The 65,529-nt window shown below is 51.4% G+C and overlaps 4 protein-coding genes across 4 annotated transcripts; 1 reads left to right on the forward strand and 3 right to left on the reverse strand.

Annotated features, from left to right (window-relative positions):
• The first annotated feature begins 31,572 nt into the window (after positions 1-31,572).
• On the forward strand, positions 31,573-39,774 carry LOC148591725 (ATPase family AAA domain-containing protein 2-like). The gene is made up of 8 exons (XM_088537080.1): positions 31,573-31,749; positions 32,736-32,826; positions 33,272-33,581; positions 34,640-34,823; positions 35,298-35,483; positions 35,945-36,080; positions 36,228-36,424; positions 39,670-39,774. Exons 1-8 carry the CDS (start codon positions 31,618-31,620, stop codon positions 39,772-39,774), a joined length of 1,341 nt encoding a protein of 446 aa, XP_088393206.1. The 5' UTR covers positions 31,573-31,617.
• A 6,154-nt stretch (positions 39,775-45,928) lies between these two features.
• LOC148591726 (protein maestro-like) lies at positions 45,929-47,688 on the reverse strand. The gene is made up of 7 exons (XM_088537081.1): positions 47,641-47,688; positions 47,248-47,430; positions 46,920-47,072; positions 46,605-46,727; positions 46,324-46,426; positions 46,123-46,196; positions 45,929-45,979 (listed from the first exon to the last, which is right to left on the reverse strand). Exons 1-7 carry the CDS (start codon positions 47,686-47,688, stop codon positions 45,929-45,931), a joined length of 735 nt encoding a protein of 244 aa, XP_088393207.1.
• Positions 47,689-48,165: 477 nt separating this feature from the next.
• On the reverse strand, positions 48,166-51,932 carry LOC148591727 (maestro heat-like repeat-containing protein family member 1). Its single transcript, XM_088537079.1, has 10 exons — positions 51,755-51,932; positions 51,447-51,579; positions 51,222-51,308; positions 50,652-50,756; positions 50,346-50,469; positions 49,976-50,088; positions 49,408-49,562; positions 49,009-49,168; positions 48,555-48,721; positions 48,166-48,307 (listed from the first exon to the last, which is right to left on the reverse strand). The coding sequence occupies exons 1-10, from the start codon at positions 51,895-51,897 to the stop codon at positions 48,166-48,168; spliced, it is 1,329 nt and encodes a 442-aa protein (XP_088393205.1). The 5' UTR covers positions 51,898-51,932.
• A 9-nt stretch (positions 51,933-51,941) lies between these two features.
• LOC148591728 (maestro heat-like repeat-containing protein family member 2B) lies at positions 51,942-60,330 on the reverse strand. Its single transcript, XM_088537083.1, is given in 23 exon segments — positions 51,942-52,118; positions 52,493-52,642; positions 52,815-52,910; positions 53,091-53,210; positions 53,531-53,638; positions 54,092-54,144; positions 54,316-54,394; positions 54,750-54,790; positions 54,917-55,101; positions 55,103-55,137; positions 55,543-55,650; positions 55,842-55,961; positions 56,206-56,279; positions 56,456-56,569; positions 56,678-56,747; positions 56,915-57,007; positions 57,513-57,656; positions 58,085-58,236; positions 58,603-58,701; positions 59,071-59,236; positions 59,483-59,605; positions 59,950-60,089; positions 60,306-60,330. Coding segments are annotated over 23 exon segments (2,472 nt in total).
• Between the last annotated feature and the right edge of the window lie 5,199 nt (positions 60,331-65,529).

Raw genomic sequence — 65,529 nt, forward strand, 5'->3', positions numbered from 1 at the left:
TGCAATCACTCGCTTAACTGCATCATCTTTAGGGCATGTAATATTAACACCTAAACAACTTCATGTGAAGCTTGAGTGACTATAGTCACGGGGTGGATAGTGTGGAAGAAGTGTTTGTGGAAGAATTGTTTGAAAGCAGGAACTGAGAAGAAAACTAGCGCCTAACACAGCTCTGGCATTACAGAGGCCTGCTTGGGGTGCTACACAGTTGCCACTTCCAGGATGGTTGGTATACACGGACTCTGCTCCTCCACGGTTCCCTGGGCAACGCAATCTGCCCTCCTCGCAGCTGCAAAGGGGAGTAACGGAGGATGGAGCGGAGTGAAGGCACCGCGGCCAAACTCTGTTGCACTCCCTGTGCTGGGCTGCTGATAAGCCGCACAGTGGCTGTCTAATGACAGATATACGATAACAAGTCCGGTGCTGAGCCAGCAAAGGTGGCAAATGATGAACTTTGCTTGAACTTTACTCATTATAATGTGAAAACCATACCTCCATCCCAAAAGTTACCCGCCTCCGAGGTACGACCACCCCTCACTGAGCATGCGCTCTGGATTTTCGGTTGACTGTACCTTTAAATGAAAGCGAGAAACTTTTTCACCAATCAATAACAATATTAAGTATGACTCTAGTCACTCAAGCTCCACCTGAATGTAAAGAAAAGTATAAAAGGTGAACTAAGGATGAAAAGTCTGGAGGGAAGAAACCATTGTAACTCCTGGGTCAGTCGACACGCTGATCCCCCTTCCCTCCCCTCGCGCTGGGACACTGCCTGAAGAGACTAAGAAGTGAGAGGGAAGAATCCATCATAAATTCTGGATCAGTTGATGCGCTGATCCCCCTTCCCTCCCCTCGCATCAGGATGCCGCCTGAGGAGACTCGAGACTGAGAGCCCTCTCCCATCTTCTGGGGTGAGTGATGATTGCACATTTGTACATCAGAGCTAGCTAAAAACCCCACGCTTTAGTAGAGAATTTCCTGTACTGACACCCGAAACCTGCTTTGTAAATGTTGCATTTGAATAGAATCATAGAATCATAGAATCATAGAATGCTTAGGGTTGGAAGGGACCTCTAGAGATCATCTAGTCCAACCCCCCTGCATACGCAGGGACACCTAAAGCACGTGGCACAGGACTGCATCCAAGCGGGTTTTGAAGATCTCCAGAGAAGGAGACTCCACAACCTCTCTGGGCAGCCTGTTCCAGTGCTCTGTCACCCTCACTGTTAAGAAATTTTTCCTTAAGTTCCTATGGAATTTTTGATGTTTCAGTTTCCGGCCATTTCCTCTAGTCCTATCAGTGGCCACCACTGAAAAGAGACCATCCCCGTCCTCTGCACTCCCTCCCTTGAGGTATTTATATACACTGATTAGATCCCCTCTCAGCCTTCTCTTCTCCAGGCTGAACAGGCCCAGCTCACTCAGCCTCTCCTCATAGGGCAGATGTTCCAGGCCCCTGATCATCCTTGTAGCCCTGCGCTGGACTCTCTCCAGCAGCTCCACATCCCTCTTGTACTGTGGAGCCCAGAACTGGACACAGTACTCCAGATGCGGCCTCACCAGGGCTGAGTAGAGGGGCAGGATCACCTCCCTCGACCTGCTAGAGATGCTCTTCTTAATGCAGCCCAGGATCCCATTGGCCTTCTTGGCCACGAGGGCACACTGCTGCCTCATGGTCAACTTGTCGTCCACCATGACACCCAGGTCTTTCTCCGCAGAGCTGCTCTCCACAAGCTCGGTCCCCAGCCTGTACTGGTGTCTGGGGTTATTCCTCCCCAGGTGCAGGACCTTGCACTTGGCCTTGTTGAATTGCATGAGGTTTTTCACCGCCCAGTTGTCCAGTCTGTCCAGGTCCCTCTGGATGGCAGCGCAGCCCTCTGGGGTATCGGCTACTCCTCCCAGTTTGGTATCATCAGCAAACTTGCTGAGGGAGCACTCTGTGCCTTCATCCAGGTCATTGATGAATAAATTGAACAGGACTGGACCAAGGACTGACCCCTGGGGGACCCCACTAGCCACAGGCCTCCAACTAGACTCTGCACCGCTGATCACCACTCTCTGGGCCCTGCCATCCAGCCAGTTCCTAATCCATCTCACTGTGCACTCATCTATCCCACACTTCCGGAGCTTGCCCAGGAGGATGTTGTGAGGGACAGTGTCAAAAGCCTTGGTGAAGTCGAGATAGACGACATCCACCGCTCTCCCCTCGTCTATCCAGCCGGTCATTTCATCATAGAAGGCTATCAGGTTAGTCAGGCAAGATTTTCCCTTGGTGAATCCATGCTGACTACTCTTGAGCACCTTCTTGTCCTCCATGTGCCTGGAGACAACAGCCAGTATGAGCCGTTCCATCACTTTTCCGGGGACGGAGGTGAGGCTGACTGGCCTGTAGTTGCCTGGGTCCTCCTTCTTGCCTTTTTTGAAGACTGGCGTGACATTGGCCTTCTTCCAGTCTTCCGGCACCTCCCCCGTTCTCCAGGATCTTTCAAAGATGATGGAGAGCGGCTTAGCTATGGCATCTGCCAGCTCCCGCAGCACTCTGGGGTGCATCCCATCAGGGCCCATGGATTTGTGGGTATCGAGGTTCCTTAGGTGCTCTCTGACCCAATCTTCCTCTACCCAGGGCAAGTCTTCCTCTCCACCAGCTTCTTCTCTTGCCTCTAGGGCCTGGGGCTCTAAAGGGCTGCCCTTGGTAAACACCGAAGCAAAGAAGGCATTGAGCAACTCTGCTTTTTCTGTGTTATTTGTAACCAAGGTGCCCATCCCGTCCTCCAGCGGACCCACGTTTTCCCTGATCTTCCTTTTGCTGTTAATGTATTTGAAGAATTTTTTTTTGTTATTTTTAACGTCCCTTGCCAGCTTGCCTTCCAGACGTGCCTTAGCTTTCCTTGTCGCATCTCTGCACTCCCTGACTACGTTCCTGTATTTCTCCCAGGGGGCCTGTCCTTTTTTCCACATTCTGTATACCGCTGCCTTCTGCTTGAGCATTGCCACAAGCTCCCGGCTCATCCACGCAGGTCGCCTGCCCCCTCTGCCTCCCTTCCTACACACAGGGATGCACTGTTGCTGGACGTGGAGAAAGTGCCGCTTGAAAACTAACCAGCTCTCTTGGGCCCCCCTGCCTTCTAGAGCACTAGCCCATGGGATTCTACCGAGGAGGTCTCTGAAGAGGCTAAAGTTGGCCCTCCTGAAGTCCATCGTCGCAAGGCTACTTACAGCCCTGCCTCCTCCTCGTTGAATCCTGAACTCCACCAACTCATGGTCACTGCAGCCGAGGCTACCCCCCACCTTAACATCTCCTACTAGGCCCTCCCTATTTGATAGCACGAGGTCCAGTAGCCCACCTCTCCTCGTCGGCTCCTCCACAACCTGCGTCAAAAAGTTATCGTCGACGCTCTGCAGGAACCTCCAGGACTGCTTATGCCTGGCTGTGTTGTCCTCCCAGTTGATGTCGGGGTAGTTGAAGTCCCCCATGAGAACCAGGGCCTGTGACCGTGAGGCAACATCCAGCTGCCTATAGAAGGCCTCATCAACCTCCTCGTCTTGGTCAGGTGGCCGGTAGCAGACACCCACCACAGTGTCTCCCACATTAGCCTGCCCTCTAATCCTTACCCACAAGCTCTCAACTCGCTCATCCTCGACTCCCAGGTTGAGCTCCATGCATTCCAGTTGCTCTCTCACATAAAGAGCAACTCCACCACCTCGCCTTCCCAGCCTGTCCTTCCTAAAGAGCACATAGCCTTCCATGGCAGCGCTCCAGTCGTGCGAGCTATCCCACCACGTCTCTGTGATTCCGATGAGATCATGACGCTGGGACCGCACACAGATCTCCAGTTCATCCTGCTTATTCCCCATGCTTCGCGCATTGGTATACAGGCATTTCAGGGAAGCAACAGAGGCCACAGGTTTCCCAGGAGGGGTGAAAGAGGACCCTCTGTGATCATTTCCTATCCTCACTTCCCCACTACCATACTCCCGCTGGGCGCCATCTGACCTGGGCTGTGCGGTACTGCTTGCCGCGTCAGTGTGCCACTCCCCTTCCCCCTTCTTGCCTAGTTTAAAGCCCTCCTAACCAGGTTGGCCAGCCTTTTTGCAAAGAGACGTGTGCCCCTCTTGCTAAGATGAGTACCATCGTTCCCCACTAGCTGTTGGTCATCAAACAGAGACCCATGGTCGTAGAAGCCGAAACCCTGTTGCCAGGTCCAGCGGCGCAGCCAGTTGTTAAGCTGCCATATTCGCCTTCTCCTCCTTGAGTCCATTCCCCTCGTTGGCAGAATGGAGGAGAACACCACCTGGGCACCTGTACCTTTGATGGCCATCCCTAGGGCTCTGAAGTCTTGCTTGACGTCCCTCATTTTCCCCATGGCATCATTAGCACCCACATGAATCAATAGTAGAGGATAATAGTCCGACTCCTGAACAATTCTTGGGAGCCTTTCTGTGATATCCTTTATTTTGGCCCCAGGTAAGCAGCAGACCTCTCTGGATGAGGGGTCCGGTCTACATATCGGTGCCTCCGTGCCCTGCAGCGTGGAGTCACCCACGACGATCACCCGCCGCTTCTTCCGGGTGCTCCTTTTCACTTTAGGGGGAGCAGCCTTGCTGCATGGATTAGACTGCCCCTGTGTAGAGATCCCCTTAGACGGGCCTTGGTTCAAGGCCTCCTCTATCTGATTCACATGTTCCAGGGCCTCGTACCTGTTGAACGTGGTCACCGGTGGAGGTGAGGTGGGCTGTGGAGGGGATCTTCTGCCACCTCGAGTGGGGACCCGTTTCCATTGTTGGTCGTCCCTGGAAACTGTTAAGTCCACCCCCTCTACCCTAGGGCAAGAGGGTACTGGACTTTCTGACTGAATTGGGGAGTTCTGAGGGTAGCTTTCCTGGGAAGACTGCAGGATGCAGCTCCACCAGTCGATTTCCCTTTCGCATTCCCTGAATAAATCATACTGTTTGTGAACTCGACTACTTGTTTGGGGGGAGGCGACTGGACCTACAGTTGACAGACTGTTCGTGAATCCGATACTGCCAGGGTCGAGCTTATAGTTGATCACACTATTTGGGAACTCGATTCGCTCTTAGGAAGGCGATCGGACCTACAGTCCACGGACTGTTTGTGAATCCGATACTGCCAGGGTCGAGCTTATAGTGGATCACACTATTTGGGAACTCGATTCGCTCTTAGGAAGGCGATCGGACCTACGGTTCACGGACTGTTTGTGAATCCGATACTGCCAGGGTCGAGCTTATAGTGGATCACACTATTTGGGAACTCGATTCGCTCCTAGGAAGGTGATCGGACCTACGGTCCACAGACTGTTTGTGAATCCGTTACTTTTTTTGATATCTCCTTCCCCCCCCCACCACCACTACCACTACAGCTTTCAAACTGCAACATTTTCAATACATGTGCGCAGCACGAGTCTTGGCACAGCAGAACACTTCCCTTGGCATGCCCTTTGCAGCCTCACTCCAAACGGGGCTCTCCGCTTCATCCATCCCCTGACTCCATACTAGCACCAACGGGCTGCTAAAGCGTTTCGCAGAAAACACCAAGGAACATGTTTCTCACTCCAAGCACAAAGCGTGCGCAGCACGAGTCTTGGCACAGCAAAACACTTCCTTTGGCATGCCCTTTGCAGCCTCACTCCAAACGGGGCTCTCCGCTTCATCCATCCCCTGACTCCATACTAGCACCAACGGCCTGCTAAAGCGTTTCGCAGAAAACACCAAGGAACCTGTTTCTCACTCCAAGCACAAAGCGTGCGCAGCACGAGTCTTGGCACAGCAAAACACTTCCTTTGGCATGCCCTTTGCAGCCTCACTCCAAACGGGGCTCTCCGCTTCATCCATCCCCTAACTCCATACTAGCACCAACGGGCTGCTAAAGCGTTTCGCAGAAAACACCAAGGAACCTGTTTCTCACTCCAAGCACAAAGTGTGCGCAGCACGAGTCTTGGCACAGCAGAACACTTCCCTTGGCATGCCCTTTGCAGCCTCACTCCAAACGGGGCTCTCCGCTTCATCCATCCCCTAACTCCATACTAGCACCAACGGGCTGCTAAAGCGTTTCGCAGAAAACACCAAGGAACCTGCCAAGCACAAAGTGTGCGCAGCACGAGTCTTGGCACAGCAGAACACTTCCCTTGGCATGCCCTTTGCAGCCTCACTCCAAACGGGGCTCTCCGCTTCATCCATCCCCTGACTCCATACTAGCACCAACGGGCTGCTAAAGCGTTTCGCAGAAAACACCAAGGAACCTGTTTCTCACTCCAAGCACAAAGCGTGCGCAGCACGAGTCTTGGCACAGCAAAACACTTCCTTTGGCATGCCCTTTGCAGCCTCACTCCAAACGGGGCTCTCCGCTTCATCCATCCCCTGACTCCATACTAGCACCAACGGCCTGCTAAAGCGTTTCGCAGAAAACACCAAGGAACCTGTTTCTCACTCCAACCACAAAGCGTGCGCAGCACGAGTCTTGGCACAGCAAAACACTTCCTTTGGCATGCCCTTTGCAGCCTCACTCCAAACGGGGCTCTCCGCTTCATCCATCCCCTGACTCCATACTAGCACCAACGGGCTGCTAAAGCGTTTCGCAGAAAACACCAAGGAACCTGTTTCTCACTCCAAGCACAAAGCGTGCGCAGCACGAGTCTTGGCACAGCAGAACACTTCTCTTGGCATGCCGTTTGCAGCCTCACTCCAAACGGGGCTCTCCGCTTCATCCATCCCCTAACTCCATACTAGCACCAACGGGCTGCTAAAGCGTTTCGCAGAAAACACCAAGGAACCTGTTTCTCACTCTAAGCACAAAGTGTGCGCAGCACGAGTCTTGGCACAGCAGAACACTTCCCTTGGCATGCCCTTTGCAGCCTCACTCCAAACGGGGCTCTCCATCCACCCCCTAACGCCATACTAGCACTAATGGGCCACTCCAGCATTTCGGCAGAAAAACACCACCCACCCTGTTTCCTGCTCTGTGCCATCTAGAAACATCAAACGCTCTCTTCCTTTTTGAATAACCATTGCAATCATATCAATAGTGGTGGTGACAGTTTTGCCAAAATTATGAGGCAGAAACACCCACTCTAAGATTATTAATGGACATGTGTCCTGTGGTATCCATTGTGCTAATAGGCCATAAGGTTGGAAGCTAGAATAAAAAAAACAAAAAGACTCACAGGATAATTCCGCTTTTGTCTGTGAACAGTCTGAGTGGTTAATTTGTCCACAACTTTGCCAAGCGCAGCTCGCGTGGGAGGAGTAAGCTTTCTTGAGGACGTCAAGCTCCTGTCTCCTTCTAAAAGCTTAGAGCATGTAATTCTCTTGTGGAAATCCCTAAGGAGGGACGGATCCAATTAATAGTTCCCAAAAGTTTCTGAAGATCATTCCAAGTCCTTATGTCTGTCTTTAGGGTCAATGATTGTGGTCGAACTTGATGATCAGAAATTCTCCATTCTAAATATCGCCAAGGCGGAGTTTCCTGTACTTTATCTTCTGCATTTTTTAATCCTGCAGCTGATGCTGCTCGCATAATCTGATGCAGAGCCTCTTCCGCTGTTTAAATTCCTTGTACATTAAACTTTATCGGTCCTGCTTGTAACGTACAGGATATCTGCGGGTGATTCATAGTTATCTCTTGAGTCCAGAAAATCTCATGCCCTGTGGACCCAAAAGAGCCTGTGCCAGGTTTAGTATTTGCAGTGTCTGGTGTCTGTGGTAAAAAGTATACTAATTGTGCTATTCGGCTTCCCACTGGCACAGTACAGGGTGCCGCAGTCCATACCATTATCTTAATTTCTCCTTTGAAATCTGCATTGACAACTCCAGGTAACACACAAACAGCCCTTGTCTCGTGGTTGAAGATCACCCAATTAACAGTGCTGCCATTCCTCGCCCCAGGGGGCCGTGGACACCAGTTAGCACAACTAGATATATCAGTAATTAGCACTTTTATTGTGGTGGCCAGGTCCACCCCCCCGCTGCCGCTTGTGCTGGCGCACAGGCGGCTGCTGCTTCCCGGTGGGGGCCACTCGAGGGGTGATTTGTTGTCATGGCGCGAACCCTCGCCGCGCTGCGCTTGCAGTTTCCCGAAGGGGCTAGCAGTCGACCTTCCTTATCAAATTTTGATCGACACTGATTAGCATAGTGTTGTCCTTTGTGGCAGCACGGACATATTCCAGGCACTCCTCCTTTGTTTGCTTGCGTTTTTGGACAGTATTTACGAATATGCCCAAATTGGCCACAAGCAAAACACGGCTTTTTCATAGACATTGTTGCAAATGTTTCGGCCATCAGTGAATATTCATACTGTTTGGTACCGACATTAATACATGCTTTTAGCATGTCATCAATAGTAGGATCCTTTAGTGGCCACAAAACTCTCTGGCAATCGGGGTTAGCATTCTCAACTGCTAGTTGCTTAAAAATGCAGCTTCGTGCTTGTTCATTATCAATTTGTTTCGCCTTAACGGTGCGGAGAGCAAGTGCCTTAACCTGTTGCAGGCCCTCAGGGGGGATTTCTGCTTGTGCTGTTGTAGCACTGTGATCGCCCTCCCCCATTAGCACATCCACAGTAACAGCCCGTAAAGGACCTTTTTTCGACAGCCGCTGGTTTTCCTCCCCCTGAGCTCGAGCAAGCTCTCTCATTTTCGATTCCCACATCGTATATTGCATATCAGTCATAATGAGGTGAAACAAAGTTTTAAAATCATGGGGAGTAAAAACCGAAGAATCACAAAGAGATTGTATAAGGTGGGTGGTATATGGTCCGCCAAGGCCATGATCTGTCACCGTGCGTCGCACGTCCTTAATAAGATTATACGACAAACCTTCCCAACGCGGATTCTGGTCTGATGCACAGATAATGGGGAAGGCTTTCAGCATGCCCACATCCCCTGCCTGTTTTGCTCCTCGTTTTACTGAGGCTCATTTATTGTGAGGATCCGGGGGGTATAGGTCTGGCTCCTTTCCAGGGTCAATAGGACCCGGGTCAAAAGGATCATCGTCCTGGTCATCAGGTGGCAGTACTGCAAAGGCTTTTGCAGCACATTTTCTTTTCTGATTCTCATCAGGACACGATTGAGGTAAAGGAGGCGCGGAGGGGATGGCAGGGGCCCCGATCCCGTCATTTATATTCGACTGCAACCCACTATGAGATTTCAATATTTCGAATACAACTCGCCATTGTGGCAACAGGTTAGCAGCAGCCTTATCACCGTGCGTGGCACTATCCCACAGTCGGACCCCAGTTTGGTCCCATCTTTCCAGATTAAAAGCATTCTTACTACTCACCGAAGGATCGTCTTTAGAAGCCCACGCAAGAACCTTTTGCAGCTCTTCTTCACCTAAGTTTTTTCTTTGCGGTTTCAAGTTTTTAGGAGAAGCTTCTAAATCATCCTTCTGTTCCTTCATTATGTAGGAACCCATAGTTTCCAGCCGCTTACCTCTTTCCTTTCAAGAGGCTTTTAGTGTGCACACAAAGTAAGCTTCCTTTCAGCTTGATCCTTATGCTTCCTTTCAGCGTGATTCCCGGGAGTTCAGCTGGGCGGTGCAACCGGAGAGACACCTAGTCTTCGAGCCCCACGTTGGGCGCCATTTGTTGCACCTTGTGAAGAAACGGACTCAGTCTGGAGTGCAGAGTGAGACAACTTTATTTCCAAACCAACTTCTTTCTATACTTTCTTAACACAAGTGTTGCAAAGCTCACAACCAATCAGCATCTGGCCACCTGCGCGATTGTCTGGCTTTGTTTCTTTTCTTCTAACAAGACATGTCTCACATGGGGCAGGGGGAGGTGTTCCTCAGTCCTCCTCTTTCTCGGCTCTGTCCCCCATCTGCTGCAAAGACTGACATTCTTGTGGTTAACTATCTGCTAACAAGGTACTATTGTCTTTGAACAAGCCTCCACATCACTCCAAACGGGGCTCTCCGCTTCATCCATCCCCTAACGCCATACTAGCACTAATGGGCCACTCCAGCATTTCGGCAGGAAAACAACAACCCTGTTTCTCACTCCAACCACAAAGTGTGCGCAGCATGAATCTTGGCTCAGCATAACACTTCCCTTTGCATGTACTTTCCAGCCTGACTGCAAATGGGGCTCTGCGCTTCCTCCAAATCCTAACTCCATACTAGCACTAATGGGCAACGGCAGCATTTCGGCCGAAAAACACCACCGACCCTGTTTCTCACTCCAACCACAAAGCGTGCACAGCTTGAGTCTTGACACAGCATCTCACTTCCCTTGGCATGCCCTTTGCAGCCTCACTCCAAACGGAGCTCTGCGCTTCCTCCATCCCCTAACTCCATACTAGCACTAATGGGCAACTAGAGCATTTTGGAAGAAAAATGACAACAACCCTGTTTCTCACCCGAACCACAAAGAGTGCGCAGCATGAGTCTTGGCACAGCAGAACACTTCCCTTTTTCACTCCAACCACAAAAGTTGCCAGGCATGACTATTGGCGCTGCTTCACTCTTCCCTTAGGCATGCCCTTTGCATGGGGCTCTTGCTTCTGCATGCCAAGGGAAGTTTGAAACTGTGCCAAGACTTATGCCTCGCAAAATTTGTGGTTGGGACGAGAACCAGGTTTGTTGGTGTTTTCCTGCCGAAAGAAATGCTGGAAGTGTGCTTTAGTGATAGCATGGAGTTCGGAGATCTCCGGAAGAAGCTTCGGAAGAAGCGCAGAGCCCCATTTGGAGTGAGGCTGCAAAGAGCATGCCAAGGGAAGTGTGAAGCAGTGCCAAGACTCTTGCTGGGCACAGTTTGTGGTTAGGGTGACCAATAGGGTTTTTCGTGTTTTGCTGAAGGAGATCGACCCGGATTACAAGATACAGACTCAATGTGAGTTTTCCATCTTGCTCTGTTTATTAACCGAGGTATGCAAACATTTATACCCTACAGGTATCCAGAGGCTCTCCCAAGCTCACAGGATTGGACGCCGGCCGTTGCTTAGCAGATTGCTAGACTGCATTTGCATGGCCCAGTCACAAGCTCCCTTCCTCAACTGGTACGGGCAAGTTTCCGTAAGTTGCTTGCTTAGAAACAGCAGCTTCCTTATTCCATCTTGGTCAAGGACAGGTCATTGCCACCTCCCTGTACATTACTTGACAAGCTGCGGGTTGTGCATCCCAAGATGTCCCCGATCAGCCAGCCACTCTTCCACAATTCCCCCTTTTTTTTTCTTTTGCAGCAACCAAGCCTTGTTAGTGAGCGAAAACATCAGGCATTTGATACAAGAAAACGCGCAGCTAAGGATTCATAACACAAGTAGCAATACAAGCAAGAATGTTAAACCCGTCTTTAGTAATGAGCATGGCCAGCCCTCAAGCCCAAGCCAGTCTGATAGCCCATTGAGACCAAAGAGGCCGATGTCCTTTTGGGTCTTCTGGGTGTGCTCCGTCAACTGTTGGATCTGCTGGTGGATTACCTTAGAATGGTCTTGTGGATCCATGCAGCACATCCCGTCGAAGTCTTCACATCCGTGCCCGTGGGCCAGTAGCAGGAAATCTATGGCTGCTCTATTCATCCAGTATCATTTTTGTAACACTGCCTAGCTACATGCGTAGTTACATTGTTATTGGTTACACACAGCTGTCCTCGTGCAATGTGACACACGGGATTGGTTGTTGCTAGCCGATCATGCATTTATTTGATTGGCCCGTACATAAGCCGCACCTCCATCCTGCTCCGCATGGCCAAACTTGCTTTCAGTTTCGTTCCTTCCTACTTCCCCTTTTCTGCAGCTCATGACCTACAGTACCCCTGTCCCCTTTTTGTTCTTCAGCCAGCCAACCCTCCCCTAAGGCCTTTCAATCATATTAGACATACATTTCAACATGCAAGGTACAATTAACACAACATAAACACCACCATCCCTGCACTTCGGATTAGCAATTGTAACCATCCCGAAATTCCCCATCCACTTAACAAGTTGTCACATTGGTCTGCTGTTCCGCAAAGCCAACAACTCTTAACTTGGGTATAACTAACAATCTGCTTTAAGAGCATGACAACTCCATTACATAAATACAGCCTCCCTTGCCTCAGGTGTCATGGAGGCACACACCAAGGCTTCCTTTAAGCGATCAAGGAATGACATGTATGACTCCCCACTCACTTGTTTCTCCCACGTCAAGGCAAGTTTCCTTTACCATATCCACTCCCCCTCTGCCCTGAGTCCCCTTTTCAAGCTTCTCAAGATGATCCAGTAAGCCTTTGGCCCAGCGGGGCCGTTCTTCATTCTTGGGTGGAGGGTCTGGCAATGGAGGCACAGATGGAGCAGGCGCAAGTCGCTTCTCAAACACCAGCGTCTTCCGACGCCACGGTGGCCCTGTTCCTGAAGTGCTCGATAGGGTAGACAAGACCGACTTCCACATAGTCGCCAGGTCTCTCACATTTTTATCCTCGCTGGCGATGCGATCCCAAAGCAGCCACCCCATGTCTTCCCATGTCGAATACTAATCGTGGCTCAGCTTTGAACCCATTCACTCTGCACCAGATCGAAAGTTTGCAGAGGGTCTGTTCATTGTGCTTGATTCCTCTCATAGAATATGTTGGAGGAGCTTGGGGTTTTGCAAGTGTCCCTTGCCTCGTGCCCATTTGCACAGCTCATAGAGCTTCTTCATACTCACAGACGCCTCTCGCTTGGTGAGAATTTGCAATAGCAGCTGCGTTGCCGCCTCCCTATCCATGGTTAAGGCAGTCTTCGCGGAGGGGCCCTGTGACTTCTACCCCTGGACCTGTGCCCTTGCACCCAGTTCCAGTGTGCCAATGCACTCACCGCCACTTGTCGATCCCCCGGTCTCCGCTCACCACTCAGCGTGATGTTCCAAGACCGACCGTTCCCGTACCGTTGTGCCAGCTCCAACGAATACCCGCACCGTTGTGCCAGGTCCCTCTTTGGGCGCCAGATGAAGGAGATCGACCCGGATTACAAGATACAGACTCAATGTGAGTTTTCCATCTTGCTCTGTTTATTAACTGAGGTATGCAAACATTTATACCCTACAGGTATCCAGAGGCTCTCCCAAGCTCACAGGATTGGCTGTTGGCCATTGCTTAGCAGATTGCTAGGCTGCATTTGCATGGCCCAATCACAAGCCCCCTTCCTTAACCGGTACGGGCAAGATTCCACAAGTTGCTAGCTTAGAAACAGCAGCTTCCTTATTCCATCTTGGTCAAGGACAGGTCATTGCCACCCCCCTGTACATTACTTGACAAGGCGCGGGTTGTGCATCCCAAGATGTCCCCGATCAGCCAGCCACTCTTCCACATTTTGCTGCCGAAAGGAATGCTGGAAGTGTGCTTTAGTGATAGCATGGAGTTAGGAGATGGAGGAAGCACAGAGCCCCATTTGGAGTGAGGCTGCAAAGAGCATGCCAAGGGAAGTGTGAAGCAGTGCCAAGACCCATACCTGGCACAATTTGTGGTTGGGATGAGAACTGGGGTTGTTGGTGTTTTCCTGCCGAAAGAAATGCTGGTACTGTGCTTTAGTGATAGCATGGATTTAGGAGATGGAAGAAGCACAGAGCCCCATTTGGAGTGAGGCTGCAAAGAGCATGCCAAGGGAAGTGTGAAGCCGTGCCAAGACTCATGCTGGGAACAGTTTGTGGTTGGGGTGAACAACAGGGTCGTTGGAGTTTTCCCGCTGAAAGAAATGCAGGAAGTGTACTTTAGTGATAGCATGGAGTTTGGAGATGGAAGAATCGCAGAGCGCCTTTTGGAGTGAGGCTGTAAAGAGCATGCCAAGGGAACACTGAGCCGTGTCCAGCTTTCACCTGCTCTCTCCTGCTCTTTGCAAGACCGTCCCTACCAAATTGGCAGCACTCCACCCGCACAACTTCTTTTTGCATCATCGTGAGAAGTGACTCCAGTTGGGACATGCGAAAATGAAAGCGCTGCTAGTGAAGGACCCAGCTGCTTTCTGGCACTTAGCGGGCCACAACAGCGCATTCCTCCCTTTCCTAAAGTAGTCTTCCCTGATCCTTTCTGTAGGAAATCTCCTGGATGGATCCTACCGGCAGAATCGACCGGTGGCTCTAGGAGCTTTGCAAAGGCCAAACAAAGTGACTCGAGGCACTACAACGACTAACACCCTGAACATTGCTATTTAAATGCTGCAGCTGTGCCAGCTTTGCAAGAGGAAGCACTGGTATATTTTTGACTTTCTCCTTCAAATAGTATCTGGACTATCTCCTAAAGGAAACACTGAAAGTACGCTGAACGATATCCAAACTTAAAAGGTCTTAGTGACCTTTTTCTTAATGAGAATTTCTGAGACATGGGATTTAGCAATTCAAGGACAAGGATAGGGAACTTTTTCCAGCAACTTTTCAGTCTTTCAAGTTTTAGTCAAGCACCACATCATTGCTTTAATGGTAGGCCAACTGAAATGAAAGCTGTAGCGTGAACCATCTCATTGCTCTCTGAAGAATTTTGAAAATACGTATAATCCTTTTCCATGAACTTCCGAAATGAGATAGCTTCCTCAGCAAAGTGATGAATGCCTTTGGTTTCATTTTCTTCCCAGCCTAATTGCCAGCATTTACCCTTGCCTAATCCTTTTCTGGAGACTTCTTCTCCCGCTGTTCTTCTGAAATGAATTCAACCACACCTAAGGTTTGCTGTCCAGTGATGTGCAACCAAGTTGTTCCTTGCCTGTCTCACCCTCTTCTTTCTAATCTGCCACCGTTGTTTGAAATTTGCATTTTTCCACTGGATTTAGATAAGGAACAACAGTATACAGGGGTCATTTGCAGCATGTGGAGAGTTGTAGTAGTTGGTGAAAGATTCTGGGGTTGATCCCTGGCTGTCCGAGAAGGGCACGTTGCCTCGTTTTCAAGATCGAGCATTTGCGATGCATAAAATACACCAAATCTATCAGGCAGAAACTTAGGGTTAATCGTCTTAATCTTCAACTTAAGAATTCTCATTTGTTATGGGTGATGCTGTAGATCCGGGCTCCTCAAACTACGGCCCGCGGGCTGGATACGGCCTCCCCGAGGTCCTCAATCCGGCCTGCGGGTATTTACAGAACCCCCCCGTCCCCCCACCAGGGGTTGGGGGGAAACCAAACAGCCGCAGATGACTTCCTGCTGCTTAATCGGCGCGCCGGCCTCCGCAGCCCACAAGCACCTGCCGGGCCTGGGCTGAAACCGGCGCCTCATCCTTGACCTGCCCCCCCAGGGGCGCCTGTCGGCTACAAACCGCGTCGCCACCGCCCCGTCCTCCTCCTCCTCCTCCTCCGCGACGCACGGCAGGTGAGAGGCGCGGGCATCTCCTCTGCCGGGCAAGCTCCCTCGGCAGCCTCTGGACTGTGAGGTCCAGCCAACTCGGGCGGATTGCCAGAGCCCCGGCGTGCCAAAGTTCCTTCGGTCCCTTCTGGCCACCTTGGGCTGAGGAGGGGGGTGGCAGCATCAGCGAGGGGGGCGACTGCCCCGTCTCTCCCTCCCTCCCTCCAGCTTCCAGGCAGGACAAGCAGCCAGCACCGGTGGGAAGCACGTGCACCATCGTGTCAAAAAAAAGAAAAATGGACTCCGAGCGCAGGGTATTCCCAGAAAAGTGGACTTCTGATTATGAGTTTTTCACGGAGGACCGAGTAAGATCTGTTTGTCTGATAGGCCAGAATTCAGCGTCTGCGTTCAAGGAATACAATTCGTGTCGACACTATGAAACTCAGCATAAAGATAAATAGGATTCTTTGGTTGGACAAGTGAAGTCCAAGTTCAAACGAGAACAAGTTCTTGTCCGGACAAGGTCGGACAAGAATGAACTACAACCGCACTAAACCCCAACCGAGAACATTGACCCTGAACCCTTAACCCTAACCCTAAAACCCCTACCCTTAACCCCTACCCTTAACCCCTACCCCTAACCCCTAACCCTAACCCCAAACCCTAACCCTAACCCCTAACCCTAACCCCAAACCCCAACCCCTAACCCCAACCCCTAACCGTCACCCAAACCCTAACCCAAACCCCAATCCAAACCCTAATCCTAACCCTAAAACCCTAACCCTAAACCCTAACCCTCTAACCCTAACGTCTAATCCTAAACCCTAACCTCTAACCCTAAACCCTAACCCCTAACCCTAACCCCTAACCCTAACCCCTAAGCCCTCTAAACCCTAAACTCTCTAAACCCTAAACCCTCTAAACCCTAACCCCTAACCCTAACCCCTAACCCTAACCCCTATCCCTTTGGAGGAGGAGGAGGAGGATAAGGAGGAGGATTCGGAGGATTCGGATTTGGAGGATTCGGAGGAGGAGGATTCAGAGGAAGAGGATTCAGAGGAGGAGGAGGAGGACATACAACTCCACTAAATCCAAATTGAGCTCTTAAGCGTAAGTACAACAAAATTAAACCCGAACATCTATCCCAAACCCAGATCCTACCCCTAACCTTAACTCTTAACTCTATCCCTTATCCCTATCCCCAACCCCTAACCTTAACTGTTAACTCTATCCCTTATCCCTAACCCTTATCCATTATCTGTAACCCCTAACCCAAACCCCTAACCCTAACCCCTAAGCCCGAACCCCTAACCCCAACCCCTAACCCTACCCCTAACCCTACCCCCTAACACTACCCCCTAACCCTACCCCCTACCCACTACCCCCCACCCCCTACCTGCTAGCCCCTACCCCCTACCCCCAAACCCTAACTCCTATCCCCAAACCCTAACCCCAAACCCCGAACCCCTAACCCCGAACCCTAACCCATAACCCTAACCCGTAACCCCAACCCCTAACCCCAAACCCTAACCCCAAACCCAAATAACCCCAACCCCAACACCGAACCCTAAATAACCCCAACGTCAACCCCAAGCCTGATCCCTAAATAACCCCAAGCCCGAACCCTAAATAACCCCAGCCCCAACCCCAAGCCCGAACTCTAAATACCCACAACCCTGAACCCTAAATAACCCCAAACCCAACTCCGAACCCTAAGTAACCCCAACCCCGAACCCTAAATAATCCCAACCCCAACCCCAAACCCTAAATAACCCCAACCCCAAACCCAACCCCAAACCCTAAATAATCCCAACCCCAACCCCAAACCCTAAATAACCCCAACCCCTAAACCTAACCCTAACCCCAACCCCTAAACCTAACCCTAACCCCTAACCCCAACCCTAACCCCAAACCCAAACCCCAAACCCAACCCCACCCCTAACCCCTAACCCTGAATAACCCTAACCACTAACCCTAACCCCCTAATACCACCCCCAACCCCCCTCAGCCCCTCTACCCCTACCCCCTCACCCCCACTCCTCACCCCTAACCCCTACCCCTAAATAACCCTAACCCTAACCCCTATAACCCCTAAACCTAAATAACCCTGTTCCTAACCCTCTAACCCTAACCCCGAACCCGAACCCTAACCCCAACCTTAACCCCTACCCCAACCCCTAACCCTAACCCTAAACCTAAACCCTCATCCTAATCCTAACACCCTAACCCAACCCTAACCCATGTGCATGTGGGATGCTGCACATATTTGGCAAACCGTGCGAAGAGAGACGTGTGTTAACCCTGGCCTGTGCGCCCATTCCAATTGGAATTCTCCAACACCTGACAACAGACAGGTTCAGCACAAAGCCATGAAGAAGAGACGACCTGAAGCAACATTCAGTTTTAATAAACAGGAAAGCCAAGGAAATGCAGATTTTGAAAACGATTGTGAAATACAATGCCAGGAATAGTTGGAATTGTCCCACAGTTGAAAACGGCAAGCTTCAGCACAAAGCCCCGAAGAAACTCAACGCACTGAAGACGAGATTAACTGAGGCAACATACAGATTTACTAGGGAAGAAATGCGTAGAAATAGAGAATTTGAAAACGATTGTGATATACAATATCAGGAAGGGTTGGAATTGTTCAGCACCTGACAACAGACAGGTTCGGCACAAAGCCATGAAGAAAGTGAACGGAATGAAGAAGAGATTAGCTGATGAAACATTCAGATTTACTAGAGAAGAAAACAGAAGAAATGCAGAATTTGAAAACAATTGTCAAATACAATACCAGGAAGGGTTGGAATTGTCCAACACCTGCCACAGGGATGTTCAGCACAAAGCCATGAAGAAGAGATTAACTGAAGCAACATTCTGATTTACTAGAGAAGAATACAGAAGAAATGCAGAATTTGAAAATAATTGTGAAATACAATACCAGGAATAATTGGAATTGTCCAACACCTGACAACAGAGTTCTTCATAACAAAGCCACGAAGAAGAGGTGACCTGAAGCAACATTCAGTTTTAATAAATAGGTAAGCCAAGGAAATGCAGATTTTGAAAACGCTTGTGAATTACAATGCCAGGAATGGTTGGAATTGTCCAACAGTTGAGAACGGCGAGGTTCAGCACAAAACCACAAAGAAACTCATTGGAGTGAAGAAGAGATTAACTGAAGCAACATACAGATTTACTAGAGAAGATAACAGAAGAAATGCGGAATTCGAAAATAATTGTCAAATTTTTGTCAAATTGTCAGTACCAGGAAGGGTTGGAATTGTCCAACACCTGACAACAGAGAGGTTCAGCACAAAGCCATGAAGAAGAGATGAACTGAAGCAGCATTTAGATTTACTAAAGAGGAGAGCAGAGTAAATGCAGAATTGGAACATGATATTTTCTATGTTTTCTTTCAAGGTAGTATGCTGACCTACAAAAGGAAATTCTTAAAGAACCCTGAAAGAGGTCCAATCTTAAAATGTCTTCATTACCTTTTGCTTAATTACAGTTGCTGAGACAGGGGCTTTAGTAATTAGAGGACAAGGATAGGGAACTTCTTTCAGTAACTCCTGAGGTTGAAAATATCATCTACTTACCTACTGTAGCAATTCTGCCCCACAGTCCTCATTTCAGTTTATCACACATTTGAGTCTCTTCCTCAATGTCACTGCCTTGACACTCATTCCCACTGGGATTTTAGCAAGAACATCATGCTACTTTACTACAGCAAGAAAGAATCACAGTCAGTTTTTTTTTTTCCCTTTCATCTGGGCCAGAAGAAGAAGAACAGAAGTTACTGGTTTCTATTCCACAAATTTGATGTCAAAGGGAAAAAAGAAAATCCACAAATTCAGATATTTCTCTAGTACATACCAACAACTTTTAAGGAGAGTTATCTATTTCTCCAAAATTATTTTGCTACATTCACTTAAGTGGAGCCTGCTTTAGATGCTGGGAATACCAGGTAGCCAAAGAAAATATAATCTCTAAAAGAATAATTTCTTTTAAGAATAACTTATTATTCATATAGCTTATATTATTTATATTGCCTATATACAATCATCCGTTTTTTTCTTAAACCTAATTCTCAAAAGAAAAAAAAATCCCCACCAAAATTCTTCCCTCAAATAACTTCCCCCTCAAAATAATTCCCTTTCAACACCTCCCAAGAAAATTCCTAACAAATAATTTTCCATAAAGAAACACTAAAAAAAAATCCGTTCCAAAAAACTATGCCTGACCAAATGTTTCCTTCTGATTTTTTTTTCCCATCCAGATCATTTTATCCTCTGAAAAAATCACACAAAACACACACACAACTTTTATTTTTCGACAAAACCCTTTCCCTTCCAATAAGGTTTTCCCCTCCAAAGGCTGTTGCAGATGGCTCGGGATTGGGCAATAATCACGCAAAATCAGGTGGCTACGTCAAGCATTATTTCAGGTGAAAGCACATAAACAGAGGAGCAAAATACGGATAGCTGCTCACAACTTAGTACTTGCTAGCAGGATACTGAGCCCGAACATCCTCTCGAGCTGGTGGATTGGAGGGTTGCTGACAGGCTCCCAACTTGGCGGGCGTCCCTGCGGAGACAACGTAGACCTCGGTGTTCGGTGTCTCCCCGTTCCCCTCCCCGCACTGTCTTTTTACGCACGGTGCCTCCTGCCCCATAGGGCCAGTACGTGCCAGGAGGCAGGCGGGGGGGCGGGCAAACTCCACCCTCAGCCACATAACCTTCCCTCCCGGGTGCGCAAGCGCGCATACTGGTAGGGGGTCCCAGCCCTCAGTCTGAGGGTCCTGCCTTCCTCATCTTCCTCCTCCTCCTGGTGCGGCTGACCTTCAAACTGGGTTAGAGGACGTCTGCGGTTAAGCTGGCTGCAAGCCCGGTCCAGCAGCCACCTTCAACTGGTTTTGGACGGAGTCGGCTGTGAACGTGGCTGAGCAGCCGCCTCCGTGTTCCTTATCGTTCCGCCCAAATGGGCAAACATCTGATTTCTCAAGGTCTGGATTCTGTTTCGCACAATAGTCTTATGACCTTACAGAGCATAAATAATCATAAAAATATCTACCTCCTATACATGCCGCCCTGTGATGTGTAGAGGTCAATCTATTGTAGCAAAGCACCCGAAGAGATAACATTTTCATAGCAGTTTCAACCATACCTCGTGTCAGCATCATTACACAAGGGATACAGTACATAACACAGACAAATACAGCAAATAGAAATAATAGCCCCAATAGCAGTTTCTGTAGCCATGGCCAACCCCACTTCCACTGTCCGAATGCATTCCAGTCATCAGCATCTCTCAGTTGATGAGTCAGATCCTGTAAGGCCTGGATCTGGCAATGTATAGACTTGGAGTGGTCGCTTGGATTCATACAGCACATGCCTCCTACCTCTTCACACGCATGGCCATGCATAAGCAATAACATATCTATGGCAGTGTGGTCGTGTATAGTTGCGTGCTGTATCGAGTCCACTTCTACTCACAATGAGGACAAAGCTCTCGTTGTAGCATTGCTGGACTTTGCTAGCCAGCATCCCAGTCTGCACAACGTGGTCAATGCTTGCTCGGCAGCGATCCCCGGAGCCAATGGCGACGCTATAATATTTTTCTCTGTTGTCCCAAAGTCACCTCGGCGCAGGTGCCGTTCAGGGGAAGAAGCCGCACACCAGGGGAGGAATACAAGTCCCTTCATGTCCCCGTTCTCGAAGAGTCCACCCGCTTTCTGGTGCATGGTGTTTGTGTCGTACATGCCGCGTGCTCTGGGGCTCCTGTGCAGCCAACTCGAGTGGTAGTGCCGTTCCGCAGCCTCTGCTGAGCACTGTCTGAGTCTCGTGCTGATCTCACCATCTTCCCAGAGACAGGACGCTGAGGTAAACGGTGCAACAACAGTGTTGAGACAAACACAATCCACAACTGTCTCTTACAGCAGGTCAAGGCATTACTAACTGCAAGGGCTTCTACATGGATGACCAGATTGAAAATTAAGAAGCGGGGGAGGGTTTAACTCAGCTTCTAGCCTGGCTGGCCCCGAGGGAAAAGCATCGAAGGTACCAGATCTCCAGACTCGGGCTAGGGAAAATCTGAGAAGAGCACATTGGCCAGATGGGGACAATGCATTCATTAATGGTTCTTCAAAAGTAATAGAAGGGAAATGGGCCACAGGATATGCCATCATTAAGGGAAGGGAGCTGCTAAAGGAAGGAAAGCTGCCGTCTCCCTGCTCAGCCCAAACCACAGAATTGTATTCTCTAATAAGAGCCTGTGAATTATACCAAGGCAATGTAACAAATATCTTTACAGATTCTAAATATGCATGTGGGATGGTGCATATGTTTGGAAAACTGTGCCAAGAGAGAGGTGTGTTAACTTGCCGGGGAAAGGCATTGGTACGAAGGATGTGATTACCTGCCTCCTGGAGGTAGCAAACCTCTCCTCCTCCTCTCCTCCCGGTAGTCCAGCCATTACCAGAAAAGATATCTTTTCTTCCAGAAGCATTAGAGATAATTAAAAATAGTGGGGCAGAAGAAAGAAGGAAGCCATTGGGGCTCCCGAGGACTGGCAGGGGCCTTCCTCAAAACCTGCGCTGCCCTTGGTCTTTTTTTTTGTTCTGGGGAAATGGGCTATTGAGGGCTGTAAGGCAAACAGCTGAGCCACAAGGGAAGCTGCAAGGGGAGGACGACCCTGGGCTGTGCGCCCATTCCAATGATCCAAGTAGACTCTAGTGAGAGGCCCCATATAGGGAGCCTTAGGCATCTTCTGGTAACGGTAACAGGATGGCCCAAGGCAACTGCCATCCAGTTGGCGACTGCCAACTACCTCAACAACAACCGGCTCTGTAATTAAGGTGTTTTTAGAACAAAGAACTCCAATATATGGGTTGGTAGAGGCAAAAGACACAAACAGATGCAATCTTCTTATGGGAAAGTTCCTTCAAGGTGTCGTGATTGCCCTGGGGATTCAAGGGGACTTGCATACCCCTTGGCATCTCCAGAGCTCTGGTACAGTGCGAAGGATGAATGGGAACATTAAAAGGCATCTTCTAAAATTGGTGTTAGAAGCTAAGATGCCATGGAGACAACTTCTACCATTCAAGAATGAGAGCAAAACCTAGGGGAGACATTCAACTGTTCTCCTTTGAAAGAATATTCAAGATTTCTCCACCCTACTTACACCCAAGCTGGCGGGAAGGTAGAGATGAGTGATCAATATGTGGGCAGAATACTTTCCCGTGTAAAGTCTCTCCAACAGGAAGTCCAGCTCGCACAGATCCTGCCCTTGGATTTTGCAGTACCAGGAGATCGGGTCTTGGTCAAAAAGCGGAAAAAGCACCACTGGCAGCAAAGTGGAGTGGACCTTAGAACCACAGAAACATCAGTCAATACAGCTGAGCATGGATGGCCATGATGCCTGAAATCTGGACTTCTCAGTTGAAGGAAAAGGATGGAAAGCCCCAGATAACTCTCCTTAGAGCTGTAACGCTGTCTGGGGTTGGGTCAGGAGAATAAATGCTGGGTCTGTGGGAGTCCAGGAGGATATGAAGACTAGCCATGGGTGCCAGCCCTATGGAACCCAGGTGCTTAGTTAATAACTTATGCAGAGTTCACTATGCTTCTAAAGATGGGTGTAGAGGTTTGTAAAAACAAATATTGAAAAAAAAGAGAGGGAGGGATTGAGTGGAATACACTATTTTGTGTATTCACAAATAAGGGGACTCCCCCACAGTCTTTGGCTGATGAGTGGGACAAAGGAATATATGCAGGAGAGGAGACTGAGCGGAGCCATGAGTGAGTGGGACAGGAGAGCATAGGCCAAAGGGAGGTTGCTCGCCCTTCTTTGGCAGGCGTCATGGGGAGTTGGGTGACCTCAGGTGAGAGCAGATGGAAGGAGGCAGGAGTTTGGTGTAGGCAGGCCGGGAAGGATGTAACTTCTGAGCCCCTTGGCCAGCAGGGAAAAGGAGAGGGCGTCCCTCACTCGAGAAATTAGGATAAAAGGGGGCTGCATCCTCCAGCAGTTGGAGAGACCCCACAGGGATATGCCCGGTGGACTCTTCCTTTATTCAAATAAAGTTTTAAGATTCCTCTGTCTCCTTTTTGGACATGCAGCTCTTGACAGTGAGATTTTCCGCACACGAGTTACTTACACTGTTGTTTTGCAGAATTAAATTAGCCTGTTAGTAACCACTGTTAATAAAGGGAACATTAAATCCACTCACATATTGAACAAAGCTGACTATAATGGAAAGGGAATGCAAAAGATCTTTGTGCAAGTATTCTGAGAGATCAAATTATCAAGTGGATATAGAACTGTATGTAACAACCATACTTAGAAAAGCTTTTATAGAGTCTAGTGAAAAATGAGCTTCAAGCTGAACAAATTCTGTAAGGCATTGCAATATCAAAGAAAAAGACAGCTTTCAAGCCATGAATTTGAAGGAAAACTAACATTTTGCAGAGGCCTTTTCTGATACTTCTATTCCTCTTTTTCATCATAGGTCTTCTTGATAACATTCAGATCTATTTTTAAAATAAACTCTTTTTTTCTTTTTTTTTCTTGATAATGTGCCAATATTTTGTGAGAGAATTAATTATTCCTGAAGTGATTTAAAAGACTCAAATACTTTGTCATCTTTTTCCCCCCAAAATCCTTCCCATTCTGGCATGATGCATGTCACGTGCCTAAAAGTGTGAAGAACTACAGCATAAATCCAAAATTAATCTTCATTTCCTGATATACAGAAATAACATCAAGCTAGAAGAACGCTTCTGCATTAACAGGATAACTGAACACTGTAATGATATCCATTTAAAAGGAATTCTAGAACAGCAGTTACTGAATTCCATTCATTACAAATAACACTATAAAGCCACCAGTTGGAATCAATTTACACGCTGACACCTGAGAAATGTATTGTTTGTATTTTTCCATCCTGTGCCAAGTGCATAGAGGTATTTTCTTTTATTCCTCAAAAATACAAACATCTCTTCCTTGAAATTCTGCAAATTTGATGGCTTCACAAGTATACGCAAAATAATTTTCACAAGCTTGTTATGCACTGTTACCAATGTTCTTCATGTGTAGATTTTATTGAGTATTTCATTGTTAAATTCCTACAAGCAGTAAAAAAGAGATCTGATTTACAGTGTTTCCGTATCTGTTGCAGAAGAACAAATACTGGCATTGTGTCATTAATACAGAACTTCAATACAGAACTGCTGCTTGTTAAAAAAAATGCCCTATATAAATTGCCCTATATAAACAACAAAATACATAAAAAATACATGAAGAACAAAATACCCAGACAATAGGTTCATTTCTGTGTCCACATTTCTGCTTCCATAGGGGAATGTGAAAGTCATAAGTAATTTTATATAAAGATTAACACAAGTGGTTCTTTGCCAGGCAACACATAGCACCCGCTTATACCTGTGCTGCAGAAAAACAAAACAAACAAACAAAAAAAAACCCACAAAACCACAGCATCAGTTTTGACATTTCCAGAGCACTCAGCAGCCAACAGCACCATTCTGCTACACTGGCAGGTTACAGGAAAGATGTGTTGTCTTACAAGCAGCTCCGAAAGCATGAGATAAGTAGGGATCATAAATATGGATCAGTATGGGGTGATCCATAGACCTCCTATCTGGGCCAGCTGCCAGGCCCCAGAAGCCCAGGCACCCCAAGGCCCTTGAGGCAGCCCCAAGTGCTTCTAGGGCTGCCTTTACCCACAACCCACCGGCCTCCTCTCACTGGAGGTGAAAACTGCACAGAATTCCTCCAGGGGGTACTGATCCCAGCTTCGGGTGTAGCCACACAGCTTCCAAACACCTTCCTCACCCCGCCGCCCCATTTCATGACCTCGCTGCCATTTCATGTGCCCGCCGCTCTGCGCAGGAGCAGATGCTCCTGAAGTTGTCTTCATGTGAAAATCTTTTATTCTGAGGAGAAAACAGGAGCTGAAAATGTTTTCATATCTGAAAGCCTGTTGTCATCTCGGGACTCACTGATTTAGAAAGAAAATACATGGGTGCATCACAGGGTAAATGAATAGAAGAAATTACTTGCTGGGAGGCTGCTTGAACACTGGCTCGTGTTGCCAGGAAAGACTGTGGTGGGGTCTCAGTCCCTGGATATCTGAGAATGGCTGAGGTCGGAAGGGACCTCTAGGGATCGTCTCGTCCAACCCCGCTGCTCAAGCAGGGTCAAAGCTGACAGGACCTGGCCCCGGTGACGTGGGCAGGGGGCTCCAGCCCTGTTTAATACTTGCCTTGTGTCCTTTTTTTTTTTTTCAATAGAGAGAGGAAAGCAAAATGGTGTTTTCCCCACTAAGGGCAACTTTTGCATTGGCGGTGTGCGGAAGATCTCGCTGTCAAGAACTGAATGTCCAAAAGGAGACAGAGTCGTCCTAAAACTTTATTCGAATAAAGGGAGAGTCCACCAGGCATATCCCTGTGGGGTCTCTCAGATTGCTGGGGGACGCAGCCCCCCTTTTATCCTAATTTCCCGACCGAGGGACGCCCTCTCCTTTTCCCCATGGCCAAGGTACTCAGAAGTTACAGCCTTCCCGGCCGCCTACACCGAACTCCGGCCTCCCGCCATCTGTTCTCACCTGAGCTCACCAACTCCTTTGTCCCCCTTGCTGAAGAATGTGGGGGAATTGCCCTATTTCCCTTTGTAAAGGCCCCCATCTCCTTGCAGATGGCTCTTTTTGTCCTTCTCGGCCCATGGCTCCACTCAGTCTCCCCTCCCTTTGTCCTGCTCTTCAGCCAAACTGTGGAGAAACCCCCTTATTGATGAATACAGAAACTTGAGCATTCCGCTCAATCCCTCCTCTTTTTTTTTTTCTTTTTTTTTTCCTCCCTCCTTTGGACAATATTTGTTTTTACAAACTAGGTTATTAACTAACAACCTGTGTTCAGTATGTCTAGTATCCATGAGTAGTCTTCATATTCTCCTGGACTCCCACAGACCCAGCAACCCAGAGTTTATTTTCCAGACCCACTCCCCGCCAGCGGTACAGATCTACGGAGAGTTAGCCGGGGCTTTCCAGACAATAAGGCCACCCCTTAGCCACTGGGTCTAACATTTTAGAAAAATAAGCTATTGGTATTCTCATGCCTCCATGTTTTTGCACTAAAATTCCCTTGCCATGGCTCTGTTCTCCTTCTCATGTCCATACCACAACATTGGGGCTGTTTTGGGTTAAACCCCCAGCCAAAATATGCCCCAAATATATGTAATAAACCCTTTTTGGGCCAAGAAATTGAGTAACTTCACAGCAGTTTCCTTCACCACCCTCTCTTGTTCACCTGATAGGGGCAAGTCATACTGCAATAACCTGGCTTCTGGGGGTGGGATATTCAGTATTTTCTGCAAGGCTTGTCCAAATAGGACCGGTGCCTTGGTGTATCCTTGCAGGAGGACTGTCCTTGTCAATTGGTGTTTTATCATTTTCCTGGAACTGTCCACACTTCTGAGTTCACTTCAGCCTAGCTTTATCAGACGCTTTGCACAAAGTTACAGTAGTGCTAACTTCTTTATCATCCCCCACAATATCAATTGACATTCCCAATCCAGCCATCAACTCCAACCCCTCAGCAGATTGCCTCTCTCTTTTGTTACATAGATTCCTCTAGATGTTGCCCTTAACCGTATTGACACACATTCTTTCTCGATGAGACCCTTCTCAGTATCACTGAGATACTGGCACAAAACCGGACAAAGACTAGGATCGTCGTCCGACCCTACAGGAGGCCACCTAAATCCCTCTGGTAACTTATATTCTGGCCAAACCAAACAACAATGTTTTATCATTAGTTCCTTAATTATTTCTAGGGGAATGCATAAGTTATCCCAAACCCTCAAAAGTCTTCCCAAGGGACTATATAGGTATAAGTCGAGGTGGTCATACCTTTTTCCCAACACCCTCTTTTGGCTTCCCTTTGCTGCCTTCCCTGGCTGTCCATATCGGGGTCGTCACCCCTTTTGTTCCCCAGTCCCACAGTACTCACCAGTGAGATTTCAATGGTCCTTTCCGTCGGACCTAGCCCTTTCCGTCGGACTTAGCGCTACCGGGAGGTCCTTTCCTTCAGACCTAGCCCTTTCTGTCGGGCTTAGCGCTACCGAGAGGTCCTTTCCTTCAGACCTAGCCCTTTCCGTCGGGCTTAGCGCTACCGGGAGGTCCTTTCCTTCAGACCTAGCCCTTTCTGTCGGGCTTAGCGCTACCGAGAGGTCCTTTCCGTCAGACCTAGCCCTTTCCGTCGGACTTAGCGCTACCGAGAGGTCCTTTCCGTCAGACCTAGCCCTTTCCGTTGGGCTTAGCGCTACCCAGAGGTCCTTTCTGTCAGACCTAGCCCTTTCTGTCGGACCCCTTGAGGACCTCCTCCCGGTCCTACCTGCGGATCCCCCTGATCCGCTTCTTGTCTGTCTCCGGACAGTCTCGGGAACCCAATCAGTCGTCCGGTGCAGGCTGCCGTCGAAGGGAGTCGATCACCAAAAGCTTTGGTGAGGCGCGCCGTCGACTCCAATCGCCGTCTGCCGTTCCCGGAAGGTGGAAGGATCCCGGACGAGCCCCCATTTGTGCGGAAAATCTCGCTGTCAAGAACTGAATGTCCAAAAGGAGACAGAGGAGTCCTAAAACTTTATTCGAATAAAGGGAGGGTCCACCGGGCATATCCCTGTGGGGTCTCTCAAATTGCTGGGGGACGCAGCCCCCGTTTTATCCTAATTTCCCGACCGAGGGACGCCCTCTCCTTTTCCCCATGGCCAAGGTACTCAGAAGTTACAGCCTTCCTGGCCGCCTACACCGAACTCCGGCCTCCCGCCATCTGTTCTCACCTGAGCTCACCAACTCCTTTGTCCCCCTTGCTGAAGAATGTGGGGGAATTGCCCTATTTCCCTTTGTAAAGGCCCCCATCTCCTTGCAGATGGCTCTTTTTGTCCCACTCGGCTCATGGCTCCACTCAGCCTCCCCTCCCTTTGTCCTGCTCTTCAGCCAAACTGTGGAGAAACCCCCTTATTGATGAATACAGAAACTTGAGCATTCCGCTCAGCGGTGTGGAATAGCACTGTTTCTGGGTATGGGGCAGGCCGCATAGTGCTGGCCCATCCCATTTACAACCCGTCTCCGCGGGTGCTCAAGGCCGGAGCTCTCCATACCGGGAAGCTGCAGCCATCCCACGGCTATTCCAGGGAACTGCGAAGGACCCGGAGCGCAGGGGCGGCGCCTTTAAGGGGTGGTTCTGGGAGAGCCCCGCCTCCCAGCAAAAAAGGGCAGGGTCGGGGCCCCCCTCAGCCAATCAGGCGCCGGCAGAACAGGCGGCCCCAATTTGGAGGAGCGCTAAGCTGTGAGTGTGGCGCTGCGCTGTGTCCCTCCGCCCGCGGGCCGGGACTAGCGGCCGCAGAGAAAAGAGTCCGCGGGGGGAGGCGACGGCGGCGCTCGGCGGGGGCAGGCGGGAGCCGCGCGGGCTGGCGGCGCGGCGGGGAGCGGCGGGAGCGGCGGGAGCGGCGGGCAGGAGGCGGCGCGGCCGCGAGTGGAGCGGAGCGGAGCGGGGCGCGGCGGAGGGATCCGTGGGGAGGGCCACGGCTGCGGCGGAGCGGAGAGCACCGCACCAGAACTCGCGGTGTCGCCGCTTGCTGTCCTGCGCCATGGCGGTGCCGCCGTCCCGCCGGGCAGTGACGGCAGCGACCAGTTTACCCCGCTGCGTGGTGGCCCTCGCGCCCGGGCCCGCCGCCGCTGCGGATGGCGCCAGGGATGCGGCTGCAGCGGAGGAACCAGAGCCGAGAGCGCAGGAGCAGGGGGTGAGCGCGGCGGGAGGGCGCAGGCGGCTGCAGGAGGGCGGCCCGGAGCGCGGGAAGGGGCCGGCAGCAGCCGCAGGGCAACCCCTCGCCCCCCGCCTCCAGCTGTGGGACCCCTGGGACAGGGCCGCCCGCAAGGGAAACCTGTGACACAGTCCAGGGAAATGTGTAGAGTTACCCCCTGGGGTGTTTTTAAAACAAAGCAGTGTTTAGAAATCATCTTTACTTTGTACTTAATTATGTCAGTCATTTGCATAGCGCAAAATGGTTAATGTTGTTTTTTTTTTTAAACAGCCTAAGGGCAAAACCTTGGAAATCACCAGCTTGCATGGTTCTCAAGGGGGTTACATATCCATGCTGTCTACATCCCAGTGTTGTTACCACTTGTAAGTGAACAATTTCAGGTGGAAAAGATCATTGTATTTTAATGCATCTTTCAAAATCTGCCAGCCCCCCGTGTTCCTCACAGGCGAGGCTCTTCCCACTGGGATGTTCCGCATCGCCGTGGTGACGGAGGGCCCCAACGGATCCAGACGCAAACCGTGCTCTTCCGCGGAGCCCTGCCCTGGAGCCCTGCGTGTCTGCCCATTAATTTTCGGAAAGACAACTTAAAGGGGATTGACACGGATCCAGTGAACGAGTGCAACTGTGGCTGGCATCAGCGCAGTGCAGATAGATAGTGTGGTAAGCGATTTAAGTTGTTGTGTTAGAGGGATTTTTCCAGGGTTTCTGATGGAACCTTTTGTAGGCTGCAGCTTTCTTTAATGTGTGAAATTATTCTGTTGAATTGATCTTTAGGTGCGATTTGATGGGGTGGGTGGTCTTTCCGACCACATTGCAGCCCTAAAAGAGATGGTGCTTTTTCCAGTGCTTTACCCAAAAGTCTTTGGGAAACTCCAAATTCAGCCCCCAGGGTAACACAGCTTTACAAAATGCTAATTCCGCTGTTTTGGGGAGGATATTACACTGAGGCATCAATATATTTGTTTGTGCTTCCAACATTTGGGCATTTTTTTTAGTAGTGAAAATAATTTATTTAAAATATATAAAATCTTGAGCATGTGCAGTTTCAAAATGTAAGCAAAGGCCTTGGCATGATCAAAGACCTGGTGTATGGTGCTTGAAAAAGGGAGTATATTAGACAACTCTAACTGAAGAACAAACTAGTATTATAAAACTTGGAGCCCCAGAAGTTGGCTCTTGTTTGTCTCCCTTCTGCCGTGGTCCCTTGTGGTGCCTGGGGGCCGTTTTGGACGTGTCCTGCTGGACACTGCGCTCTCTCCAGAGCAGAGCAGGGGTCTGAGTTTGTTAATGCCCTTGGTTAACTTTGCTTATTGGCATGTGACATCCCTTAGAAACACAAAACTTCCTCCTGCTCTGAATGTTCTCACAATTTGGCTGTTACTGCAGTTCTGGATATAAAGTGTGTTGGTTCGGAGGAGGGGGTTGATCATCTTAGGGATGGGGCTTCAAATGGGTGTTTTTGATAATTTTGTCCCATGTGAATCTCTCTCTATTACAGAGGCTGCTTATTCTACAGCCTCCCAGGGACTGGAAAGACCCTGGTTGCCTCGGCCTTTGCCAATGAGTGCAGCCAAGGTGGCAGGAGAATCTCCTTTTTCATGAGAAAAGGTGCTGACTGCCTCAGTAAGTGGACAGGGGAGTCGGAGCGCCAACTTCGTTTGCTCTTTGAGCAGGTAAGGTTGCAGTGTGCTCTGGCAGAGCTGGGACTGTAATCTTTTGTGATGAAGATTTTTTGGAGGAAGACTTGCCCTTTTTTTACTTTTATTTATTTATTTATTCTGTCCATTTCTAAGACTGAAATGGGAACACTGGTGTTCTCTTTCCCAGTGCCTCTGTACTTTGGATTGGAGAGTTGAAATCTTGGAGATGTGTTGGGGAAGATTTAAAAAAACAAACGAACAAAACCCCCAAAATCCTCAAACCACATTTTTTTTCCCCCACCAAAACCACAGAGGAGTTTGCACAAGATAATGGCTCAGGTTCAGAGGGAAACAGATGCAGACTGAGAACACGTCACTCCGTCAGCTCAGTTGTTAGAGATCTCCGTTGCTCTAAAAATCTGCTCCAGGGATGTTGCAACCACAGCGCGTTTCACGCGTTTCCTCATAGGGTAGCACTGTTTTACTTACGTCATATTCCTGCATCCCTGTTCTATTCCAGGCCCATAAATTTCGTCCTTCCATCATTTTCTACACGTAATGTGCTATATCTTTGTGGAAAGAAGACCAAAACCTGTTTATATATGAAATATTATCCTGCAAACCTGTAGCTCAATTATACTAAATTTCATGTGACTTTAAGCAATAGTTTAAAGGCATTCACTAAGCTTGATATCAGCATAACGTTTAAGTGACCTTCTCTATTTTTGAGAGCCTTAAAATGAGCCCTCTCGCTCATCAGCATCTTGATGAGCAAAAGCTTGTCCTTTCTCAGGGATCACTAGAGAAAATAATGCATAATTTAACAAAATTTACTAACCCAGTGAAGCAAAATAGTGTTTTTTTTTTTTTTTTTTCTGCTAGCTCAGTTGTATCAACACTGCTGGCACCTATGGATGGGTTGGGCAGCAGAGGAGAAGTCGTCATCATTGGAGCCACCAACAGGCTGGATTGGATAGATCCTGCGCGACGCAGAGCCGGGCGCTTTGAGCGAGAATTCCTTTTTAAACTGCCAGATAAAGAGGTAGGAACTTGTATTCAATCCTGGTGCTCATCCAGCAAATCCTTCTTGCTGACAAAGCCGTGTCACAACACGGTGTCGTGGAGCAGGTAAGCGGGAATGCAGCCCCGTGCAGCTCACACACAGGAGCAATATCCTGAGAGACCGTCCTGGTGCGGAGGGTGGACACGGTACGAAAGAAGAGGGACAAGCCCTAGGGAACTCCATTGTCCCAAATAAAAATGAGTAGGTTTAAAAGTAGCTTTTCACTAAAATCACTGTTTCTAAGCAATGAAAGAATGGGAATATAACAACCCAAAGTATTAAAAAAAGGAAAATTCCACGTGAAGCTGATTTTTTTTTTTTTTTTTTTTTTTTCTGGCTTTTGCTAGTTAGCCAGAATATCTCGACTATTGTTAGGTTTTTGTTTGTTTGTTTTAATTAGCACTTCTGGGGAAAAGGATAAAGCGGAGTATGACTGGAAGCAAGTAAAAATGCACCAAGCATTTATTTATTTAATGAAACAGTGTATTTTCCATAAGCATTTGCCTCCTGTTTCCATCCAGTTTCTGGATCGGTGATACTAGCTTGAATCACAGTTGCTCTTTGTAGCAATTGCAGCAATTGGAACCAGTGCTAGGACTATTTTGCTTGAATGAACTGACAGAAGAGCAAACTAGTGAGTCTGTCGTCATGATATCTTGCTACATTTGAGATAAGTTTTCTTTGAGGAAAACCTTTTCTTTGCAGTTTTCTAATGTTTCTTTCCCCAAATCAATAGGTCTCCTACTTGTCAAAACTTAACTTTTATAGAAGCTTTACTTGCCTTTTGGCCTTAGGTCTGCAGAAAGAGTTTAATGGAACAAACAGAAATATTAAGCTTTGAAAAGCTTACACTTTAACAGATTAAGGCAAGTGATTATTTTAAACTTGTAGGAATTTTAATGTGAGGGGTTCTGCCTCTGCCTTTTGACTCAAGACAAACTATAATGCAAGCACTTTGTTTCTAGGCTAGAAAAGAGATTTTCAAGCTTCACACACGAAACTGGACCCCTAAACCATGTGACACGTTCCTTGATGAGCTGGCTGAAAAAGCTGCTGGTAAGTTCGAAAATGAAGCGAGTTCCTGCATGTGACTGAGTCTGCAGGAGTTTCAGCTCGTGGCGCACGGCAGGGGGGAACCAGGCTCTTGCACCTCGCTGCACAACTAGCCAGGGAGCCAGCTGCGTGTCCTCCAAGCCATCAGAGTGAGACACTTCCATCCACTTATTGCTTTACTTTCTGTCTCTCCAAACAGCGAGTGGCTTTTGGGGCAACTTCCTCAGGAAAAAAGTTTTGCTTAGAAGGTTCAGGAGAAAAGTCTGGCTGGTTTGTAAGCGTGCAGGGTGGCTAACAAAACCTCTGGAGTGCAGCAACACTTTTCACATTTCCTATTAGACTGTTTTAACCTGCATGCAAAGTCTTTGCATGTTGCACTTTGGCACCTTGACATTTCTGTGTTGCCACAGCCTGACATAATGCTCCATTTGATGTTCTGTTTTATTAGGATACTGTGGTGCTGATATCAAGTCCGCGTGTGCTGAAGCCGCCCTCCGTGCTTTGCAGCACTGCTACCCTCAGATACACAGAAGCCCTGAGAAACTGCAGCTTGATGTCTCTTCAATTAAAATAACAGCAAAAGATTTTTTCATGGCTATGGAAAGAATTGTACCAGCTTCACAGAGGTCTACGGCTTTGCCCGGACAAGCATTATCACCCATTTTTAAACCACTGCTTAATAAGACTTTTCAGAGAATTTTACGAGTCCTGCGGAGAGTATTTCCCCACGCAGAACTTGTCCTAAAGAAGGACCAGCAGCAAGGCAGGCCCATAACATGTACAAATGGTTAAAACTACTTGTTGTTTTAGCTATCATCATTTCACCTCATATGAATTGAAGTATTTGTGGATCACATTCTGCGATGTGTGAGATCACATGCATCAGATTTCCTGGCAACATCCTGCTAGCTTTTCTACCTGGAGACTTGCTAGGTTCATTTTTATTGGTAGAACAGGCAGAAAGCCACAAGTGCAAGCAGAGATGCTAGGTGATCCATAATTATTTCCCCTCTCTCTTCTCTGCTTCTGCCTTCTCCTCCCTGAGTGATCTTGGAGGATCTTTATACAGAAGATGTGTTGATCTACACACCCTGGCTTAGGAGTCTTGAGACAAAGGGCCGTTGGTGGCCATCACATTCACTTAATTCCCATACTTTTACTGTGGGACACAGATTCCAGACACACATGGCCTTGGGGGTTGTGTGGGTGTCTAGCAAGTACAGGAGTTGTTGCTGATAATCACATTTCTTTGTTCTTGGGGCAAAAAAAGGGACTTTTTGCCAATAAAGAAATAAAACATTTGCAAAACATAAGACTTGGGTGAGCTTTGTAGAGCCTTGTGCAATCTCTTTAGACCTGTGGTAGGATCAAGTCTTCAAAAATCGCATTTAGTGTGAGCCCATCCAAGGGAGAAAGAGAAGATCAGTGGGTTTTGGGGCTGCTTTGGAAGCTGTATTAGAGTGAGAGACATGCAGACTATCCAGGCAAGTTAACAAACCCTTCTTGTCTTCCAGATGATATGAACGCTACTTTACAAAGCGATTTCATCTGGAGTGATGAGGAGTCACTTTCAGCCTTTGAAGATGAGGAGACTTTTCCTGAAAAGACTTGTCGAAAGAAGAAAAACTTCCTTGACTTCGAGAGGTAAATGCCTGTCCCCTTTTAGGTTCAGAATCTTCAGCTTGTTGTGTCTTTGGAAAGAGATTATGCTGCTTGTGTCTTCTCTCAAGAGAAACTTGAAACAGAGCAAATTAACATTTATGTCTTTATTCATAACTATGTGTTTTAAACTTGCTATTTTCTAATTTTGTTCCAGAAATGCTTCTCACCAGCCAACGTGTCACAGGCCAAGACTCTTGCTCTCTGGAGAGCCAGACCGTGGGCAAAGCTCCCACTTGGTGCCCGCAGTCATACACGCCCTGGAAAAGTTTCCAGTTTATACCCTGGACCTGCCAGTTCTGCTTGCTAGTGCCTCATCAGCAGAGGAAATAGGTGCACAGGTATCTTTTTTTTTTTCTTTTTTTTTTCTTCTTTCTTTAATCTCATGAGATTCACTGTCTGTCTGTAAACTGCTCAAGTGAGGTAAGTGAAATTGTTAATGGAGGTGGTCTGCTTTTACTGTACTTCGTTACTGTATTACAACATTTTGACCTTTGATGAGAGATGGACACGTAAGCACAGATGTTCTATTGAGTCGTGCAGCTCTTTAGAAGTTAACTTACATGTAAGCAGTCTTGCAATCAGGCAGCAATCTGGATCTCTGTGTAGCTCTATCAATTTTTGAGTCAAATCAGAAATTTTACTCTACTATTAATAAGTTTTGCATTGTGAGGTATGTGGGACTTTTTGTTTTTTTGGATTTTTTTTTTTTCCTGTATGCACTTCTATTTTATTAGGCCAGTTTGATGCGTAGTTATTTATGAGCAGCCTGTGCTCCTGGTTCATTGCTCTTACCAAAGCTTTCATTTTACTAGTTTATCCGAGAAGCTCAGAGGACAGCACCGAGTATAATTTATATTCCACGGATCGATGTATGGTGGGAAACAGCTCGCGTTGCATTGAAAACTACCTTTACAACGTTATTAGAGAACATTCCAGCATTTGCTCCAGTTTTGTTGCTTGCAACAGCAAACGTATCGTACATAGATCTCCAACATGAGGTATTTCTATCAACACTTTTCCCAATTCTTTTATTCAGTTTCATTTTACGAATCCTTTAAGTAATACTGTCCTCCCTCAAGCAAATGGATCCTTTTATTACGAGGGCACCCTTCTGAATCCTGTAGATTTGCTTAGACACAAAGCAGCGCTGAGAACGTTTGTCTTAGTTGTTTTGTGAGTCAAGGGACTCGCTTCCATTTCAGCAGGAGACCTCAAAGGTGGGCGATGTTATCACTCTGTCAGTGCATCTGTGCTCGTCCATTCCCTGAGCTTAAATTCTAGAGCTTTTCCTCAAATAAGATATTTGCCATCCTGACCTAAAGAAATCTAGCCTTTGATCACCAGCAAGATAACATTTTTGTTATTATTTTTCAGATCATTATTAAGCTTAATTTAAAAAAAATCCTCTTTTTGGCATAGTGATCTTGTACCTGAAATGTCTTTCCTTCTCATGCCATAGATACAGGAGTTGTTTATTGAAGATTATGGAGAAGTTTTTGATATCCCGTTGCCTACTAAGGAAGAGAGAAGAAGCTTTTTTGAGGACTTAATTTTAAGTCAAGCTGCTAAACCTCCTGCCTCTAGAAAGAAAGCAGGTGAGCCTATTCTATAGATAAAAATTTGCTAACTGTATGTTAACAGCCTTACAGTATTTGTTTTGGTGGTGGGTTTCCTATCAGTAACTCTGTGTGTGCTCCTATTTGAGTGCTGCGGATGGAATAAACTTTTCTGGTTCCCTTAAGCTCGGCAGGCCCTGGAAGTGCTGCCGGTGGCGCCGCCGCCTGAACCTCGGGAACCACCACGGGGAGAAACGCAAGGGGCAGAGGAGCAGGAGGAGGAGTCCCTTGGTGCACTTAGCGTTTTCTTAAGGGATGTTACTCTCAGACTTGCTACTGACGGACGTTTCAAGGCCTTCACAAACCCTGTTGATGCAGATGAGGTAAACTGCTCTGGGTCTGTAATACTGTACTGTCTGGGTGTATTTTTAAGTGCCCAGTGTTGGTGTGCTCTAGCGAAAGGCTTATCTTTAGCACTGCACTAGAAGGATTTATTTTTGAGGAGCAAAAAGTGTTTTGTATTTTATTTTGCTGACTCCCTGAGGCTCTTCAATGTCCTTTTTTTGAGTAGTCACTGAAAGCCCTGGTTTCCTCCTAGAAAGTCAGACCAGCTACCACCAGAGTTTGCCTGGGAAAGACTTTGAGATGTAGGTATGCTACAACTCTGAAATAAACAGTCAGATTTCTTTGGGGCTGTTGGAATAAAGCCTAAAGCTCTTGCTACGTGTTTGTTGGCTGTCAGTGGTTCCTCTGGGAACAGGAGAAGAGCAGATGTTTGCAAAAAAAAATCAAGATTCTGCCTGCCATTTTGTCTCTGGCTCCCCAGTACAGGATCAGCCATAAATGACATGTGATTTCATTTTCTTTCATCTAGTGCTCCTCCTTTTTGCAAGAGCCTCTCATTTGACAATCAAGTTCCCTGCCAGTAGGGTCTCCCTGGTTGTATATTCCTATTCTCAGCAGTGTATCCCTCTCTCTTAGTGGGTGAGCTAGAGAATCCTGCAGGTTCTCCTTTTCTTTTCCTGGAATGAACCCTGCCTACTCTACCAGCAGAACTCCCTCTACCATCTTGCAGTTGCTTTCTTCCTCCTGTTCTTGCTCTTCTTGCTTGAACCTGCTGTGGGTGAAATGGAAAGTGGCAGAGGATGTGCGTACTAAAAACTTGTGGTTCTTTTTCATATGAACTACTGAAGGCCCCTATCTACAGGGCAGCTAATAACATCAAGCATTTCATTTTTTTTAAAAAAAAACCCTATATGAAAGAAAAATAAATACTGCTAGAAGAACTGTTCATAGAGTAGCTAAAATGTAAGAAATACCTCTTTCTTAATGCAGCAACTCTGTTCACAATTAGAAGTTTCACCTGAAAAAGGAAGCTTCGTGCAGTACAACGCTGACCCCAGCATAAAAAGCAGGGTTGGGTAGATTTGCTATAATGCAGGACTCTTCCCATTTACACACAGGCAGTCTTGACCTAAGATCAGTTTAGGAAGCGGCTAGATAAAGAGATATTAGAGATAAAAATAATAGATAGAGATAAAAATAATAGATAAAGAGATGCTAGAGATAACGATGGCATGACGACTAAAACTTACATGCAAAGATTGCACAGTTGGACATTGAGCATTGCTAGGTGTTATGTCCCATACCATGTGCAATAGCAGCATGATACATGTTCTTTATTGTGCTTTTATATAATTCCGTTTTCAAAAAATGACTGTCCCGTCACGAGACCGAGATTGCAGCAGTTCCCCCGCGTCTGTCAGCAGGGAGGGGAGTTTGGGAGGGCCCAGGCCCACCACCCACGGCCGTTAACGAACTGGCCCAGAATTAAAGATTTAGGATGGGAAAAGCCATACAGATCCAAAAAACATTTCTGTATATTCCTGTTGAGAGCGGAGAGGACCTCTTCCGTCAATACGCACTCACAGGGTGAGTTTTAGGATTTAGTTTAGGGTTTAGTTTTAGCTCTTGCCCCGCGCTCTTCCTGCAGTGATGTGCTTCTCCTCGCTGTTTTTAACAGGGTTATGCGGTTTTGAGGTCAGACACCCAACTCTGGGAACAGCAGCAGAGGTAGGAAGAAACAAAGAGTGGCTTTTAGGAAGGATCACCCCCATAGCATCACATGAGGGAAGACCACCGCTATTTGCCCATTTATACACATACACTTCTAAAACATCATAGCAACAGTTTCCTGCTGAGAGCAGCAGTACAAAAAAAGTGGAACCAAAAGTTTGAAGTGCAAAAGCTTTATCAGAAGATTGTTTCTGGGTCTGCCTTTCCCACCCTGTCCCTTCTTTTTCAGTGTAAGAAGTTTCCCTGTTACCACAGAATGAACCAACAGCGACTCCCTGGTGAAAGGTGCATTTAAGATGTCAGGATTTCAACACCATCTTCAAGGGCTAAGAAACAGCTTTTTGCTTCTATAATTTTTTCCCTCTCCTCTCCCTGGAGATGCAAGGAAACCTTCCTGGTGCCCAGTGGTGCAAGCATGTGCAGGCCCGTGGCTTTCACACAAAGCACTAATAGACAAGAATTGCCTTCACTTAACTTACAGGCATCCACTTTAGAAATCTGGACATTTTATTTTCCACGCTTAAGTGAAGCCTGGACAAAGCCTGCATCTGTAACCCATCCAAGAAAACAACTGAGATATAAAACACAGAGCTTACCTGGCACATGCTTTGCCCTGATTTACCCAGAATATATGAGACAAGTAGCTCTAGTAACGGTTAAGAAGTGAATTTGTACACTCTGCAGGTGAGGCCTTGTGTCTCAGGGGTGGGAGAAGCTCCTCAGCTCGGCCTAGGAAGCAGAGCCAACGCTTGCTTGCTCTTGATCCATACAGACCAGTCTTGTCAATTGATGGCAGCAGCCAGCTAAGTTGGAGATCAAGCCAGGGCAAGATGGGAGCTTCCTGTTTTCTTCCCTATGCATTTTTCTTGTTTGCCTCAGTTATATAACTGATAAACCAAGAAGGAGTTAAACTTTCCCATGATCTACCTAATATACCAGGAAGAAGAAAGATTTTTACTGCTGAAATTATTCTACAATTAAAACAGACAAACTCGAATGCTGTTTCACTTAAAATAGGTTTTTATTAAAACAATACAATTCAAACAATAAAAAATATATATTTGTTTTATAAATATGGATGTATAAAAACATATCTTAAGACTTATTTTATATGTATTTTATATATTTATATCTATTAAAATATGTAATATTTATAATACAGCTATAAAATATATCTTAATTTGTTTTATATATATTTTATATACATATATGCCTTATACATCCATATCTGTATGTATGTAATATATTTACAAGTACTCTTTACTGAACTATACACAGCTAACAAGTGAATGCAATTAAAATTTTATTTTAAATAAAGTAGAAGTGAAGTGTTCTGAAGATCACATTATGAAGCACAGTAGAAGTTCCTAATGATTTTCTTCATTTCCTGATAATAAAGAAAAGACAAATTATCAATAAGCACAAATAATAGTTTAAGAACCTGATATAGTTTCTTTCTTCACACAAAGCATCTGTAAATACATTCCCCTGTTGGTGATATATAGCTATATCATGTGCTAAAAGCATCACAACGCTTCTCGATTCTCTGTAGCTTCAGAGACATCCCTATGTGTCCAAAAGAGTAGAGGACACAGAGCCTGGAGCAACAGTTGTTAAAACAGTTCGGAAGAGATCCTCCCTGAGCAACCACAGCTAAAAGCTGAGAACGTTACTTGGTGGATGCTCCATAATTAATTTACCTTTGCTACTTGCCCAGTGCACTCAGAAGAAGAGAGAACTGTACTTAGAGCTAAAGAAAAAGGGAGGAAACAAAGAAATCCAGGCACATTTATTTTGAGCATTCCAATGTTAGGTTCCAGAAGCCCACAAGTGCTGGGATAACATAAATATTTTCCCTTCTCAAGCTAGTACGTGGCATTATACCAGGTGAGAAGGGAACGTCTGTCAGGCGTGACCTCCCTGAATCCAAAATATCCCCATTTTTGCACAGTGAGAACAGAGCGTCCGTTCTACCTCTCAATCAGATGTGAGGGAAGAGATGGACATACCGGCGCCTAAGCAAAGAGGCTCCTTCTTTTCAAGGTAAACTGCAGAGGGACCAAGAATTTTATCTATTCTCACACACAGGTGCCTCAGGGACGAGTGGGCTCGTGGCTTCTTTGGACCCGAAGACTCCATTTCCAGCATATCTAAACCAAATCAACACTGGGATTGCCTGGCTTGGGCGGTGGATGCCTCCTGAAGACATCTGCAAATGTTTGCCTGCTTGTAGGAGGGGGAGAAAGAGGAAGTAACAGACTGAGAAGAGCACCCTCCTTTCATGGTCCCCCTACACCTTGGATACACTTGTGGATAGCAAGACCAGCCATCCACAGTCTCCAAGGTTAATTGCTTTGAAGGATCTGGGTGGGTGGAACCGTTGTCTTCAAGTCCAATCTCTTTTTCCTGCTGAAACTGAAAAGTGTTATGCCAAATATAACAATGGTTTTGCAATATGGGTAAATGTCTTCCAGATGGAAATAAGTAAGTCTTATAACATGAGAGCTAAGCACTAAAGCAATGAATATGAAATAAGCATGATATCCAGAGGGCATGCAGACTGTGTAACCATGACAGAATACTATATATAACCATTAGAAAACATATATAAAATTTACCACAATGAGTTTAGTTTTGTCATAATCGTTCCGGTGCTTGTAAATGCACTGGCAGAGGAGAGCGTATCTTTTTTTCTAGATAAAAGATGTTGAAGGTCCTTGTCCTCTTAGTGACAGAATCCAGCAGATGCTGAAAACAAAATGGAGACAACACGAGTTGAAAATAGCATGAGACCTTCTGCAAAAGCTCTTGAAGGCTTCAGCAGCTAAACAGTCCCATCACAGCACAACTGACTGCCAACACTGTCCAGGAGCTGTGCGTGGAGTGAGGCTGTCGGAGTGGACCCACACACAGCAACCAGGCAAGTGGAAATACTGCCCACAACTGCCCATCAAGCTCCGCTTCCCTCACAGCAGTGAGGGGAGAAAGTTCCCTACTTGTTCTAAAGAAAACTGAAAACAGACATACCGCAAGCTTGCTGTAATCCACCACAACGGGGGGATCCGGCTCCTCAGGAATTCACACCGGACTCTCATGATGTTCCGACGGACTCTCATGAGGCATGTAAGTTTCTGGAATGAAAACATTTTCTTAAGTCATGATTTCTCTTTCTCCGGAACATGGCTATCCATCAGCTATCCCACAAGTGGCATCCAATCTTTCTCTGCAGTTCACTGTTGTTTGTTCCCTGAGAAATACTTGGCTTCTACTTTCTCCTCCATAAAAAATAGGAACCAAGATAAAAAAAAGCAGTAGGAGTGAAAAGCCCAGGGTTGAGAGGAGAAAAAAAGCAATAGTCATAGATTGTCATTACAGCAGGGCATACTTAAGGAAGTTGAATGTTAAGAAAACACATCTCCCATTTGAAGCAAGCATTAGGGTGTAAGTCATCTCTGCTAGATTATGACTAAATGTACGCAGGTTACAGCTTCTTACTCTAAGCTGCTCGTTCTCGGAAAGATGCACGTGCAATAAAAGAAAGCAAATGATTGTTGGTTTGCAAGGAGATCATAGAATCATAGAATCCTTAAGATTGGAAGGGACCTCTAGGGATCACCTAGTCCAACCCCCCTGCACACGCAGGGTCACTAGAGCACGTGGCACAGGGCTGTGTCCAGGCAGCCCTTGGAGATCTCCAGAGAAGGAGACTCCACAACCTCTCTGCGCAGCCTGTTCCAGTGCTCTGGCACCCTCACCTTTAAGAAAATTTTCCTTAAGTTCCTGTGGAATGTTTGATGCTTTAGTTTCTGGCCGTTTCCTCTAGTTCTGTCAGTGGCCACTACTGAAAAGAGGCCACCACTATCTTCCTCACTGCCTCCCTTGAGGTAGTTTCACACACATACAACTGTAAATGCAGTATTAAGAACTCCTATTTTCAGTGTGCCAGGTTAAAGCACAATAAATCATCCTCTTGTCTTTTATGCCTAATGCTTTGAGGAGCAAAGGCTTTATCAGCATTTTCAGAGCACTCACCTCTTTTAGTCCTCTCTCAGTATAGATTAGCGTAGATCCGCTCATACCCTCTTTGGCAGAGGCAAGATTACCCCTCATAGTCTTATTCTCTAGTCATTGTCTATGTAAAAGAGGTATCAGCTGCCACGATGGGAAAGTACCACTGAGGTGGATACAAGAGCAAAATTCAGGAGAAAACCAGAACGTAGTCCAAAGCAAGTGTCTGAATGTTAAGAAGTCCTTAAAACTTACTACCCAATTTAGGCAAGAACGACTAATTAAGTTACACATGGAGGAGCATTTATTTGAAAAGTACATAGCACAGAGTAAAGTAAGTGTGAAATACAATATCCTGCCTTGCTTATCTAACAAGATAAACCATATTTTTTTCCCATTTATTATTCTGTTTGTGAGCCCCAAATGTCGGTGATGTCTCCTCTGAGCCTGAAATGGATGGGATGAAATAAGTAAAATTTCCGAATAGCTGCTCCCATCTTCAACCTTGTGATCTTTGAAAAAACAAAAAGCAACAATAGTGACTTCAAACCTAAGCTGAGATACTGGAACTAATCTTTCTTTTCTTGGCATATGGTGTAAAGGTGGTCTGCGATATAAGTGAAGGGAAAGATTTTCACAAGCTTACAGTGCATCTCTCTCATTTGAACTTCAGTCTTCTTAGCTTTGTCGAGTGTGATTCCAGAATAATTTTCCTGGGTTGGCCACGCAATGCTTTGGCAATATTTTGGCAGAATTGCACTGAGGGCTGCGAAACACAGGATTTTTAGGGGTTGGCAAAGTAAGGCATTCTTCAGAAAGGTGACGGCAGATGTAAAAAGCCACTGGCGTGAGGTCTCATAGCCGTAAGACAGGCCATAGAAGACAATGAAAAATGATGATAGCCCCATGACAACAATAATGAATGTCCAGGAGAAGGAGGCACATCTCTGGCATAAAACTGACTGCGGTGGCTTGCGAAAGAGCAGGGGGCCAGTGCTTTGTATTTTCTTCTGCCTCTGAAAGTTGTCCTCTTCTGGTGCCTTGAGAGATTCCTCCTGGTGATACTTAAATGAGGCAGTTATGAGCATCTGTAGAGGAATGGTGATGGAAGCCCTTTCAGCTGCTAATGTTATTGATCTGCAAAAGCTGGTGGGTGCTGGGGATTCTTCCCTTTTGTCAACATTGAAGAATATAAAGTTGACAAGCAGCTCTAGGAGCAGTGTGGCCAAAGCGCATGATAATCTTTGGAGCCTGCTGAAGGTGCCGGTGCCAGTGTGAGCAAATACCGAGAACCATAGGTGACCATCTCTCAGGTTTGCTGCAAGCTTAATCCAAAAATAGTCAATTCTGCTGAGCCGTGCATTTGGGTTCATGGCAAAGAATGTCCTTTTGAAGAAAAAGTTAGGTAGGTTGCGAAAGGAGAGTCCTTCTGGATGTGCTGCCACCTGTGTTAGAAAATGTGCAGGCTTTTAATGCTGAAAAGGCTTTGAGGTCTAGTTAGTCCTATGAGTAAGTGAAACATTAGGGAAGAGTCTTTGGATTTTTCCTGTTTCCTGAGATACTGCTGAGAGCACTCTTAAAGACTTCCTGGAATTCCTTTGCCGCAGCTAATTGCAGTGTTGGGTGAAGAGTCCATCTCGCACCCACATGGTCAAATGTCTGCTTTTAATACTGGAGCAGTTTGAGAATAGTAGAGTGTGTGACATCTCAATCAGTGTTTTGTAACTTGTTAAGAAGGTGCGTTGGCCTGATGCGATATTGCATTTTATCTTGATGGGATGTGCATGTTCTTCCTTTACATAAGGTCTGTGCATAGGTTGGGTGGGCAGTTAGTAGCTGTCTTAAATGCAGGCGCTTGGTGGATTTATGTGTCAGATTATGGGGCCTGTGTGCTACCTGTGGTCTTGATTTCATCAGAAGCAAAGCACGCTTTTCTTTTGTTGTGTCACTACTTGCGAAGAGGTGACTAGCCCAACATGGCATTGTATTGCATTCAGGATGGTTCTGGGCTTGCAAGGTTCATAACATGGGGAAATCTTCTACCTTCTAAAGTGTGTCTGCTCTTCCAGCACTGCTAACTCTATTTAATTGATTCTCCTGCATGATTGTTACTCCGTAAGGGTTTTAGATGGCTCTTCACATTTTCCTCCCAGCTTTTTCTTGCTCCTTTTTTTAACCATGGTGGAAGCACACCTAAAGGTAAAAAATGAGAAAAAAGTGACAGCTCGTGAAATGAAGGGCCTTGTGTATGAACAGCTCCATACATTCTTTAAATTTCTTATCAACCAAAAGATTAGAAACAAGCTATTTTTACATGAGAATCTTCAGGTAAGAAGGCTTCAGCAAGGCCTGTGCATGCGTTTATGCACAGGTGTCCCTTTGTCTTCCCAGCAATATGGGAGTCTTTCAAGCAATTTCATCCAGATGTAACCAGAAGCTTGTGGACTCCCAGATGTGACCTTCATGCAAGGCTTGTGAATTAAAGTGGCTGTCTGAGAAGAGAAGGGGAAACCTCAGAAGCCATCTGCCACATGGCTACTAATGCCAGCCATGAGTAGAGAGCAAAAAAAAATAATAATAATAATAAAAAAATCTCTCTTTCAGAGAGCAATGCTAAATACTCCAGCTGCAGGGCAAACCTCCAGCCAGTCAGCTCTTTCTACTCAACACTGGAAAATCTACCACCAGACATAAACTGCATAACCCCCTAGAATGTAAGTTCTTCCACTTGCCGGCTTGCCTTAAAGAAGCCAGGATCTCCATCATCCTACTAAGCTAACTCGTACCTGAAAATAAAGTTTCTCTTTTCCTCTTTTGGCTTGCTTACTTTTGAGCTTGACTTGCTTGTGCGAAAAGCTACTTTGAGACAGGATTGCTGTGGCAATGCCTGTTTCTCCAAAACACAAACGAGAAAGAGGGAACGGCTGGGCAGTTTCCTTCTGGAAGTGCTTCTGTGGCAGCCTCCTGTTCCCAAGCAGGGGACTTGTAGATGCAGGTTTGAAAGCAGTGTTTGGAAGTGCCTGCTGGTGGGCTGGGGGCTTTATTTCACCCTGTGCTCTGCAGTGATGGGCCTGCCAGTGGAGGGGCCACCTCTGACTGCTGTGTAATGGCACATGAGTGACAACAGCCGATTGCTGCTGGGCCTTCCAGCCCCACTATGGGTTGTGGGAGCTTGTGGGTGCTGAGAGGGAAAGGGGCTGGAGGGAAGTGTTGGCAGAGAATGTCCTTGGTGGGTGCTTTGGGGGAAGCTGGGGCAGGCTGGGTGGGTTTGTTCCCATTTCTGGCAATGATGGTGCTGGAGCACCTCCTGGTGCCGCAGAGGGGCTGTGCAGCTCTGCCCGCGCGCTGCTGGCACCAACAAACCGTGCGGCAGGGGGTTCTCCCTGGCACCTGCAGCTGTGCCAGGCCAGCAGTGCAGCAGAGCAGGGCTGCGGGGCAGCAGATCTGCTCATCCGCTGGCATGGGCTGCTGCCGATGGAGAGCGGAGCTGGCTTTGCTTTGGGATCCTTCACTGGGGCCCCCAGGTTCTTCCCAGTGCTCCCAGTGGCCCTGGTGTCCCCAGGCACCTGGCAGTGGCCCCCTAAGCTCAGTGCCTTCAAACCCCCTCCCTCCAGTGCCTCTGCTCTCCACTGTCCCCAGGCAGCACCACGCGGGGCCCACATCCCCAGGGAGGCAGGTCCAGGGCCGTTGCCGCACCGCACACAGCCCCACACGGACAGACAGTGACTCTCCTCTCACAGGGACACGGCTTTATTTGCCTCCTGCTCTGCACTGCTGGGCTGCCCTGGCGCAGAGCTCTGCAGCTACTGCCTGTCGAGCACGGGGCTGCTCAACGCGCTCCGGCCTCCAGTGAGCTGCAAAGACACCGACGTTGAGGGGAGCAGCGTGGGCACAAGGCCCCTGATGCCCCACGGTGCCCGGCTGGGGTGTCTTCCCTGGCACAAACCCAGGGCCACACAAACCCCCATCCCCAAGCGCCCTGGCTTTTGGCACCCACGGAACCTCTGGGCACCTCGCTAGACAGGCCCCACTGCTGTAGCCACGTGGCTGGGGCTGTGTCCTGGAGCAGGCCTGGCATGGGGACATGGCCACCAGGGCACGGGCATGGCCACAGCCCCGACCTGCCCCAGAGACGGGCCCTGAACCCAACCCGGGGCCTCGGCCAGGAGCAGCGCCTCAGCCCCCCACTGCTGCTCACCCAGGACGTGGACGGCTGCCGCCTGCGGTGCCTGGTGGCTTCCCATGCAGCAGCTCCAAGATGTGCTCAGGAGCCGCTCGAACAGCGCGGGGCAGTCTTGGGCCTGCGACAACACACACTGCAGGCAGCAGGAGCTCATCCCCGTCTCCAAGAGCCCCCTTTGCTCCCCTCTGCCCAATCGCCTGCCCACCCATGGCCAGTCCGGAGGCGACCCCATGACATGGGAGTCACGGGGTGGGCAGCCAGCACAGGGACACAGCCCCAGCGCACAGCTCACTCACCAGGTGTCTGCAGACCTCGTCCTGTGTCTCCTCTGCGCTCAGCCCAACACTGATGTTGAGACGCGTCCGCAGCCTCTTCGACCCCAGAAATGGGGCGCACAGGTGCAGGGTCACCTTGCAGGCCTGCAAAAGAGCCCCAGGCCCTGTCATGGGGATGCTCTGCACCTGCCCGGGCACTGAGGAAGGAACCTTGCCAGCAGGGCAGCATCACGCAGGGCCCGTGGAGACTCCTGCAGCCCCATTCAGAAGGCAGCATGTGCCCCCATGGCTCAGCCAGCTCCACGGGGCTTTCTGTGGGGTGCCTGGGGCTCTTACATTGCACACAGCCAGGGACGGGTCGCGAAGGTACAGCACCAGGCTGGGAAAGGCCTCCTCCACCTCCCTGCTGAAAAACGACCTCCTCCCCGATGCAGAGGAGGCCAGGGCGCCATAGAGGCCAAAGGCCAAGCAGCGCAGCTCCTCTTCCTCCTGTGACGAGAAAGACCGTCGGGCAGGCTGCTAGCACACACTGCTTGGCACCCGCGCGGCGCTGCCCACAGGGTGGGTGACCGGCGACGGCTGCCCCCTGCCAACAGCAGCCCGCAGGGGACGGCAACCCGCGTGGGCTCCCGCCTGCCCACAGAGAGACAGCGGCTCCACTTACCGCCCCCCAGAGCGCCCGGCAGCTCCTGGCCACCTCTTCAAAGGTAGAGCCCATGGCCCTCGCCTCCAGCTGTCCCAGCACCTTGGTCAGTGCCACCAGGCTCTCCGCAGCCACCTTGGGGCTGCCCACGTCCTCCAGGCCCCCGAGCAGCGCTCTCACCACCGTGGCCCAGTGCCTCCGCAGCTGCAGAGCGACACGCATATGAGCTCTTGCCTCTCAGCGCTGCTCCCCGCTGCGGTGCCAGCGGCAGCGCTTTCCAGAGCAAGCCCAGGGGAGAGCCCTGATGCCAGGGCATTGCCTCGGCACAGCCCTGCACCTGCCTCGGCTCCTCGAGTGCCTCCGCACTCCTCCCCAGCTTGACTTGCACTCAAAGCCCACCAGAGCCTGCCTCACCTTGGTGGGTGCTCCTGTGGCCACATTGCCCAGGCCCCTCACGGCCATTCGTCTCACGCTGCTGACAGGGTCGCGCGATCGCTCTGCCAGCGCCTCTAGGAGGGGTGTCACGATCTTCCTCTCCCTCACTAGCTGGTCCTTCATGAGCTGCAATCGAGACACGTGAGCGCTGGCACGGAGCACCCCTCACTTGGGTGAGACGCAGGAAGCCCTGCGAGCCCCCTCGCCCCGCGGCTGCCTCACCTCGGCACAGAACGCGGTGGCTGTGAGCCGCAGGTTCGCCGAGCGGGAACGCAGCCAGCTGAAGAGCCGCTGCACCAGCCGCTGCGGGACCTGCTCCGCGCGCAGCAGCACACTGCGCACAGAGCACAACAGCCTTGTAGCACGTGCTCACACAGCACGGCCCCGCGGCACCGCTCCCAGCTGCGCCCACCCCGGTGCAGACGCCGCTCGCACTGGAGCAGAGCTCGGGGCAGGCCCCAGCTCCCGGCAGCCCTTCCTCCATCACGGTCCCACCAGGGGCTCTCACCTCGCCAGCAGACACACGCCAGTTGTGTGAGCCTGGGGCACTGCCAATGACGCCCACGCTCCCTGCTCCCGCAGCAGCTGCAGCCACCGGTGCTCCAGGCTCTTGGCCAGCACCAGCTCCAACGCCTCCACAAACAGGCTGCAGGGAGAAGCCAAGGAAAGCCCCAGGCGCAGCACTTTGTGGGAAGCTGCTCTTTAGCACAGCCCCACGATGGACTCCAGCTGCAACACTCAGCTGAGGTGCAGAAACGGCCCAATGCCCGGCGCACTGCCCTACAGAGCCCAGTCCCACCTACCCCGGAGGCAGCCCAGCACCAGGGCAATAGGCAGGTGCTCCTGCAAGGCCATGGGCCACACACAGAGATTCTGCCCCTGCTGCTCCTCACCTGCCCGGTGGGTCACTCCTCCTCAGTTCTCCGAGGGGCAGGTCCATTTCCTCACTGAGCGTTTCACTGAGCTGCTCCAGGAGGCTTGGAAGCAGCCAGGGAAGCAGGCGCCGAACCAGGGTGTCACTCCTCAGTGCTGACACCACCTCACAGAGGGCGCGAGTGATCTACAGAGAAATTCAACCAAGAACCGCCTGGTAAAACAAGGCCATTGCCCACGGACCACGTCCCCGTGACAGCCTGGGGGCTTTTACTCTCTCTAGTTCTCACTGCAGGGAGAGCCCTTCAGCCTGGCAGCCACAGGCTGTCCCAGCTCCCCACGCTGCTACCACACCAGCTCAGCACCCCACAAGGCTGCACGGGCCCTCACAAAGGGCAGGAATCCCGCTCGCACTCAAGCACCGCTTGGAAAGCACGTGCAAAGCGGCACGGCCGCCGGGGCTGCTGGCCATACCATGTGAGGCTCCAGGGCAGCCCGGCTGCTGCCCAGCTCCCCAGCGCAGCAGTCGGTCCCGTTGCTCTTCCCGGCTGCCCCCAACTTCTGCGTTAAATGGACGAGGATTGGGCAGCCCATGGCGCTTCTCGCCAGGCTCCTCCACACCTCTGCTGTGTTGCTGCAAAGGAACACACACCAGCACGTGAGCCGGCATCCCTGGCTACCCAAGGTACCTCTGGAGAAGCCATACACCCTCCTTGTGCGCATGGAGACTGCCGGTGCCCAGGTCCCGACAGGGACACGAGCTGCAGCGCTCAGCCTTGCGCGGGGCAAAAGCACTGGCTGCCGAGAGGGCCGCCCACGCAGGCGAGCCCCGCAGCTGGCTCTGATGGCAGCGGGAAGGGCGGCTGCACAGACCTGTCCATGGGCAGTGGTGTCTGCAGGAGGCTTCCCAGCACCGGCTCTTGGTGAGAGCGGCACAGCAGGACCATGGCCTGGAGCACCACGCGCCGGGGAGTGCTCTGCTGGGTGCTCCGCAGGCACGTGCACAGGGTAGACATGATCTCAGGCACCTGAAAGGAGGTTGGCGAGAGAGAAAGGCTCGGTGCGTCCTTTCCCCGTTGTGCCTTAGGGCCAACACGCTACCTCAGAGAACAGCCAAAGGCAAACCTAAAAAATATCTCTCACCTCCTCCTGGAATATCTTGTCGACACAATCCCCCAGGAAGGTCAGTGTCCACCAACCCGCAGCCCACATGCACATGGGCCTGGCGCACAGCAGGCTCTCCACGATGCTGTTCATGAAGCCTGTGGTCTGGCCTCGGGGGAAATGTTTGCAGACAAGCTGGAGAGAAATCAGAAACACAAGTGAGCATGTCACAGGAGTTGCTCAGATGCAAAACACGTGTCCTGAGAGCAGCACTCCCACACACACGTTGCACACCAACATATCATGGTCCCCGTCCTGCTTTTCGAGGGCCAGGTACCTTGGCAATGTTGGTGGAGGTTGCCAAGAGAGACCCAGAGGTGACGGCGCTGAGTCTCGCGGACAGAGATGCGACCTGGGTCCACGGCATCTCTACCATGTTTTCGGCTGGAACTATAAGAAAGGGGAGTGATGTTGATGGGGAGCTATCAGAAAGGGCAGTGACGTTCATGGGGAGCCAACCTCCGGATCCCTGGGCACTGAGCAAGGACATGAGGGAGGCCAGCAAAGGCCACGCAAAGCCAGGGTCCCCCGAGTCAACACAGTGTCTTTGCAAGCTGGACAAGGTGCTACAGCGCAGGGGGACAGGGCCTGGTGCTGGGCTCCTTCCCGCAGGGAGTAGCAGGGGCAGCTCTGCCTATTCCTCTCACCAACTCTCTGGAGAAGGAAGCAGAGGCAGGTCGCTGCCCGCCGACGGGATGCGGCCGATTCCTCGCATGTCAGAGGCCCCAGCAGCCCCACCAAGGAGCCAAACTCTTGGCAGGTGCCGCCTCGCTGCGGGAGCAAGACACAGGCACGAGGTCACCGGCATCGCCACGGCCGCTGGCCCTCTCCCGACTGCAGCGCCCCGAGCACTGGCGGAGCCGGGCGGGAACAAGGGGCCACCCTGCAGCCCTGGGACACCCAGAACCCGCCGCCCGCCCACGCAGGGCTCCCGGCACAGGGTCCCCGCTCACCCTCTGCTCGCGCCTCTCTTCGCAGGTGCCCAGCACCTGCACACACACTTGCAGTGCTCCCTCCCGCTCACACAGGTGGGCCGAGGTGAGCCAGCGCCGCAGGACCTGCCACAACAGCATCTGCTTCACCACGGCCTGAATTTTGCCCTGCACCACTCCCCAGGGGCCCTGCTGCTTTTGTGGCCCTGCTTTCCCTGGGCATCGCAGCCCCACGTGAGGAGCCCTTGCCGTGGCCACCTCCCCACTCCAGGCTCTCACCACGGGCAGCCTTCATTTGTGCATCAGCCCTTGCTCACAGCCGCACAAGTGGGAGAAGCTCTGCTCATCTACGGGGCTGCAGGACACTGCAAGCTGCCTGCAAGAACATTGCTGCAGACGGGAAAAGCGTGGATGCAAACCTAGGGCGAGGGTGCCTGAAACTAGGACCATTTCACTTTCGACTGATGTGCATGGATGGCACGGAGTTAGAGAAGAGCTCCCCTCCACGGACCAGGCCCACAGGCGTCATTCCCCTGGCTCTGCCGTGTTCTGGCAGCAGCAACACCTTCCTCAGTGCCCCAGGGCACTCACCTGCACCACGTCCCCCAGGCAGATGGGGACCGGCTCTGCCTGCAGGAGGGCTGCTGTGAGCTGTCCCAGGGCTTGTAGGGATGGCACCTGTCACCAGAAAGCAGAGGAGAGGCCATGTACCCCACAAAGATGCCACAGCAGCCAGTGCTGATTCCCATTCCCAGTGTGGGGTGCCTGGTGCTGGTTCCCCTCTCAGGGGTGACCCAGAAGGCCAGCACCTACCACTGTGCGTGAAGCAGCTGCCACCGTCTTCGCTCTCACGTGCATCTGGTCGGGGCAACGAAGGCACAGGACGGCCTGGCAGCACTGAGCCAGGAGGCTGCACTTTTCCCTCCTGCTCAGACAGGGTTTCAACTTGCTGCCAGGAGAAAAGGGCAGAGAACACAGAGAGGGGCTTACTAGCCCTCCCCAGAGTGAGGCAGAGGACAGCTGCCTTTGGCCCAACCCACAACCCCAAACCCGCAGCCCCAGCCGGAGCAGCCAGCTGTGCTGGGACACACACTGGCACCCGCAGTGCCAGGAACAGACCCTACCTCAAATGCTCCATGGCCACAAGGGCCCGGGGCTGCACCGGGGACTCCTGCGGCTCCTCCTGGATCACCTCCTGCAAGGCACAGACAGGCACAAGGTGGGCAGTGGGCAGGAGAGCGGGGGAACTCCTGCCAGGCCGAGCCATGGGCTGAGCTGGCCGAGACCACAGACACCAGCCCTGCCGCCCCCTCACAACTCCCACAAAGGCTCTACAGCACCGCGGCCCCGGCTCTGGGCACTCACCACCAGGGTCTGCAGCAGCTCCCGCTTGCGGCAGAGCTCAAACTTGGGGCTGGCCCCTGCAGCCCGGATGGCTGTGCTGATTTCAGTGATGCTCTGCACCAGGGAGAGCTTCAGCTGCGCGTCCTGATGCCAGGGAAGAAAAATCCACTTTGAGCTCCTCAAAGGGCCCAGGGCAGAAAGAACAAGGGAGACGGAGGCAATCTGTCTCCAAGCACAGTGCGTGGAGGACACTGCACCCTCTGGGAGCCCTGCAGAGCCTGGCGTGACACCTGCGCTCCACCAGGAAACCTCCTCTTCCCTCCCAACAAGAAGCCTCCCAAGGGGAGGGAAGCAGCTGCCTTGGCTGTCTCCCGGGAAGACCCCATGGACCCCGGCCCAGGGGAGCAGGGCGGGCAGCACTGGCACCGCTGCGGCAGGAGAGGGGCACATGGGAAGCACAAGGAGAGGCTGGAGCTGGTGGCAGCGCCCTGGCTCTGCCACGCGCCTCAAGCCCTCACCTGGCCGCCCTCCTGATAGAGCCACAGGACGTTGCCCACGATGTCTGTCCCCACGTGGGCCAGCAGCTGCTCCTTGGGAGCTCGCAGCGCCATCCGACCATAAACCACCATGAGCGCCGCGCGGGTAGCCCGGGTCGTCACCGTGTCGCTCTGTCAGGGGTTCGCCGGAGAAGCCCGGTGAAGCACCGAGACGACAGTCCGCAGCCCCGCTCTGCCCAGGACCCTCCGTGCTCCCAAGAGGGGAGCTACCCGAGCCCAATCAGCCATGCAGCTCCCCTACACTTTCTGGCAACTACCCACAGCAACTCCCAGGGCCCTTTACCTTCTGGGGTTGCAGAGTTCCCAGGAACTGCTCCACAGATGACAAAGCCAGCTGAAAGTGCCCCTCAGCACAGCGGGACACAACTGAAACTATTCCCTACAACGCAGCAAAAGTGGGGAGTCACTCTCTCCACAGTGCCCAGCCCTGGCCAGCTCCACCAGCCAGGTAGGACCTTTCCTGATGTAATGGCAGTGAACAGAAATGCAGCAGAGCCAAAGCAGGGCACACAGAGCCCCTGAACCCCAGGGCACGCAGCACAACATGAGGAACCCTCACCTGTGCCTCCCACAGCTCCAGGAAGTTTGCAGTTTGCAGGTGTCCCAGGGTCTGCTCTTGTACGAAGCCAGGAGTCCTGCAAGCTGCCAGGGCTGTGCCGAGTGCCTTGTACAGGAACCGCTGCAAGAGAAGAGGCCAGGCCCCAACTGCAGTGACAGCCCAGCCTGGCAGGACAGGGCCAGCCCATGGCAGCCCCATGGTGCCAGGACCGCCGAGGCACCTGCAGCACCAACAGCAGCCTCTGGCCAGTCTGGCCCCAGGACCAGCTTAGCATGGAGGGGGCACAAGCACCTTCCTGGGCAAAGAGAGAGGGCAGGGGCAAAACCAGGCACGGAGCAGAGCAGCATCGCCGACCTGAGTCCTGTCCGGCGCCCTCCAGGGTTTTGTCACCGCAGCCCTCGGGGTACGTGAACAGCAGCAACACTGCACAGGCAACAAACCTTTTCCCAGGACAGGCGCGGAGAGCAGCCCAGCTGACGGCTTATTTCCCGGCTAAGGTCAATAATCCAGACGTCGCTCGCAACGAGGTCCAGTGACACTCGCAGGAACTAGGGTGAAGCGGGAGATGAAGCAAATGCCCCCCTGCTCCTGGACAGGACCTTTTGCACACCGCAGTGACCCTGGAGAGGGCCGGGGCAGAGCACCCCCTCGCAACTGCCCCTCTGCCCACCGGCCCCTCCTGTAACTGCCCCTCGCTCTTCCCCTCAGGAGCCACTCCAGCCCCGTGGGCACTGCACATGCCAGGAGCAGGCAGTGCCACGGCACAGGGCGCTGTGTAGGAGGCTTCTGCCCCTGTCTCCAGCTGCCTTTATGCCCAGCCGTTCTGCACATGCCAAGAGCAGCTCTTCCCAGCCAGTAGCACCCATGGCCAGGGCAGGCACTGGGGCCTCGGGACCTGCTTGTGCCACTCAGTGCCTCAACAGGGAGCTCTGAGGTTCCTCCCAGCACTTTTCCTGGCCTTGCTTGCCCCATTCACGTGTATCCCCACAGGGATACTGTACCTTCAGCAGAAGGCTCTCCCATTCTGCCATGTTGAGGTTTCTCGCAGTTGTTCCTGCAAAGCCAAGAAATCAGAAGCCCTTGCTGCTATTCCAGCACCGTGTCTCATGTCCCACAGCCTCAGGCCATCAGGCTGGTAAGTGCTGGCAAATACAACTTCATCCCCTCCTCTAGACTCGGTGCTGCCCTCTCCGTGCGCAGCCTCTCCCTCCCGCGGGCACTTTACCTGCCAGGTGCTGCAGCAGCAGGGGGATCTCTGCAGCCCAGCTCGCCCCCACGCACCCGTGGATCCTGCTGGGAAGCGCCTGCAGCAGCTGCAGGGCCGCAGCGCCACGGCCACCGCCTGCGTGGGGAGTCACCGCTGCCACCACCTAGGGCAGAGATGGGCTTGTGCAAGCCGCAGGAGCCGTGGCCACCCCGCAGGCAGGCGGGCAGGGAGGCTGGCATTGCCCCGGATGCCAGGAGGCAGCCGACAGCCTCGCCTGAGCGCTGCCATCCCCCGGGAGGAGCAGGAGCTCCCAATGGGCAGGGGCAGCCCAGGCACCCTCTGACATCCTCCAGCCTCCCCCCAGGGTGCCCTGCACTGGCCAAGGCACCATCTCTCCTGCCTCTCCCCTCTCTGCAGCCACAAAAGCGCTTTCCTGGGGCCCTGTTACTCACCAACAGGCGAACCAGCAGGGCCTGAGGCGCTGGCAGAGCAGCTGTGGGCACAAAGAAAAGCCACATGAGATGCCCAGCCCCACCAGGCCCTGCCCGCACCATGTCCCATGGCCCCGTGCACAGCTGAAGGGGACCCCAGCTGCGCCACCTGCGCCTTCGCTGCCCACCTTGCTCCTCAGACTCCAGGAGCTCGTGTGCTGCCTCCTCTTCATGGCACTCTGCTCTCTCCCGCCTCTTGGCCAGTGCACACAGGCAGTGGCAGAGCGGGACCAGCAAGCCCGTGTACTGGGCCGGCACCACATACCGCAGCAGTTTGGGCCACAGGAGCTGCAGGCAAGAACCGGGCCACTGAGCACGCCGCTATTTCCACCTCTCCCTCCCAGTCTGCCTGTTATTGACGCTTCTGTGGCACCAGTCCAGCCCCTGGGCCTCGCTCCTTCCCTCAGTCTCACCCCGGCTGCCTCTTCCACCTTCTCTCCCTATCACCCACCCAGCTTTGTTCCCCTTTCCCCTCGCTTTGGCTGCCTGCTTGCTGAGAGCGGCCACCACAACTCACCCTGGGGACAGCTCACCTCCCTGCTGCAATGGGGTGCCCTGTGGCCCCACCAGTCCCTATGTCTCATTTACAGAAGGCAGCCAAGACGTGCCCAGCCATGCTCCTTTCAGCCACAGCATGCGCTGAACAAGCAAGGGCAGCCCTAGCTCTTCTTGGCTGCGTTAGGGGCTAGGATGGGCGGTGTAAAAACACAGGGGAAAGAGAAGCAGCAGCAGCGTCCAGCAGCAGACAACTCACTTTGGCTACTGCTCCGGTGGAGACATCCAGTGTGCCCAGGATGTGCATGCACAGATGCCGAATGGCCTTTTCTTCCTGGGCCTCCAGCTCAGAAAGGTTTCCTGATGTCTGCAGGACAGAAGTGGGAAACACCCGTGGATGCCCATTCCCAGCGCTCTGGGTGCACGGCGAGGGGAGGCTGCTCCCACTGCGGCACCAGTGTCGCTGCTCCTGCTCACCAGGCAGGACGCCCAGTGCTAGGGACGCCCATGGCAGCGCTGTGGCACTGGACGCAGAGCAGTGCCACCCTCTGCCCTTACCAGTTTGTCTGAGGAGCGGCTGAACTCAAGGAAGATGTGCCCCACCACGTCCCATGCCGAGCAGCCCGGGGCGCTGGAGTGCAGCAGCTCCCCGATGAAACGCAGCACTGCTGTTCTCACCTGTGGCAGGGGCAGCAGTCACAACCGCACCAAATGCATGGGTTTGACAGCCTTCCCGGTGCTGCAGCCCCTCTTGCCAGGTCGAGACAATGAGGGAGCAGCAGCAGCCCTTGCTCCAGAGCCGCCACTGGGCTCCAGCCCCAGGCCCTGCCTTTGGCTGCTGCTTTGGCCTTGCCAGCCTCTGCCCTGGGGAAAGGGCGGCTCGGCCCCTGCAGCGGTACCGTCCCTGTCCAAACCAGCTCACCTGCGCTGTGGGGTCATGGCACACGGACTGTGCCAGCTTCACCAACACTGGCATGTTCTCCCTCGCATTGGGGACTGCAAGACACAAGGGGAGGCGGGTGCTGAGGATGAGCCCCCATTTTCGGAGGGATTTGTCACAGCTCCCTGGCTTTTTGTGCGCAAATGGGGCAGAAAAGTGGGGCTGCATTGCCAATTCAGAGGAAGCAGCAGCATCCCAGGGGCACTCCCTTTCTCCAGCACGTCTTACTTACTGTTAGAACAGACCAGAGCTTGCAGCATTTGCACGGCGGCCGTGCGATCAGCCCTGCTCCCGTTCCTCAGCTTGTAGTAGAGGAACACAATCACCTCCGCTGGGCAGATTTGGGCTGCGGGGAAGACATCATGCTTGGCGTTAGCGGCCAGCATCCCACACCTGCCCGTTGGCAGGACAGCAGCCGGGACACGGCGGCGCGGGGCCGGCTCTCCTTCCCTACCCTGCAGCACGATGCAGCGGCACAGCTCTGCTCGGTGCTCTGGGCTGGGCGGCTCCACCTCATCACAGAGCTGTGGGGACAAGGTGTGTTTTAGGGAAAGCCAGAGCAGCGTGGAGGGAGACAGAAACAAGTTGTGCTCCCAGTGATCCTCTCACGAGCAGCTCTGGCCACAGACCCACAACCAAAAGCCCAGAGCCCCCAGCACGTGCAGGCCAGCGACGCAGCATCAGGCCTTACCTGCTCGTGCACAGCAGCGTTGATGGCCAGAAGCCTGGTGCGAGGCATGTGGCTCTGAACGTCTGCCACAGCCCCCAGGAAATAGCGCAGACTCTGCAAAGGAGCATGGGAGGGAGAGGGCAGCTGTCACCGCCAGCCATGGGGAAAGGAAATTGGCCCCGCTGGGAGCTGCCTCGGCCTGAACCCACTTCCAGGGAGACCCCAGCCTTCACGGGGCTGCTGGCTCAACCACGAGGTCTCTCTCCCCCCTGCAGCCCTGCTGGGATGGCCTTTCCTGGCACACCGCCCCCCTCACACCTCTCCCATCACAGGGGCTGGACACGGCCCTGCCTGTGAGGACAGAGCTCCCTATGCCCCCCGACACAGAGGTGGCACAGCCTCCCCTCCCGAGCCACTTGTCCCAGGATCCATCCTCTCCATCCTGGCCTCCTGCTGTGCCGTTTCTTCTAACAAGCCCCTGCAAAGCCCCAGATCCCTCTGCCTGCTCAAAGGTATTAAAACATACAGAGCTCCTGTTCCTTCCAGCACCCTGCAGCTCTCCAACACCTTGCACCATCCCCACGGCCCCAGCAGTGCTGTGCCCCTCGCAGTGCCTCACCCTGGTCACCCCAGCGGGGTCCTGCACTTCCCGGTACTGATGCAGCAGCCAGGGAAGCCTCTGCCATGCGCGCTCACGGTGCTCCTCCAGGCGCACGAGGACACTCATCATGGCCCCCATGGCCCGGAGCACAGCCTGCTTGCCCTGATGAGGAACAGGGACACGCCACGTCGAGGGCTCAGCGTCTCTCCAGCACTTGCCTCTCCCACACACCAGCCTGCCCTTCCCATGTGGAGTCCTCCCCTTCCCCTTCACCCCTGCTACAAGGGCTCGCTCACCAGCACAGGGAGCATCTCCTCCTGCAGCCCCAGCCCACCCTGCCAAACGCTCACAGGATTTGGGCTCTTCCCAGCAGGCAGCCCCAGCCTCCATGCTGACGCCTCAGGGCCACCACGGGCACCTGCGCTCCTGCCCACTGCCTGGCACCGCTTGCCCCACTGCATGGCCTACAGACTCCCCTCTCGGGCACTTCTGTGGCCAGCCTGCTCCCTTTGGCTGCTCGCACAGTCCCTCCAGCCCCCACGGGTGCCCTCGCTGCTGTGGCCCGTGGCTGCTGGGGCAGCAGCACTCACCTCTTCCTCTTTGCAGCCCTGCCAGTTCTCACCCACGTAGCAGAAGAGCAGGTGGACGGGGGCGCAGAGCTGGGCAGCTCCCACGCGAGGGAAGGCGCATTTCTCCCACTCGCGGAAGTACATATTTATGCTGCTGCACCACTGCTCCAGGACTGCAGCATGGGAAAGGAAACAGCATCGTGTCACAGTCTCTGGCCGGCAGGAGACCTTGCAGCGGTCCCCAAGCCTGCTTCGCGCCCAGGCCAGGGATGCCAGGGCTCAGTGCAGGAGATTGGGTTTCAGGGGCATCATGAGCCATGGTCTGAGACACCCGGATTGAAATGCTGGATTGTTTCTCCCCTCTCCCACCCCAGTACCATCTCCTCTGCACAGCCTTGCTCCTTGCTTTCTTCCCAAACGGTCCCTCTCACGGCGCTTTCCACTCCCAGCCGTGCCCACCCCAAGAGCCCAGCAAGGCACCCAGGGCCACCCTGGTCCCTTCCCGTCTCTGTGGGCCCTGCTGTGATGCCGACACTCACCACCACAGACGGCGCGCAGCACCCGGCCGGTCCGCACCTCGCTCAGCGCCCTGTGCAGGGTCGCCAGCGTCGCTGCCGCGAAGGGCACGCACTGCAGCGCTGCGGAGGGGGCAGTCCCGATCAGGCAGAGCTGCCAGAGCCCGTGGGCTCTGTGCCCTGGTAGTTTTGTGTGCCAGGACCAGGGCTGTGGGGCCCTGAGGCCACGGGGCCATGCTGGCAGGGGATGGGAGAACTGGCGCTGCGCTGGGGGAGCCTATGGCATGAGGAGATTCCTGCCAGGGCACCCGCACGTGGGCACCTTCCCCAAGGGGTGCAGGGAAGCCCTGGGCAGGGCACAGGGCAAAGCCCGGCACATTTGGTCTCCAGCAGGTTCCCTCCAGCCCAGCCCAGACATTTTGGGCAGCTACAGGAGCTGTGTCTCCCGCTGGGCACCCACAGAAACGCAGAGCATCAGGCTGGGAACTCTACCGTAGCGGGCAGCCACATTCCGCAGGGTGACGAGCACCACCTCCGCTGACACCTCCTGCAGGCTCCTCAGGTGGCCCTGCAGCGCGGACACCACCTCGCGCAGGTGGGAGCGGGCCAGGGCCACCAGGACGTCACTCGCCGCCGTCCTCACAGCGGCTGTCACACCCTGGAACACAACAGTTCCTGCACGGCGCGAGCACGACCAGCTGTGCCCCGCGCTCAGTCTCCAGGCACCACATAGATCCCGTGACGCGATTCCCACTGCCCCTCGCTCCCAAACAGCCCACGACCGCCTCTCTGCACAGCTCCGGGTACCTCCCCAAGCCCCACAAGCAAGGACACGTCCCAAAGACTGTCCGTAAGACAGCTGGGCACCTGCATCCGGAGTCTCACTAAGAGAGAACAAGCTCACCTGGACCGCTCGCAGGTCTGCAGACACTGCTGCTACGAGCCTGTCTACGACAGAGCTCTGCAGACAGCTCTGAGAGCCACACAAGACGCTCTCCAGCTGGCGGTAGGTCTCCTCTCGACCGCCCTGGGGACACATCACACACCATGTGGTGGGACCTGCAGCCCTCAGCAGCTCCGGGATGGTGAGGCCGTGCTCAAGCTGGCGGCACCTCTCAGCACAGCCGTTAGGAGCGGCTGGGAATCCTGCGCTGGGATTTCCTGACCACAACCCAAGCCCCAACTCCGGCACCACCGTCACCTCCCGCAGGAAAGAAGGGTATGTGGAAGCAACTGCCCAACACCATGGCAGGATCGGTGTTTGCAGTGAGGCAGGGGACAGAGGTGCCATGGAGGGAGGACCACCCATGGCATCAGGGCAGCAGGGTGCTGTGGGGAGCCCTCCAGCCTCATGGGACAGCCCCAACTCACCGTGGCGTCTTGCAGACGGTCCAGTAGAGAGATAACCATGGCGGCAAAGGTAGCGATGACCACAGGGACAGACCCAGCCACGCTGCCGCCATCTTCCTCGCGCACAGGTCCAGACCGGGGACCTACACGAGTGAAGAACCCTGGAAGGAAAAGTGGAGGGTTGCATCACGCCAGCAGCTGCAGGGACGGGCCCGGTATCAGGGAACTGGTGTCCCCAGCCAGAGCTCAGGGTGCCAGGAGAGGCCAGGGAGGCCTGGGGACAGGGGCCTCGCTCTCCAAGCTGGGAACGCCGGCACCAGCAGGGCCCCTCACGCCCACGGAGGACGTGGGGTGCCAAGCGCGGTGCTGGCCCTCACCTCGGAGTGCTCGCAGCACCCCCATCGTGGCAATACTCCTTCCGCGGACGCGCTGCTCCATCAGCAAGCACTTCCTCTCACAGGAGTCACGAGCCACTGGGCCAGCGCCAGCCCTGGGAGGGTGATGGGCCCACGGGGACCACTGTGACCCGCCATGAGGGCCACTGTGACACATGAGGGCCTCAGCGCCTCACAGAGGGCTGCCAGCAGCGCGGGGCTGGGGGCGGCCTGGCTGGGGCCAGGAGCTCCTGCGCCCCAAGGGCGGCCCTGCCCGCGCTCCAGCACTCACGGGTGCTCTCCAGCCTCCAGACATCCTGCGCGGTGACTCTCTCTGCAGACGCAAGGCCCGTGCCTGTGCAGTGTTAATTCATTACGAGGATGTGGAATAAAGGCTGCTACAGGTGGAAGGCAAGGTTACCACCTTTCTGCTCCGATTTAGGAGTTTCAAGCAGTGTCACTGAAGCTGCTGCCAAACAACCTCCTTGTCTTCACGAGATTATCCAAAGGACAGAAGCAATAGAATCATAGAATCATAGAATGCTTAGGGTTGGAAGGGACCTCTAGAGATCATCTAGTCCAACCCCCTGCACACGCAGGGACACCTAGAGCATGTGGCACAGGACTGCATCCAAGTGGGTTTTGAAGATCTCCAGAGAAGGAGACTCTACAACCTCTCTGGGCAGCCTGTTCCAGCGCTCTGGCACCCTCACTGTTAAGAAATTTTCCCTTAAGTTCCTATGGAATTTTTGGTGCTTCAGTTTCCGGCCATTTCCTCTAGTCCTATCAGTGGCCACCACTGAAAAGAGACCATCCCCGTCCTCTGCACTCCCTCCCTTGAGGTATTTATATATACTGATTAGATCCCCTCTCAGCCTTCTCTTCTCCAGGCTGAACAGGCCCAGCTCCCTCAGCCTCTCCTCATAGGGCAGATGTTCCAGGCCCCTGATCATCCTTGTAGCCCTGCGCTGGACTCTCTCCAGCAGCTCCACATCCCTCTTGTACTGTGGAGCCCAGAACTGGACACAATACTGCAAATGTGGCCTCACTAGGGCTGAGCAGAGGGGCGGGATCACCTCCCTCGACCTGCTGGAGACGCTCTTCTTAATGCACCCTTTGTATGGAGCATTCCGCTGCTCAACGGATGCTTAATCAGCAGCTGCCTTTCCTGAGCTTTCCAAGCTTCCTTTCTCCAGCGATTTTCCCCAAAAAAATTCTCTCTTGGAAGAAGCAAAAAAAAACAAAACAGAGAAAAAATAACAGGCAGAAGAGGGGATCATCATTGGCCGCCTCCTCGGGCAGTTTTGGGGCTGTTTCGGCCATTTTAGGGGCCGTTTTTCGGCGGTTTTTAGAGGCCGGTTCTCAGCTCGTGGCTGCGCAGGCGCCGCCTCATGGCGAAATGGCGGCACTGCGCGTGCGCGGGGAGGGGGGGCGCGCGCGTCTCCTGCGCACCGCGCATGCGCTGTTTTCCGTGCGGGAGGGGGCGCGCGGCTCCTGCGCACTGCGCATGCGCTGTCCTCCGTTCGGGAGGGGGCGCGCGGCTCCCGCGGGAGGGGATGGGGAGGATTTGGGGCTGAAAAATCGGGATTTTGGGGAGGCAGGAGGGGCCTGGAAGGGGTGTTTGGGGGAAAACTCAGGGATTTGGGGAGGGCTGAGCAATCTAGGGGGGAAATGGAGTCTTGGGGGTTTTGGGGGTCTCGGGAGGGGCTGGGGGACTTGGGGGGATCCTGGGGCAGATGGGGGGACATGGGGGTCCTGGGGCAAATTGGGGGGATTTGAGGGCAAATTGGGTGGATATTGGGGGTCTTGGGGCAGGTTTGGGGGGATATTGGGGGGTCTTGGGACATATGGGAGGTTTGGGGGCAGATAGAGGGGATATTGGGGGTCTTGGGAGGGTTTTGGGGGGGTTTGGGGTGAATTGGGGGGATATTGAGGGTCTTAGGGGGATATTGGGAGTCCTGGGGGTTCTCGGGGGCTGAGGCGGGTTCTGGGGCCAGGGGGAGGGAGCCGTTTTGGGGCAAAACGGGGCCGTTTTGGGGCACAGTTCAGAGGGGGGGGAGGTGTCAGAGCCCTGAGGAGGCCACTGGGGGCGGGGCCTGTGGCAGGAAATGCCTCCTTCCCCAGCAGGGACACGCCTCCTGGGACACGCCCACAGAAAGGACACGCCCCCTTTTCCAACCTCCCCCCCATTGGCTGCAATGAAGCTGCGGGGGCGGGGTGGAGGTGCTGGGCGTGGCCAAGCCCCTCCGTGCTGCTGGGGAGCCTCCCCATTGGCTGAACCCCTCCTCCATTGACCCCCCTTGGCCCCCTTGAGCCCCCATTGGCCCCATTGAGCCTCCCTTGGCCCAGTTGAACCTATAGGGCCACTTGGCCCCATTGAGCCCCCCCAGTAGCTCCCCTTGACCCCCCATTGGCCCAGTTGACCCTGTAGGCCCCATTGAGCCCCCCTTGGCCCCATTGACATGCCTGACCCCCTCCCAATAGCCCCCATTGACCCCCTCTTGGTCCAGTTGCCCCTACGGCCCATCTGGCTGCAGAGATGGGCCAGGATCATCTCGGGGTGGAGGACGTCAACCCGGAGAGCTTCGAGGGGGTCAGCCTTAGGCCGGGGCACCCCATAGAGATGGGGGGACTCATAGGGACGTGGGGACCCGCCGGGAACCCAGTGGGAGCAGGTGTCCCCATAGGAGACCCATAGGGACCTCCAGGACACCTGTGACACCCCTAGGAGACCCATAGGGGACCCACAGGGAGATGGAGACCCATAGGGAACCCATAGGAGACACATAGGGACATGGAGACCCAAAGAAGACCCATAGTGACATGAGACCCATAGGGGACCCATAGAAGACCCATAGGGACATGAAGACCCATAGCTACCCGGCAGGTCCAAAATTGCCCCCACCCAACCATGAAGCCCCCACGGTGGCCGTAGCTCCTCCCTCTTGGGCCATGGGGCTCATCGGCTATGGGGTGGGGGACAACACGGGGGTCACAGGGGGCGGCCTCACCCCCAGGGAAAACCCTGGCCCCATAGATCTGCCCCCCGGCCCCATAGATTCCCCTGTAGCCCCATAGATCCCCCCCCCGGCCCCATAGATCCCCCCCCGGCCCCATAGATACCCCCACCGGCTCCCCCACCAAGGCCGACTACCTTAAGGCCAACTACCCCTTAATTTTCCTTAATTGCCCCTTCATTAACCTTAATTACCCTCGACTACCCCTTAATTACCCCTTCATTGACCTTAATTACCGATGAATGACCCTTCATTAACCCTTCGTTGAACCCAATTAGCCCTTCACTGACCTAATTAAGCCTTGATGGACCCTCATTGACCCCCTTTACCTCCAATGCCCCCCCTTTGGCCATACCTGATCCCTAATTAACTCTAATTAACCCCTATTTCCCCCTCATTACTTTACACCATTGACACCAAATTTACCCCAAACAACCCCCAATGCAGCCCCATTGTCCTAATTAACCCCTAATTAACCCCTAATTGCCTTAACGATGCCCCCAAGACCCCCCAATGGCTCCCCAATTAACCCCTAATTAACCGCTCATTATCTGCCATTATCCTCTCATTAACACCCCGAGCTAATTAACCCCCCCCCCAAATTAACGATGTCCCCATCGGCTGCCCCCCCCCACCTCCCACCATTGGACCTCTAATTAAACCCTTAATTAACTAATTGAATATTAATTCATTTAATTAATACATCATAATAATTTGTATTGACTTTATATATATCATAAAACATATGACATGACATATTAATTTATATTAATATATATGACATTAAATTATATTAATGACATATTAATTTATATTAATAATAAAATAGTGGGGAGAGGGATCCCCGGACGCCAGGGCCCCTCTGCGGAGGGGGAGGAGGAGGCAGAGGGGGAGGAGGGTCTATAATTGGGGGAGGGGGGAAGGGCGGAGACTGTGGGAGGGAGGAAGGGAGGGAGGAAGGGAGGAAGGGAGGGAGGAAGGAAGGAAGGAAGGAAGGAAGGAGGGAGGGAGGGAGGAAAGAAAGAAAGAAAGAAAGAAAGAAAGAAAGAAAGAAAGAAAGAAAGAAAGAAAGAAAGAAAGAAAGAAAGAAAGAAAGAAAGAAAGAAAGAAAGAAAGAAAGAAAGAAAGAAAGAAAGAAAGAGAGAGAGAGAGAAAGAAAGAGAAAGAAAGAAAGAGAAAGAAAGAAAGAAAGAGAGAAAGAGAGAAAGAGAGAAAGAGAAAGAGAGAGAAGAGAGAAAGAGAGAAAGAGAAAGAGAGAAAGAGAAAGAAAGAGAAAAGAAGAGAAAGAAGAAAGAGAGAAAGAGAGAAGAGAAGAAAGAGAAGAAAGAAAGAGAGAGAAAGAAAGAGAGAAAGAGAAAGAAAGAGAGAGAGAAAGAGAAAGAAAGAGAAAGAAAGAGAAAAAGAAAGAAGGAAAGAAGAAAGAAAGAAAGAAAGAGAGAAAGAAAAAGAGAGAAAGAAAGAGAGAGAGAAAGAGAAAGAAAAAGAGAGAAAGAGAGAAAGAGAAAGAAAGAGAGAAAGAGAAAGAGAGAAAGAAAGAGAGAAAGAGAAAGAAAGAAAGAGAAAGAGAGAGAAAGAGAGAAAGAGAAAGAGAAAGAAAAAGAAAGAAAGAAAGAAAGAAAGAAAGAAAGAAAGAAAGAAAGAGAAAGAAGGAAAGAAGGAAAGAAGGAAAGAAAGAAAGAAAGAAAGAAAAGAAAGAAAGAAAGAAAGAAAGAAAAAAGAAAGAAAGAAGGAAAGAAAGAAAGAAAGAAAAGAAGAGAAAGAAAGAAAAGAAAGAGAAAGAAAGAAAAGAAAGAAAGAAAAGAAAGAAAGAAAAGAAAGAAAGAAAGAAAGAAAAGAAAGAAAGAAAGAGAGAAAAGAAAGAAACAGAGAAAGAAAGAAAGAAAGAAAGAAAGAAAGAGAGGAAAGAAAGAAAGAAAGAAAGAAAGAAAGAGAGGAAAGAAAGAAAGAAAGAAAGGAAAGAAAGAAAGAAAGAAAGAAAGAAAGAAAGAAAGAAAGAAAGAAAGAAAGAAAGAAAGAGAGAGAGAGAAAGAAAGAGAAAGAAAGAAAGAGAAAGAAAGAAAGAAAGAGAGAAAGAGAGAAAGAGAGAAAGAGAAGAGAGAAAGAGAAAGAGAGAAAGAGAAAGAAAGAAAAAGAGAGAAAGAAAGAGAGAAAGAGAGAAAGAGAAAGAAAGAGAAAGAAAGAAAGAGAGAGAAAGAAAGAGAGAAAGAGAA

The sequence above is a fragment of the Tinamus guttatus genome, unplaced genomic scaffold (assembly GCF_059628265.1).
Source record: "Tinamus guttatus ecotype Peru unplaced genomic scaffold, ASM5962826v1 Tinamus_guttatus_pri_ptg000722l, whole genome shotgun sequence".
NCBI classification, from domain to species: Eukaryota; Metazoa; Chordata; class Aves; order Tinamiformes; family Tinamidae; genus Tinamus; species Tinamus guttatus.

Excerpts from the sequence above, each read along its gene's own strand:
- LOC148591725 (XM_088537080.1), top strand. The coding sequence starts at position 31,618 with ATGGATGGGTTGGGCAGCAGAGGAGAAGTCGTCATCATTGGAGCCACC. Across the intron at positions 34,824-35,297 it reads CAGAGGAAATAGGTGCACAG|TTTATCCGAGAAGCTCAGAG; the intron begins GTATCTTTTTTT and ends TCATTTTACTAG. Across the intron at positions 36,081-36,227 it reads TGCCTCTAGAAAGAAAGCAG|CTCGGCAGGCCCTGGAAGTG; the intron begins GTGAGCCTATTC and ends GGTTCCCTTAAG.
- LOC148591726 (XM_088537081.1), bottom strand. The coding sequence starts at position 47,688 with ATGGCCGTGAGGGGCCTGGGCAATGTGGCCACAGGAGCACCCACCAAG. Across the intron at positions 46,427-46,604 it reads ACGAGGTCTGCAGACACCTG|GCCCAAGACTGCCCCGCGCT; the intron begins GTGAGTGAGCTG and ends GTGTTGTCGCAG. Across the intron at positions 45,980-46,122 it reads GCGAGGTGCCCAGAGGTTCC|CTCACTGGAGGCCGGAGCGC; the intron begins GTGGGTGCCAAA and ends GTGTCTTTGCAG.
- LOC148591727 (XM_088537079.1), bottom strand. The coding sequence starts at position 51,897 with ATGGCTCGGCCTGGCAGGAGTTCCCCCGCTCTCCTGCCCACTGCCCAC. Across the intron at positions 49,563-49,975 it reads CCTCCACCAACATTGCCAAG|GTGCCTGAGATCATGTCTAC; the intron begins GTACCTGGCCCT and ends ACCTCCTTTCAG. Across the intron at positions 48,308-48,554 it reads AGGAGTGACCCACCGGGCAG|CCTGTTTGTGGAGGCGTTGG; the intron begins GTGAGGAGCAGC and ends TTCTCCCTGCAG.